Source organism: Medicago sativa, chromosome 5 (genome assembly GCF_051527215.1).
Source record: "Medicago sativa cultivar Bolivia chromosome 5, Bolivia_mono, whole genome shotgun sequence".
In the NCBI taxonomy this organism is placed as follows: domain Eukaryota; kingdom Viridiplantae; phylum Streptophyta; class Magnoliopsida; order Fabales; family Fabaceae; genus Medicago; species Medicago sativa.
Window position 1 is genome coordinate 30,293,511 of NC_140753.1, and position 72,089 is coordinate 30,365,599.

The following is a 72,089-nucleotide window of genomic DNA, read 5'->3' on the forward strand; positions in this document are numbered from 1 at the left end:
TTTTAAAGTTGTTGCACCGTACAATTGCTTCAAAAGGATTCAAGTCTAATGTTCAAGCCATGTCCCAAGTAGGATTCAAGATGAATAGACGGGAGAGAAGAAGCAGGCATATCGAGAGCAAATCATATCCTGCAGTTTTAAAAATTAAATAACATAATAAAGATTGATCTAAGGGTCATGATTTAACCCTCTCATCTCTCATTTAAGTTGCTTCTCTCACTTGATATGCCCTCTATATATATATATATATATATATATATATATATATATATATAGAGAGAGAGAGAGAGAGAGAGAGAGAGAGAGAGAGAGAGAGAGAGAGAGAGAGAGAGAGAGAGAGAGAGAGAGAGAGAGAGAGAGAGAGAGAGAGAGAGAGAGAGAGAGGGTGTATCAAGTGAGAGCACTAGTTATAATGAGAGATGAGAGGAGTGAATATTGACCATTGGATTTAATTGCACGGTTCAGATTCAAAAGCTCAACTTAAAAGTAATTGCACATGATTATCTTTGCTACATCCTTCTCCTTCCCATCTCTCTCTCTCAGAATCGCAGGGAAGCCTTGAACCATCCCCTTTAATGATTTATTTTTCCTGCTTTCTTTCTCGTTCTCTCTAACAGGAATCAACAAAAAATCCTTATATGTTATAAATTATTGTTATGGTTTTCATAACAAGAGAAGAGACAAGAAAAGGCCAAGAGCCGCGTGGGACTGTGAGATGTGTAAATTCAGTGACGCATGAAGATTAATGACCACTTAAATCTGAACCGTGCAATTAAATCCAATGGACAATATTCACTCCTCTCATCTCTCATTTTAACTAGTGCTCTCACTTGATACACCCTATATATATATATATATATATATATATATATATATATATATATATATATATATATATATATATGAGTCAGGATCCGTTGACACCAGGTGTCAACGGATTCGTTGACACCAAATCCTATCCGTCCTTTTTTTCATCTTAATGGCTCATATTTATTTGCTTTAGTTGTTCACGTGCACACTCTTTAGGGGATAAATGAAATCACACCCTCTTCTTCTTCCTGAACTCATTCACGTCTGTGTATTTCTTTTTTTTTCCGGAAATAGTTTTTTTTCCTGATTTCCTTGATCGCAACTCCTCATAATCTTCTCTAAATATGTATATGTTTAGGATTTTCATTATCTTCCTCGTTTGTGAATTTAGGCAAACTCCTCATGATTGCAACTCCTCATGATCTTCCCTCGTTTGCGAATTTTGGCATTCCAACCATCATTGATTCGATGGGTAGGATTATATGATTTTAGGCATTCCAACCATCATTGAATAATTAAAATACTCTCAATAACAACATATATCTGAATCCATGATCTGTGTATATATAAAATCAACCAAATTTATAATTTAAATCAATCAATCAAATTGAGTTTGCAGCCAATTACTTTACTGGATGTGAATAATTGGTGGTTGTATAGTTAGATAATTTTAGATCGTGATTTCAATTGCCGGTGACGAGATTCTCGAATTAGCGGTGGCTGTACATATAAATGGTGGCTGATTTCATTGCTGGTTTTTTAGGCACTAAATTGATACATAGCGTGATTCTGTGCACCAAGCAAATTGGAAATTTATGGAGACCATTTAATGAGAATTATGAGCCTTTGATTAAACTTAAATGAATGGTTGAGATTTGGTGTCAACGAATACGTTGACACCAGGTGTCAACGGATCCTAACTCATATATATATATATATATATACAAAAGTGAGATTTCTCATTTGAGCTCATAGTATATAGTATTGTGTACACACTCCCCCTTATCCCACATATATATAAACAAGTGTAAGTGAGATTCTCATTAGTGATCACTGATATATATAAATATTATTTTAATAATGTAATATTCAACAGTGGGATACTTAATTTAAAATCTCAATATTATCCTTGTAACGAAGAAAAAAAGAAAAAACTGCCGCCGCTCCTATAGCACCACCGCTCCCCTTGTGAGGGATTTTGCCGTCGTTCGGTGAGAATTCTTCTCCCCTGGACGTTTTGCCTCTGTCTTGCGATATCTCCTACTGTTATAGACTCTTTTCTCTGTCGACTGCGACCGAATTCGATGCTGAAAACAAATATTGTTGCTGTTCTTTGTTGATGGGTTATTCTTGTATCAGGTTTCGCCTTCCATTTTATACTGTTCGTGCACTTATAATTGGTATGTACTCCTTATGCATGGATTGCAATTGGGCTTTTTGGCTGTAGCGTTTCAAGTTCCAACATGACAATTATTTTGGTTTATTTGCATTGATTGGATTTGGAATATATCTTCCATCACAATTATAAGTATTTTTGTATCAGGCTTGCATCCAATTGTTACCATATATTTTCTTTTTGAGTCAAGGTGTCATCCCCTCCATCACAATTATACATAGAGTTATTGAGTGTTGCTGGCTTTATTGTTACAATTAGTGGTGAATACCATGCATAATCTTGTGTTTGATGTAATGTGAGGAAAATGAGTCTGATAGGATGGAACTGCCGAGGCTTAGGGAACCTGAGCATAGTTCCAAAATTAAAGTACCTAGTCCGCTATTATAAGCCGGACGCCCTCTTCTTAAGTGAGACATTAGTCCACTCAAATAAAACAAATGAATTTCGTTACTTGCTTGGTTTTGACAACTGCTTTTCTGTTAGTAGTAATGGTCGAAGTGGTGGCTTAGCACTGTTTTGGCGGAATTCGTTTAATTGTACAATTCTAAATTACTCTTCTAATCATATTAATGTTGAGGTTACTGATGTAAATGAAGGAAAGTGGCAATTTACAGGATATTACGGTTTTCTTGAAGGTAGAAGAAGGCGTGCTTCATGGGATTTCTTGAGAAACCTTGCAAACAACACCTCACTTCCATGGTGTATTTTAGGCGATTTTAATGATATTCTGGATGCCCGTGAGAGGGAGGGGGGGGGGGGGGGGGGGGGGGGGGCTGTTACACATCCTAGGTGGCTAATTAATGGGTTTAGGCAAGCAGTGTCTGATGCAGGGTTAACTGAAGTTTATATGAAAGGTTATCCGTATACATGGTTTAAGAGTTTAGGCACGCCTAGAGCTGTTGAGGTCAAGCTAGATAGAGCACTTGCTAATGCAGATTGATTTCGTATGTTTCCTAATGTCACGGTTGAAAATTTAGTGGCTCCGGCATCAGATCATTATCCTCTTCTTTTAAAAAAGGAGGAAACTTACCGTGTTTGGGTGCCTAGACAAAAATTTAAGTTTGAAAATGCATGGTGTGTGGAACCAGGTATTCATGATATTGTCTCTGATAGCTGGTCATCTAATGCAGGTATGCAGGTGGTGGAAAAGCTTGAAGTTTCTGCGAATGACCTCAATTCATGGAGCAAAGCACATAACAATGGCCTAAAGCAAGAAATTGAAAATTGTCGCAGCGACTTGAACCGTTGTAGGAAGCAAGGAGCTGCGGCTGATTCTAGCATGTTGACAAACTTGCGGAAACGCATGACGCAATTGATGATTCAAGAAGATAGGTATTGGTGGCAACGAGCTAAGACACATTGGTATGGTGATGGTGACTTGAATACCAAATTTTTTCATGCTTCAGCCACATCAAGAAAGAAGGTAAACCGCATTAATTTTCTGGATAATGATGAGGGGGTACGAATTGCTGATGAACAAGGCATGCGTCAGGTTGCAAGAGTATTTTGAAACTTTATTTCTAGAGAGTGATAGTACCCGCGCACCTGTTATAGATGTAACATCCCTGATTTTTATTAACTATATTTTCATGTGTGTGTGCGCACGTTTTCACCTCACAAATGCCTAGATTATTTTAACTAATTTTACATCTATTTTTGTGCTAGTATTATTAGGATTGTTCGTATATATTAGTGAAATGATAAAAGTTTATATTTGTAGACATCGTTATATATTTCGAGTAAGTAATTTATAAGTAATTATCTTTATATCTAAGTAATATTATGATTAACTCTCTTTTGTATGTACTTGGCATGGTGTGATTATTTTATGCATATTTGTTATGATTTAGTAGTTAAATGAGAGTGTTGTATTCTAATTGTTTGTTTTATTATTTAGTTATTATCTAATATGATATTATTTATACTAGTATGGACACCCGTGCCAAGCACGGGCTAGAATTTCGTCATAGTTGCGGGTGACAATATCATGATGTATCTAGTGTCAGTTAAATTCAAACATGGAATAAAACAACGGAAGTTTATTAACTAATAAGAGGAAAAAAAAACTAATACTTAACCATGAAATTTTTGGATGAAGATGCAGTATCATTCTCACTTATGTGGTTGTTCCATCTCAAATGTGTCGATCGACCGGTGCTGGCTCCTCCAGAAAGTCCAACGATGGTATGTTATTTGTGTTTAACATTGCGGGGGAGAAGTTCTTGGTGGTGGAACACAAATATTGTGTCAAGTGTTAGTAAAAATTTCACTTTGTATGAAATAGTTTATGTTAAGAAACATATAAGTGAGGTAACCCATATATCTAATGTTTTAAGACTTCAGGAGAAGATGTGATGTCAATTTCAGTTGTGTAGTTAGTCTTAGCCCAATGTGATGATACAATCAATCGTAGACTCCCGCATAAGTCCTAATATTATGATGATTTATTTTGTTAGTTTCTGAGTGTCATTGAATTCTTTTGGTTTGAATTTTAGTTCGTCATTCACTTTCATGCCAGTTTTTTTTATTCAACCTCTGTTATTTCTAATTCCTTCACTTTAGGTTTTTGGTGGGATATGACAATGGAAAAATATAGATGTGTTATGCTGAGTTTACAAAATACATGTTTATTAGACATTTTAAATTGATGTTTTTTTAATGAGACTAATACTTTGGTAACATAATTACTCAGTAATCTCTAACACCTTTTACAAATCTATATAATTACATGCAACTCACTCTATTTTCTATACCATCACAGATAAAACACGCACTCCTTAGTTTTTTCACTTATCTTTTCTCTCGTGGTCAAATTCCTTTTTCATATTATTTCTTTTTCTAATTTACTTTATATCTTCTCATGAAAAAAACAAACAAAAACATTCATATATGTAACCGCCACCAACCCACATTTTTACCATGCTGTGCCTCCGACCTCATTTGACTATCACACCAGATCAGATATACAGAGAGTCTTACATTTAAGGAAGAGATGTTAATGTACCATGTGTGAGTTAAAATTATATATTGAATGAAATAGTATATATTGAACAACATATAAGTGGGAAGACTAATACATCTAATGTCTTAAGCTTTTAAGGTAAAGATATGGTGTCAATCTAACTTGTAGGATTTTTTTCATAGTCAAATATGTTGCTCAAACCCATTATAGGCTCCCTCAGAACTTTGAACATTATAATGAACTTTTTTTAGTTTTTAATTGATTAATTTTTTATATTAAATATAAGTTTTTGGATGCTGTTCCCTTTCATGCAATTTTTTTTATCCTACCTCTACATTTCAAGTACTTTCACTTCTGGTTTTTAGCGCGATCGGACAATGAAAAATACATATGTGTTATGTTTAGTTGTAGTACATGTTTATTAGATATTTTAAATTAATGTGAACATTTTTTTTATTGACTATAATTTTGATGAAATAATTACTCATAAATTCTCTAACTCCTTCAAATAACCCAAAAAATTACCATTAGCTCTATTTCTAATATTACCATGGACAAAACACGCTACTTTTTTCTCGTATCATTTGTCTCATGTTCAAAAAAAAAAATCTACTTTTCTTTCTCTCACTTAATGAAACATGAGAACATAATAAATCTTCATCCATGAAACCATGATCAACCCACCTTTTCTACAATATTGTGCCTACGTGTGATCTTACTTTAATATGTCACCATATCACAAACACAAAGAGTCTTACACTTAAAGAAGATATGTTAATGTGTCCATTTTGACTTAAAGTCCCACATTAGATGCAAAAGTAAATGTTAAGAAACATATAAGTGAGATGCTCGATATACCTCATACACTAAGATTTTGGATGATGGTGTGCTGTCAATTGTATGGTCAACCTTAACCTAATGTGATGATCCAACTCATTGTAGTCACCATCAGAACTCTGGACCTTTTTTTTTGTTACTGAACTCTGAACATTATGGAACATTCGCTTCCATGCTATTTTTTTTATTCAACCTCCCTTATTTCAAATTCCTTCACTTTTGGTCTTTTGTAGAATCTAACAATGGAAAAATGCATGTGTTCCACTGAGTTGACAAAACATTACTTATTAAAAAATTAAATTGATGTTGCGATTCTTTAATTGAGTCTAATTTGTCGTAAAATAATTACTCCAAAACTCCTAATTCTTCAACAATCCCGCAAAATTACCAGCAACTCACATTATTCCATATACTCTCATGGTAAAAGCACACACTCATTTTTTTCCTTATCATTTCCCTCATGTTAAAATTCCTTTTTTATTTATTTCTTTTTCTCATTCATTTTCTCTATACTCATGAAATAAATGAATATAACCATCTCTTCTTGAAACCCCCATCAACCAACCTTTTCTACCATGTTGTGTCTCAATATTACTTTATTTGGTTATGTCACCAGATTACAAATGTAGAAAGTCTCACATTTAGGAGAGAGAAGTTAATTTGTCGTATGTGAGTTAAAGTTTCATATTGGATGCAAGAGTAGGTGGTCAAAAAAAATATAAGTGGGATGACACAAATAATTAATGCCTTAAAATTTTGGATGAGGATGTGGTGTTAGTTTCACTTTTATGGGTGCTTTTACCCAGATGTGATTATCCACCTCAGTTTAGGCTCCCCCTAGAAGTCACAACATTACGATGAACTGTTTTGTTAGTTTTAGATGTCATTTGTTTAATTTTTTATCATGTTAAAATTTTAGTTTTTGAATGTCATTTGGTTGTACGCAATTTTTTTAGTCAACCTTTATTATTTTAAATTACTTCACTTTTGGTCTTCGGTGTGATCTGAAAATGGAAAAATGTAGATGTGTTATGCTAAGTTGGCAAAATACATGCTTATTAGACATTTCAGGTGAAGATGTGGTGTCAATCTCACTTGTGTCAGTGCTCTTACCATAATATGATGTTCCGACTCAATGTAGGTTTCCTCCGTAGTCCCAACATTATGACGAACTAATTTATTGGTGTTTTGATTTCATTTGTTATTCTTTTTTAGAGTTAATTAAGTAAATGGTCCCTATAAATATCCAGAATTTCATTTTTAGTCCATGCAAAAATAAATCGCACTTTTTTGTTATTGTAAAAAAATTCATCAGCAGTTTTAGTCTTTGTCAAGTTTTTTTATCAGCATTCTTAGTCCCTGTAAAATTTTCAGTCCGTGTTTTTGGTCCCTAAAAATGCCAAATAAAAATGTTACAACGATTAAAATAATGCAATTTTTTTTCAAGAAACTAAAAAAAAATCTTTATATTTATAGGAAACATTTACTTAAGTAACCGTTTTTTTGGGTAAAACTTCATTTGTGGATGTCAATCGCTTTCATTCTATTCTTCTATTCAACCTCTATTTTTTCAAACTCCTTCACATATGGTCTATGATGGGGTGTGACAATGGAAAATGCACATGTGTTATGATGAGTTTACAAAATACATATTTATTAGAAATTTTAAAATGACACAACGTTTTTTTAATTAAGTCTAATTTTTTGGTAATAATTACCCAAAAATTTTCAACTCCTTCAACAAAACCACATAATTACCGATAATTCAATCTATTTTATGTACTCTCACGGATAAAACACACAGTACATATTTTTCACCTTAATTTTTCTCTCATGTTATTTTTTTTCTCTTGATATTTGTTTTATTTTTCTTTCTAGTTTCCTTTCTCTATTCTAGTAGATGAAAGGAATATAAACCTTCCTTCATGAAATCACCATCATTCAACTTGTTTGAACATGTTGTGTCTAATTTTGACCTTGTTTGACTACATAACATAATTATGGACGTAGATAGATGCACAATTGATTAGGATATGTTAATGTGTCAAATGTGAGTTAACGTTATACATTGGATGGAAGAGTAGATTTTCAGCAACATATAAGTCAGGTGACCAAAATACCTAATGTCTTAAGGTTTCATGTAAAGTTGTGGTGTCAGTCTCATTTGTATGGTTGCTATTGACCTAATACGATCATCCAACCCAGTAAAAAATCACTTGGAAATCCCAACATTATGATAATTTATTTTGTTAGTTTTCGGTTGTCAAATGTTTATTTTTTATTATCTTAAAATTTAGTTATTAGATGTTATTCTCTTTCATGCTATATTTTTTTATTCAACCTCAACTACTTCAAATTCCTTCACTTTTATTCTTTGGTGAAATTTGACAAAGGAAATAAGCATACGTGTGTTGTTAATTGACAAAATAAATGCTTATTAGAAATTTTAAAATAATGTTGCGTTTTTTTAGTTAGTATAATTTTTTGGTTAAATATCTACTCAAAAATCTCCTACTCCTTAATCAAACCAGTAAAATTATAGGCAATTCACTCTTTTCCTTACACACTCATAGAAAAGCACACACTCCTTATTTTCCTTATCATTTCTCTCATGTTCAAATTATTTTTTTATCTTCTCTCCTTTTCTAATTTATTTCATAACTTCTCATGAAAGAAAGGAACATAAACTCCATTAAATCACCACCAACCCACCTTCTTTACCATGATATGTCTTCATCTAATTTTATTTCGCTTTGTTACCAAATCACATAAGGGAAGAGTCTCACACTTAGAGGGAAAGATGTTAATATGTCTTATATGAGTTAAACTTTCAGATTGGATGCAAGAGAATATAGTGACAAACATATAAGTGAGATGATCCATAAATCCAATGCCTTTAGGATTTGAATGAAGATGTGATGTTAATCTCGCTTGAGTAGTTTCTCTTAGTCTAATGTGATTAAGCAACTCAGTTTACGCTCCCGCGAAATTCGTTACATTATGATGAACTGTTTTCTTCCTTTTTGGATTTCATTTGCTTAATCATTTGTTTCCCATGAAAGAAAGGGAAAAAACCATTTGCATGAAACCGCCATCAACCTACCTTTTTTAGCATGCCGTGCATCCGTCTAACATTATATTGTTATGTCTCTATGTCAGGGTCGCAAAGAGTCTCACAGTTAAGGGAGAGATGTTGATATATCAAATGTGAGTTAAAGTTCCACATTGGATGCAAAAGTAGATTTTAAACAACATATAAGTGAGATGACCAAAATACCTGATGACTTACGGTGTGTTTGTTTCAAGGTTTGTAATATGATTCCCGGGAATGTGACATTTGAAATGCAACATTCCCATGTTTGTTTCAAGTTTTGAAAATTTGTTCCCAGGAATGTTATTTGCACATAATTTCTTCTATTGTTATTCCCATGCTTAAAGGATGAGAATCTAACATTCTCATGAGAATAGAACTCAGCTTGCCATAACTTCCCACTACCATTCACATTTATTTTCATTTTTATCTTTTTAACTAAATAATTTCTAAAACATTTCCATGAAATCTAAATTTTTAACAAACACATGAGTTGGAATGCTATTCCTAGAAATATCATTCCTATGAATATCATTTCAAGGAATGTAATTTCTTACCTTGAAACAAACACGCTTAGATTTTGGTTCATTATGTGGTGTCATTTTTTTAACTCCTTAAAAAAAACCATAAAATTACCAACAACTTTCGGACAATATGTTTGACCGAGCAATCTCAATTAGCATGAATGATTAAACCAACACATTCTTTCAGTAAAAAAAATCAAGATTAGAGATGGTTTAAGTATAAGGGATATTTCATTTTTCATGATTAATTTGAAATAAAAATTCATTTTCAAGTTCACGGCAATTTTCCAACTTAAGGGTTTAACCTAGCAGTAGAAGGACAAACTTTGAATTTCGAGATTCAGAGTTTCGAGCTCAGTTAGTATCCTTGGAGATAGGTAAATATATTTTTGAGTGCTCTTTTATCTCTAAGACTATCCACAATGATGGGTATTTCATCTATTTAGCACCATACTAAATAAGCACCAAATTATGGAGCAAATAAATATGATGCTTGTAGAGAAGGGTGGCTATGGAAGCACCCTCTCTCTCTCTCTTCACTTTTTTGAGGCCCTACCTAAATAAATTGTATAAAAAAATTGTTGAAATTTAACGATTTAGAGTTATTGGTGGGACTAATTTGGTCATTTTTTTGTGAGGTGCTCGGTTGGCGAGATTGAGTGCTTATTCAGTTTTAATATTTAAAAATTGTAAAATTGATGATGTGTATATATATGATCCACTTAAGCACCTAAAATAGGTGCTCCATGTGGATGGTCTAAGGTCTTTCCTACATTGGACAAAATGAACACTCTCTCACCATAAATGTTATACCCCAAGAATCATTATGGTGCAATGATCATTAGTGATATCTCGTATACAATTTTTTTTAAAATTAGCCGTAAATGTATTAAATAGTTTTTTTTTTGTATTAAAACACATTTGCGTGCATTTGTTATTAAAAGACATGACATAATTTTTAAAAAAAAATCAAGATAAACATTGTTGAAAATTTGTAAAATTGGATTTGAAAAATCACTGAATTATAGCTAAAATTTAATTTTGGATATCATTCAATTCTCCTTTTATATTGTGTTTGTTATTGTTATTTCTTTTAAAAAAAGTTCATTTAGAATACGCCCAACAGACTTTAATTTTTCATAAAAATATTGAGGCTTTTGAACGACTACTATCGGAATCTACAATTTACAATTTAAACAAAATTGTGTTTTTTTTTATCATAAAATATTTAGGTGAGTTAGACTATGGAGAACACATCAAGGCCAGTACATGTCTAATGACTCAATGAACACTTACAAAGTTACCAAGAGATCCCCTGTCAAAGAGATTATTACGCTAGTAGCGGGGATTGAATCATAAGAATGAGTCAACTCATTATTAGTTGAGTCAACCTTGATTTGGAATGCTATTATTAGTACTGATAGCAAAAACAGTGAACCAAAAGATGTTACCATATAATGATATCATTTAAATAACATTTTTTTAATCTGATCCAATAAATGAGACATTTAATAGAATCATTTTAATTTAAATGACCACATTAATCACTCTTAATTTATTTTATCATGATTATACTTAATAAAATTGAAAAAAATCACAAAAAAAGAAAATATTAAATATGTCAAATTATTCAAATTAAAGTATTTGAAATTTAGAGATTTGTTTTTTTGAAAATTTAACGATAATTTTTTCAAATACATGAAATATTCCCAAAAAACAAAAAATATTTTTGTTTTTTGTTTATTTAAAAAAACTTAAAATATTCAATAGTTTTTTCTAAGTAATCTCAATTATTTGAATTTCGATAGCACATCACTCTTTCTTTGCAATATAATTTAAATTTTTTATTTTGTTTAATTAATGGCTACAATTAAGGATATTATTTAAAGAACATTTTAATTTTTTGGTTGACCTCTTTAAAAAAAATGTCTGGCCTATTAAACGATACAATTTAATATTTATAGGATCAACCCAATTAAAATGACGCATAAAATATAAGTATTATAAATTATAAAAATATAATATTTCAAAATTAATGAAATTTTTTTTTTGTTTGTAAATTAAATAGTACCTCAAAAGAAATGAAGGTAAAACATTAATAAAAAAGTTAAAAGATTCAAATAATTCAGTTTTTTTATACGAATAGAAAAATTGAACTTTTTGAATTTTAAATATCTTTCATTTATTTGATATAATATACTTCAATATTTGTTTGTTTCCATCTTTTTTTTTGGTTTAGTTGTTTCCTTTAATTAAGGGTTATAATTAACGATGTTATTTAATTTGTTTTCTTTTTCGTTCTCATCCTTCAAATGAGGTATTTTCATTCTTAATAATTAAATGAGACGTCTTAACCTTTATGAAATTATTCTAATTTAAATTAAATGACATATTAATTACTCTTAAATTGTGTTATCATTATTATCCTTAATAAAAGGAAAAAATGAATATTTGTGAACTATATAAAATTATTAAGTATAGAAATATATGAAACTTTCGTGTTAATATAATTCATTATGGCTTGTTAATAATACCAAATACGTGAAACTTAGAAAGAAAAAAAAGAAAACAAAAAGAAAAAAGACACGACATTGAGACAAAAGATTGAAAAGAATACATTTTTTTATTGAAATTGTGCGTGGAATTGCTTGCAAATGGAGGTTATTTATAATACCGTATAGATAGCAAAATTAACAATATTTTTAATAGTCCTTGAAAAAATTTATTTAATAGTAACTATCTAATTGACAAATCAAAGGAGAAAAAAAAGTCATATATTGATTGTCAAATAAATGAGATGAAATGACACTTAAAGGATCATGTCCTATATTGACAAATCAAAGGAGAAAAAAAAGTCATATATTGATTGAAGCTTTTGATACATTCTATTGAAGAAACTATGTTAAGTGAAAATCCGTCATAGTAAAACATGATGAAGTTTAGATGTCTTCTTATAAGAAAATGTTTGTCCAAATTAGATGATGTGAACCAATTGTATGCAACCTTTAGAATGATGTTTAACATATCTGGACATGTCTGGAGATGTGTTTAAAAGCATCAACTATGATTCATCAAATAAGAGTTCATGTGTAATATATCATTTGTGTAAGACAAAAGTTCATAAAATAAATATAGATAAAGACTAAATCAATTTATTGAGATTAGTTTTTCGACATATCAATTCATTAAAAATATTCAATCAACCTAAGGTATTTAAACTCTAACATCTTGATTCTATATCAAATACAAAACATTGTCTTGGCTAAAAATTATATTGTTGATGTTGAACGTCTTGAAGTCGTAGAATGTAGGCACATGCTCTCCAATGGGACCCTGAGAAAGTAGCATCAACAATTAACAATTAGATACAAATAAAAAAGAAAATCAACCCTATAATCTACAACCAAATGGTTAAACTTCTATCTTTTAAAACACATAAAATACTTGTTATTACAAAATAAAAATTATGGGGGAAGAGACACATGAAAATAATGAAAAACAAATTGTCTATATATAGGGGAAAAAATCAAGGCATGATCAATTTTGATTGGTTGATGAAAACTAAATTAGTCATGGTTCATCTTGATTGGCTAATCAAAAAATGAATGAGTCATAATTCAATTTGATTGGATGATAAGAAAACATTAAATGAGATGAAGAATGTGAAGACGCCACATGTACTATTCAAAAAAAATTAAGGCAAATGTATATAATAAAGATGTGTATATTTTAAAGGAAAATGGTTTGAGTGTGGCATTTTAGAAGGAGGTGCTAAGATAGTAAAAGTTAGTAAATTGTGGGAAAATAAGTTATGAGTGGTAAAAGAAAAGAAAAGAAAAGAAAATCAACTCATGACCCAAGCCCAATCAATGAGTTCTACCCACTTAACTTCTTAAAAACCTAGTTTCCTCACCAAACGAAGCTCCCTAACCTCTTAACCTAATTTCCTCTTTCTCTGCGCACGTGTTCAACAAAGAGTTGACAGCCTCCAGGCAAAACATTCACTTTCTTATCATTCAAGGAGTCATCAAGCTTCATCCTAAGCCAATCTCTTCCATCGAAACGTATTTTTGCCTTGTCCCTCTAATAACTCTCATTTTTGTGGAACTAGAAGTCTTACTAGGAAGGAAAGCGACAAAGGTAAGGGCTCTTGTCTTGACCATGTCATAGATGAAATAACAGATTATTAAATTAAATATTAATATGCACTTTAAATCAATAGATGAGTGAAAATATAAATTGTTTGATGTTGTTTTTTTTTTCAGTATTCGATTATGTTCTCATGTGGCATGTGAAATTGATTAATTTGGTATGTTCTTGAAGTGAATCAATCTAAGGCTTTGTCTACGGTTCTAGAATTTTATTCATCATGAGTTTGTATAAGTCATATATCTACTTTGTGGTTTAAGCCTAGTGGAGGTATTCTTGTTAGTGTCAAGCTGCACTGTTTTACCTTTAAGTGTACTTACTTCGATGATTGGTTAGTTGATATATGTTTGAGCATGTTTGGAATGATATATATTTGTACTATTTGTCTTTGTCATCTCTGGTTCCTCTTCGACATAGTAAATTACTATTTGGCCTTTTTTTTTTAAAAATAGAAAAAAAAAAGATTATCAATGGGTTCTATCATAATAGTTAAAAAGGAAAAATATAAATAAATGAATAAAGACTTCTTTTGGTGCAATCATCCATATAGCTAACGTGATTTGAGTGTTCTATGTATATCGAGTTAATTTAATACGTTCGTTCAAGATTACTCATGTTATAGCATATACATAATTGTAAGAATTTAAGACTAATTATTCTCCTTGGTTCCTTATGTTTGTGGCAAATTAGAAGTCTATCTTCGTGGTGTTATATTTATAGGGCCTCCGTGGCGTAGAAATCCACTTTTGTGGTTTAGGGATGTTAAGGCCTTCGTGGCGTTGAAATCCACTTTTGTGGTTTAGGGATGTTAAGGCCTCCGTGGCGTTGAAATCCACTTTTGTGGTTTAGGGATGTTAAGGCCTCCGTGGCGTTGAAATCCACTTTTGTGGTTTAGGGGTGTTAAGGTCTCCGTGGCGTTGAAATCCACTTTTGTGGTTTAGGGCCTCCGTGGCGTAGAAAATTATCTTTGTGGTGTTATGGCCTCCGTGGCGTCGAAATCTACTTTTGTGGTTTAGGGGTGTTATGGCCTCCGTGGCTTTGAAATCCATTTTTGTGGTTTAGGGCCTCCGTGGCGTAGAAAATTATCTTGGTGGTGTTAAGGCCTCCGTGGCGTTGAAATCCACTTTTGTGGTTTAGGGATGTTAAGGCCTCTGTGGCGTCGAAATCCACTTTTGTGGTTTAGGGGTGTTAAGGCCTCCGTGGCGTAGGAAATTATCTTTAAGGTGTTGATGCCTCCGTGGCGTAGAAATCAATCTTTGTGGTTTAGGGCCTTTGTGGCATAGAAATTTACTTTCAAGGTGGTAGGGCCTTCGTGGCGTAGAAATTGACCTTCGCGGCGTGGAGTATTTATTTACCTTTGTGGTGTTAAAGCCTTGTGATGTAGAGAATTATCTTTGTGGTATTATAATGTTTGATGTTTTTAAGCCTTATTCCTTTTGTATTAAAGTTTGTTGTGTCAACTATGTGGTGACAACGTGCTGTCCTTATTTTGCATAAAACTAAAATTTGTGTGTTAATTCTACGCTGAAAAATCTGTCATGTGAATTGCTTCCAAATCTGCCTAGCTTTAGTTACCAATCTGCATTTTTATTAGGTATAGTAATTCTGTTCTGCTACTGTTCCTGGACATAAAAATCTGCTACGAAAATGTAGTAGCAAAATTGTAGTTAGTCCTGTTTTATAATTTAATACTTGCTGTAATGTTTAGTAAGGATTTGAGAATTGACTAACGGAAGTATTTTTTTTTTAATTTATTTTCAATCAACTTAAAGTTGTTCTTTGATGTCTAAAGCACAGTTTTGGCTTAAGAATATTTTTAAGAGAAAAAGAAATATCTTATGCATGATTCTTTGATGAAGATTGTATGTTCTTATTTGATCTTATAATTTGTTATTGATTTTATTTCATGGGTGTTGAAGACTAACCCTTACACCAACATATTAGGTATGAAAGATGATGCTTAAGTGTGATGTCGGATTCGACGCGCGTGGGGATAAATCTTGGGACGTTAGGGAAATAATAACTTACTCTCATTATTTGAGTTGTAACAAGTTGAACTAGTGTTTTTTTTTTTGTTGATTTAGTGTGGGACAAGGTTCTAGCTATCTCTTGTAAATCACAATTCTTGATATTTAAGTTTGCATTGATAATGTTTAATGATGAGTTTTTAATTTATATTTTAGTATTTTAGTATTATAAGAAGAAAATATATATATATATATATATATATATATATATATATATATATATATATATATATATATATATATCTTGTAATCCAACGTGAAAAATACTTTTCTAATTTTTAGTTAAGATAAGCTAAAAAAATAAAATAATAACCTCAATTTTCATAAGAAATAAAACAAATAATGTAATAAAATTTAGGGCGTTACAATAGACATAATAGAAAAAGTTGTGTCTGATGATGATAATGTTATGCTAACCGCCTCCTTTCAGGCTGAAGAGTTTAAGGACGCTATGTTTTCTATGCATCCAGATAAGTGTCCTGGTCCGGATGGATTTAATCCGGGCTTTTTTCAACAATTTTGGTCTGTTTGTAATTCTGACATCTTTCAGGAATGTTGTGCGTGGCTCAATCATAATCATTTTCCGCCGTCACTAAACTCAACAAACATTGCATTAATCCCTAAAGGTAATGTGCAAAAGACTATTAAGGATTGGAGGCCGATTGCCTTATGTAATGTCTTTTATAAAATAGTGGCAAAAGTACTTGCTAATCGACTCAAAAAAGTCTTGCATAAATGTATCTCTGAGAGTTAGTCAGCTTTTGTTCCAGAGCGTTCTATTCTTGATAACGCTATGATTGCTATTGAGGTGGTACATCATATGAAAGTTGGTAAGAGAGTTAGAGATAAAAATGTTGCACTTAAATTAGATATTAGCAAGGCGTATGATAGAATTGATTGGCTTTGCCTCAAGGAAGTGATGCTTAAAATGGGTTTTGACAGTAAATGGGTTCAATGGATTATGATGTTTGTTGAAACTATTGATTACTCTGTCATCGTTAACAATGAGTTGGTAGATCCGATCATACCAGGTAGAGGTTTGAGACAAGGTGACCCGTTGTAGCCTTATTTATTTATTTTGTGTGCTGAAGGCTTATTCTCCCTTATCCGGAAAGCAGAACGCAATGGAGACCTCCATGGCGTGTCTATTTGTACTAATGCACCTACTATTTCTCACCTCTTGTTTGCAGATGACTGCTTTTTGTTTTTCAGGGCTGATGATAATGAGGCGCAAGTGATTTTTTCAGGGCTGATGATAATGAGGCGCAAGTGATGAAGAATATTCTCCATACTTATGAACTAGCTTCGGGGCAGGCCATTAGCCTTCCAAAGTCTGAGGTTTTCTTCAGCAATGTTGTCCCCTCACCTTTGAAGGAAACTATTACAAATATATTAGGTGTCAGAGCGGTGATTGGCACAGGCAAATATCTCGGCCTTCCGTCTATGGTGGGAAGAAGCAAAGAGGTGACATTTGGTTTTATAAAGGACCGTACTTGGCACAAAATTAATAGTTGGAGCAGCAAGTGTTTGTCTAAGGCTGGTCGAGAGGTAATAATTAAATCGGTACTACAATCTATCCCATCTTATATTATGAGCATCTTTTTACTTCCAAATAAACTTGTTGATGCAATAGAAAAAATGATTAATGCTTTTTGGTGGGGCCACAACGGTAATATGCGTCGCGGATTACATTGGATGTCTTGGCAAAGATTGTCTGTTCATAAAAATTTTGGTGGTATGGGCTTTAAGGATTTGACCTCTTTTAATGTGGCAATGTTAGGAAAACAGGGATGGAGGTTCCAAACTGATTCTAGCAGTCTTGTTTGTCGATTATTTAAGGCTAGATATTTTCCTAATTCTGATTTTATTGGGTCAAAAATTGGACATAACCCAAGCTATGTTTGGCGAAGCATTTTTAGCGCAAAAATTGTGGTAAAACAGGGTGCACGATGGCGGATTGGTTCTGGGGTCAATATACCTTTCTTAGGCGCCCCTTGGCTCAAGGATGGCTTGTCTCTATCCACAACTAATCCTATTTTTGAGCCTTTGATGCAGGTAAAATTATGTGATTTCATTGATCAAGATTTAAAAATGTGGAAGGCGTCTCTCACTCATAGCTTGTTTGATGCGCAAACTGCGCAGCTCATCCTCAACACACCGTTGCAGCCACTTGTATTGGAGGACAAAATGATTTGGAAAGGGGAAAGAAGTGGTAAGTATTCTGTCAAGAGTGCATATAGACTTTGTGTTAGACTTTGTGTTACTGAAATTGCAGACAACTCTCATATGCATGTTAATGGCCGATGGAACCTCATTTGGAAGGTAAAAGTGCCTCCTAAAATCAAGAATTTTCTTTGGCGTGTGTGTCGTGGTTGTTTTTCAACACGTGCTCGGTTAAATAGTAAAGGAGTCTCTTGCCCACTTGATTGTGTTCATTGTAATCATAATTATGAAGATAGCATCCATATCCTTATTGAGTGTCCTAAATTTGTTCAAGTATGGCGGAATGCACATAATTGACAGGGTGATCCATCAAGATTATGATATTAGTGCTTTCATTTTCACTCTTTTACAAAGTTTATCTTCAGGGCAATGTGAGCTGATGGCAACAATTATGTGGAGCCTTTGGAAATGTAGAAACATAAAACTTTGGCAGCAACAACTCGAGACCGACTCGCAAGTGTTTCAATGTGCAACTCATGTACTTGAAGAGTGGCGAACAGCCCAAAGAATTAGATCCAACAGCAGTACTCAACCCATAACTCCGCAGGTTCAACCTTTGAGACAAGAGGAAGATGTTTGGAAGAAACCGGCACCTGGCAGGTATAAATGCAACATTGATGCATCCTTTTCCAATTCTCTGAACAGGGTTGGTTTGGGCATGTGTCTTAGGGATGATGATGGTGCTTTTGTTCTTGCAAGAACAGAATGGTTTGCCCCTCTTTGTGATATAGATGTGGGGGAGGCTGTTGGACTACACACAGCTTTGGATTGGCTCTCTAATCAACAATTTGATAATGTAGATTTTGTTCTTGATTGTAAAAGGGTTGTTGAGTGTGTCAATTCTAGTTTAGATGATAGTAGCGAGTTTGGATGTATTATGACTGCTTGTAAACAGCTGCTAGTAGATAGATTTCAGAACTCTCATGTTGGGTTCAGCAGGAGGCAAACAAATAGGGTAGCTCACGAGTTAGCTCAGGTAGCCCTGTCTAATCCTAGCCCCCATGTTATTGATGATGTACCTACATGTATTTGGCATATTTTAGCTAATGAAATGCAATGAATTTCTTCCTTCAAAAAAAAAAAGCAGTGGGATACTTGATTACTAGTGCAAGATTATTAACATAAGTGATTATATAATTTCAACTAACAAAGTTTCATGAACTCAACCACATATTTTGCACATTAGTATAACAGAATTGTTAACACAAGTGGTAACTCAAGGATAGTATGAAACCCCCATAAATACATATTTTTATCAATGACAGTTATTATCAAGAATTGGGTTTCGTAGTTAACCACATATTCTGCATTTAGAAATAAGGAGGATGTAAATTTTCGTTTAAGAATTTTATAACACAAGATCTCCTTTTCACAATTAAAATTTCAAAGAATTTTATAAATATAGTAACCTTAATATGACATAGTATGATGATTATGTAAAAGGTTTATCATCATAGGAGTGAGATAAGTCTCTAATATTAAAAAAAATTGGATATGAGACTCTATTCACAATTTTAGTAACTCACTCAAAACTCAAATACTACAATTATAATTACACATATTTGAGAACAGATTAGGTTACACGCAGCGGAAATACACGAGACTTATATTTTATTATTATTGAGGATATAAGAGAAAATAGACATAAACTTCCATCAGTATTAAAGAATAGTAATAATATAAAATATGTCAAAATATAGTAAAATGGTAAAATAAAATATCCCAAATATACCATTTTTAATTATTTGGAATAATGTATAAATAAATTTTTTCTCAATGGAGTTGTTAAATTTTTTTGGGATTTTGACATATTGTTTTTACAAAATAAGTTTACCATAGTATAATAGGATATGGAAGTGTGTGATAATTTATGAGAAAAGAATATAATTAAATCCTGAATATAAGTCTCTACAATAATTTTATATTTAGAGTTATGAAACAAATAAATATATTTGTTTAAGAGATATAGTTAATTGACATGTAGAATTTATCCTCGCTTATTAAAGAATGATATTTTCTCCATTTGGTGGAGAATGATAGTTGAACTAATAAGGTATTTTTTCTTACCCATAAAAGGATGATTATGTTAAGCAATGTCATACCGATAGGGTATGTCTATCACGTTACACAATACATAGCAAGGATTCTCCCACTTGATAGAGAATAGATAATGATAGTTGAATTAAAAAGTTTGAAAGAAATTTTAGATAAAATATTCAACTATTTCTCTATCACACAATGATATGTTAAGTAACATCACACCGATAGGGTATGTCCGTCACTCACATAACAAAGGGATATTAGCAATCCAAAAAACATACTTTATTCAAACAATATTGTATTGCAAAATTTATATAATTTGCTACATGTATTTTAATATAGTAACTTACTTATTGTAATATCATTCGAAGACCTTAAGGATAATAAGTAAGAACTATATCGTCACAATGTACGATTCTTATGTCTCAAAAGTTTAAAAATTGATAGGGTACTCTACTTATATTTGACATAAGTATAACAAAATTAAGGTACATTAATTAATAGCAAAATTATATTAATAACAATATACCGATAGGGTATAATTGTCACCAATATAATGCTAATCTATTTAACAAAATTTGCATAATTGCATCCACGATAGGTGAGATTATAATTATACAAATCAATAATGTTTACGCTTAAAAGAATATGATAAAATAATATCATGCATAAACAAATGTATTTAATTTACTCAACTTCGGCCATATTCAAATAATAGAATGACATGCTTAACAATATTTTAAATTAGCATATCATAAATATGACTTTAGAATTTATTTATATGAAATAATATAATAACAAGAGTTATTATTTAGAATACAAGTGTGTCAATTAGTTTTCTATTTTATCCAGAGTAGAACTCTTAGAATAATTTTTTTTCAATACTCCCATTATAAATTATAATTAAAATATAAATACAACATGGAGTATTAAAGTAATAATATATAATAATTATAGAGTTCTATTTAGAATATTCTGGAAAAAGGATTTCACTTCTATATAGGATATCATAATTGCACAACAAAAGAGAAGAATGAATAAATGTCTTCATATGTGCAATAATATACGATAAGTCACAAGAGGATAAAAAAAATTAAATCCCGACTTACCTCGCAATGTGTGACATTCATCCTTATACTTTGAGTCAATGACTTTTGATGACTTAACGATAATATCTTATAATAAAGTCATCACAAAATATTCATGAATACAGAATAAGCATATATAAATAAACATATGTGAGACTTTAATTATAAAACAATATGATTTATATAAGAATTTAGTTATAAGGATGATATTTGGTTTAAAATTTCCCCAATTTTAATAAGTTGTTTTGATAATATTTAACTAATAATCAACAAAGACGCATGCAAATTTTAATTCATGATTAGAATTTTAGCATAAAAAATGCAACAATGCATTCTTCATTGTATATAAAATATATAGTTTAATATTATTATCATCCAAATATTTAATTGCGACAAGACACATAATTAGAGACTTAATATTATTACCAAATTCAGTTGCTTAGAAACCCTAAGGTATATATTTTATAAGTTAATATAACTTAAGTTTTATATTAAGTTTATGCATGATCCCCTAATTAGTCGATCTTGCCGATACCAAATTTAAAAGAAGAAAAAAAAGATAGCATGACTAGGTTGTTGCTCTTTTTGTTTTTGTTTTAAAAAAAACAAATATTATAGACAACTTTGCTATTCATCCCGATGACTTTTATCCCGATGTTATCCCGAAAACAGCTATAGCCAATTAAATTTCTTGAAGCCCGGAAAACAAGGAAACCATGAGATAAAAGGGTATGTAGCAAAAGAAGGATATGTAGCAATAAAAGGGTCGGGAATTTTTCGGGATTTGTTTTTTCGGGAAAAGTAGCATTTTTCTATTACAGAACACTTTTTCTTTAAGCAAAAGAAAAATTATATTAAGTAAAAAGAAAGGGATACAGAGAGACTGGGGGACATAAAAGTATAAAACTTAACTTAGGAACAACCGAAACGAGAATACATCGCAATCTCTTAATCTATTTCAACACAAATTCACTCATCAAGCGCAACCTAGCGAACCCGTGTACGGTCGCAAAATCCTAAAACACTTGAACTATAGCACAAGTTGCAAAAAGATAATTACACTCCTGAAACTATTACAGGATGAAAACACTATAAAACAAAGAAAAGGACATGAATAAGGCTAAACCCCAAGAATGAAAAAGAAACATATTTAAGATAATTACACTAGGGCAACCCGGTGCACTAAAACTCCCGCATACGCAGGGTCCGGGAAGGGGTTCCACCATTTGGTGTATTGAACGCAACCTTACCCTGTTTTTTTACAGAATGGGCTATTTCCAGGACTTGAACCCGTGACCTTCCAGTCACATGACAACAACTTTACCAGTTGCGGTAAGGTTACCCTCCATTTAAGATAATTACACTAAAACAAAGAAAAGGAACAAAAGATTATGAGATTTTTAAGAACATAAGAGGGAAAGCGAAACATTTTTTATATTGAAAAAGTGATGGACAAAAGATTTTTATTACTTTCTTTGTTGACATGATTCCCTTTTCTTTAACCTAATAGGGTAGTTTAATCAACTAGAAATTGAGTCACAGAAACAAGACAAAATTATGAATAAACATAAGCAAATCACACTTCTGATATGATAATACAATAATACTAATTAATTAAGTGTCTTGAAATATATAATATATCAACCAGAATAAGAAAAGAACGTCCTCGTGAGCATAACTCAGTTGGTATAAACAATGCATAAAATATACAAGGTCTGAGGTTCAAACCCCGACCACCACCAAAAAAAGAATAAGAAAAGAACACTCTTGATCCTACGGCCACCACCAAAAAAAGAATAAGAAAAGAACACTCTTGATCCTAAAAATATAATATAACATATATATGCATATTGATATTCTTCAGTAATATGAATATTGATATTGTTCAGTTCAGTAATATGAATATTGATATTGTTCAGTAAATGCTGGTGCAGGTTAAGCCTTCCAATAAAACCCCAGGGGTTGTAGTTGTGTTGTAGACATTTGGAGAAACTGCAAATTTGAGTGGATTGCAAACAACCTTCATAGACGTCCAGTGGGAGTGAGCCCATCTGTTCTTGTACTTAAACAAAGCTGACACAATCAGCCCAAACTCTACCCTTCCATCTTTGTGCCTCAGAGCAACGTCGGTGGCTACACCGCCAAAATCCTCCGACATGTTAACCGATGGTGTCATCTGAATCACGCTAGCACTCTTCCTATGGGTGGTGAAAGATGGCAGAGATGTTTTGTTTAGAACCAGACCTTCACCACCGTAAAAGAGCTCTGCAGAGACTGCCTTGTAATAGGCACGAGAATGCCTGGTGGGGTTATAGGCGGAGACTGAAATGTTGAACTCAGCTGTGAATTTGGTGCCGTTAACGGTTAGCGAGTTGAGTGCACCCACAGAGTTGACTTGGAATATTGGGTTGGAGAGGGTGATGTCGGAGTCGAATACATCCATGAAACCGAAGAAACAGCCGAAGGAAATGATGCCAAGGAAGCAGAAGATGACGCAGCAGGAAGACATTGCTAGGGTTTGTTTGTGTGTGAGAGAGAGAGGGAGAGTTTGACAAGAAAGTAATGGTGGAGTAAATATATATAATACTCCTAGTTAGTTACGTTTGAGCGTTATTCTCTTAGTTACTTTTAATTATCAGTTTCAAATTCTTTATCTTTAAATTGTTGTTGTTATTAATTATTAGTATAAATACGATATACTCCGGAGTAATAGTTTGTTACGTGTTACCTTCCTTAGAGTGTTTTTCTCCTAATTCGTTTTATATTTATTATTATTATTATTATTATTATTATAGATTTGTTATATGTTGATGTCATTTAAAAAATAAAAATTTAAATTATATTTGGTATATTTTTGGTGTCATTGAGAAAAATAAGTATAACCCGTACAATTTTTTTTTTGGTAGAATAGTTTGTTACAATATTGCAGAACATCTTTACCCATACTTTTAACAAAAAGTAAGAATCTGTTTTTTTAATTATGAAACTTAATGTCTATCAAAAATACAATCTTACGTCTGCTTAATTTTTTGACACGTCATCAAAATTATATTATATCCTTTTGTGTTTTTTGCTTTAACTTCCCCCTATAATTTCTCTCCTAAAAACAAATTAAACCAAACTCAGTTGATAAAAACACTAACTTAATCTTTTTTTAAACAACAAACAAACCTAATCTTAATCTCAATCAAAACAAATTTTCCTATAATTCAACTTATTATAAATATCTAAAGAGTTAAAAAAAAATTACAGTCTTCTATTCTCTAATTCTCTAATCATGAAACTTTGTACGAAAAAAAAATTATGAAACTTAATTTCTACCAAAAATAAAATCTTACCCCTTAATTTTTTGAGACGTCATCAAAATTACATCCATTTGTGTCTTTTGCTTCAACTTCCCCCTATTTTTTTCTTTTAAAATCAAATTAAAACAAATTCATTCAATAAAACACACTAATTTAATCTTTTTTTATAAAAACAAACAAACTTAATCTTAATCCCAATCAAAACAAATTTTCCTACAATTCAACTTTTAAATATCTAAACAATTAAAAAAAATTACAAATATTAATTACAAGGCATATACCTACTTTTCAAAAAATTACACATTTTCAAGATTACTTCTTTTCTAAATATAATTTGCCTTTGTTTTTTCTTTATCGTTTTTTTTAAGTCAAAGAAAAATTATATTAAATAATAAGAAATGGATAAAGAGTCTGGGGACATTAGACCTGACTCAGGTACAACCAAAAACGGGGTTACAACATAATAAATCAGACCAAATGGATTGACCCAAATCAATCCTAACAAAAATTCACTAATCAGCAAGCGAACCCGTATATGGGCGCGAAATCAATTTTTAAAAAAATGAAAAGTGAACCTCTGCGAAAAACAATTAATGGATCGACCGTCAGCACGATATCAAAATCCAAGCGCCTACAACTCCCTAAACAAATCAGCATGCATAAAAGCTCTTTCGAGCTCTTGAAGAACCATAGTGTAGATAAACAAGACACATTGAAACCTGCAGATCTCAACATATTTAGAAACAACAGGGAATCAAAGAAATCAGGCCACCATGTCATATTATAAAATATTATTTTTTATTGTTGTAGATTATCAATTATTATATCTTTTAGAAAGATGACTATAAAAAACACTGAAAACATGATAAATTAGTCACTAAATATTATAGTTGTACAATTCATACACGAGACTCTTAACCACATCTTTACCAATAATGAAATCTTTACTATTTTAATATTTCTACATATTTTTAGTTTACCATTTCATAATATTTAATAACAACTATTTCAATGATTTTATCATGGGAAAATTACACTAACCTCTCTTAAGGTCTTCTTAAATAACACAAACACCCACTCTATTTTTTAACTAAATATTAGTCTCCCTATTTTTTTATCAAATTGACAAGCACTTCTCTTATAATATAACGCGGTTTAAACTTTTTTAATTCCATTTATTTTGAGCAATTAACTTCTTCATACGAGTATGAACTCATTTAATTTTCGACCATTTTTCATTTCCATTTTTCACTTAATTAGGTGATTTTTCTCAACTCATTATTACTCAGTCAAGGTGGTTTAAGTTTTAAACTTTAATGTAATAAAACCGATATATCGAAGATTATTTCCTTTTAATTGATCAACCATAATGTCCATCCACCAAAATTCTTCTCATTTCTATATTTACTTTTGATCTCTTCTGTATTTGCCGATGTTTGATTCTATTTGGTGGTAAAAATAAATGTTGTTATTGTTTCTCCATTGTGAGAAAAAAATAACCTCATTCAAATTAATTGTGAAAAGAGAAAAACAGATACAAACAAACCAAGAAAAAAACCTCATTTAGCTTAATTGTGAAAAGAGAAAACAGATACAAACAAAACAAAAATGACTGAAATTAAATCTTATATTTACAAAGTTATTGAAATGGATAAAATGAGGGGAGATTGATGTGTTCGGAAAATTAGAAGGGGTACTTGTATTATTTAAGAAAATCTTAAGCAAAGTCAAAGTAATTTGCCCTTTTATCATTGTAGTCGGCTTTATCATTATTTTTTTTTTCTTATTTTCTCAATTCATATAGCATTGCAATGCGCTTTGATGCATAGTCCCCCACTTCGAATTAGCCCATGTGGAGCACGGGCCTGTGCTTAGCACGTGTTTGTTGCTAGTTTTTAATTAAAACTAATGAAAAGACGGGCACTTGAGTGGCTGTCTTTCCGCTCTTTTTATTGCGCCAACGTTTGAAAATTCTGAACGCTATTTTTTATGAAATTTTAATTAAAAGTAAAAATATAAATGTTTTTTTTCTCTTAAATTATAACAGATCAAACTAATCATGATTATATATTTCAATGAAACTAACAATATAACATAAAATATAATCTAAATTCTTATTTTTTTAATGACACCAACAACAATCTTTATTATAGAAAAAGTTGTTGTTTAAGGGTATAATTGAGATAATGAAAATGTAAGTATAGATGCACTCTTCTAGTTTGTTACACTTTTTATATGATAAAGAAAAAAATTGGACATTTGTGTTTGTTACACTTTTATTTTAATATTTAAATTTATTCTTATCTATTTGTTACATGCGTTATTTGTATTGAAAATTGAGGACATTTTTTGAAAGAGAAAAAGACAGTCCAAAAGAGCTGGAAGGGGTTATTTTCTTTATATATAGTATAGATGAAAATTTCATAAAATGTATTGTTTGTGGCCGTCTGATTGCTAGGTGTTTTTTTTTTCTTTTGTTGAAATTGTGGGTGTGTTTTTATTTTTTTTATAAAAAAATAGTGTTTGTGTTATCTATTCTATATCAATACTTTATATAAAGGGAATATGAGATTTTGGGATGATTTTTTTATTCTTGTAATTATACTGTCAATGTTATTAAAAAAGATAAAAAAATTATATTATATTTTTTATATTGTTGGTGTCATTGCAAAAGATAAACATGATTGATTGGGTTTGTTATAATTTGAAAGTCACAAACATCTATACTTACATATTAATCAAGATAAAAAATTATATTATATTTTTTATATTGTTGGTGTCATTGCAAAAGATAAACGTGGTTGATTGGGTTTGTTATAATTTGAAAGTCACAAACATCTATACTTACATTTTAATCAAAATCAAAATTTAACAAAAAACACCGTTCATAATTTACAAATGTTAGACACTCCATTCGTTCCTTTTTAAGTGTCGTTTTGGAATATAAGCACCAAATTAGCGAAATGTATTTTCAAGTGTCCTATTATACCCTCATTTTAATCCACCAATATTTTTTTTTTTTGCACACACATTTCCTTTTGAATAAATTTAATATTATCTTTCTCTCGTAACAAACAATTGTTAGTTACTATATCTTTTTCCAACAAATTCCTGTTTTATTTTTGCACACTTTCTCATAACAAATAATTTTCAATTTTCTAAATATTGTGCACATCTCTTTAATTATTTAAGTCAATTTCTAATGAGTTTTCCACTCTTTCTCCCCTCTGAATATTCATAGGGTTTTCTATTTTTCGCTCTCAAATCTGTTCTTTTACTTTGCACTTGAAATTTTTAACAATTACTACTCTTCATCGAACCATTATTATAGGTAAAAAAAATTGTTTAAATTTGAAGATAACAAGAAACAAACTTTGTTTTTAAAAAAACAAACTTTAGTTTTTCAAATATATAACATTAATTAGTTTTATTGAAAAAAATAAAAGTAATTGACAAAGGGTATAATTGACAAATCATACCATTAAAATACTAAAAAGACAGTTAAATAGGAATACTTTTGCAGTTAAATGACACTTAAAAAGTAATGGAGTGAGTTATTGACAAATTGTACCTTCAAATTTTCAAAAAAAAATGTTAAATAAAAACACAAAATCAGCACTCAAACAACACTTAAAACAAGAAAATAATATTATGAACATAAAAAAGAACATAATTCGTATATCCCCATGATATTTCATCTCAATTCTTAATAAATTCAAATCTAAATATATATCTCTTATTTATAAATGTTAACCCGTCAAGCTATCCTTAACCCTTTTTTTTTTAAAAAAAAAAAGCTAGCGAGATGCAGGGAGCATACTCGCCAAAATATATATATATATATATATATATATATATATATATATATATATATATATATATATATATATATATATATAAAAGATTGTTACAAAAAGTAGAAGGGGGTCATGCCAAACCTTCTCAACCAAAAGTGAACCTGTAACTAGGCATTCCTAGTCTATTGTTAACATAAGCTTCTCTAACTTCCATTGGTAGAGTAAAAAAGTACTGATAGGTTGTTAAAGACAAACCTATGTGAGCTAATCTATTCGCACAAACATTCCCCTCCCTATAAATATGGGACACAATGAAATTAATTCCACCAATATAATTCAAACAATTCAACCATCTGTTTCTTAAAGACCAGGGCATTATATCTGTGTGTTTGAAGGCAAGCACTGATATCATGGAATCAGTCTCCAACAAAAGGTACCTGTAGTTTCTTTGTTGGTCCAGCTCTAAAGTTCTCATTATACCACATAGCTCAGCAACTAAAGAGTTTCCACCATTTAAACCTTCGGCAAAGCATCCCAAAAATTGATCGTTGTAGTTTCTGAATATTCCACCACATGAAGTTGCTCCAGAGGTTGCTGCACCATCACAATTAGCTTTTATCCAGTGCAAAATTGGAGGATTCCAAAAAACCTCTTTTCAATGCTTGAAGGAGAAGAGTTGATCTTGCAACTGAAAGCCTTTAATATGGAGAATTCAAGCATAGATGAACTTGCAAACATCTTTGAGTTACTGACAGAAATGGAGACTCCAGAGATAATTGATGCTACCGCAGTTCTTCATGGGATTAGATTATTGTTGAATCTGGCCACATTTCTGGAGTTCCATATAACATTAAAAATGAAAATTAGAGCAGCCCTTATTGTTAACTGACAATGAGGTGACCATCCTCTGTGTAAAGGTTCCATACCTCCTCCATGTTAGAAAACTGAACTGATGTTTGGGTGATAGCAGCAAACCATCTCCAAATTTGAGTAGAGTAGGTGCAAGAGAAGAACAAGTGATAAGTGGAATCTTCTTGTTCACCACAGAGATTACAGATAGAGGCCAGGCAACATCCTCTTTGTTTAAGATTATCATCACAGGGTAAGTTATCTTGCATAATCCTCCAAACCAAGAGAGATTTGGAAGGGGGTATGTGTTGAGACCAAATGATCTTTGCCCAGTTCAAAGGTTGAAACTGATGAGCTTTGAACTGGTAAGCTTCCTTGAGTGATAAGGAGCCTGTATTTGATGACTTCCACACCAGCTCATCTTGTTTGTTCTGAGAAGCAATAGTTACTTGATGTATCAGATGAGGCAAATGAGGAAAATTGTTGATGAACTCCTGATCAAAATGTCAATTAGATGCATAAATGAAGTCAGAAACTCTTGCATTAATGTCAATGTTATCAAACGACACCTGATTGATGAGAGGTTCTCCACACCATGAGTCAGTCCAAAACCTAATATCTTCACCATTTCTCAGCAACCAAGTTGAGTTGTCAAGAATAACACCATATTCACTCTTAATACTTGACCAAATAGAAGAAAAAATGTGGTGGTTAATCACTTTACCATTTCTCATAACTCTGCTAGTTAACAGATCTGCCCAACTTTCCTTTGAATGTAACATGCTCCAACATAACTTCAAGTTTGATGCTGAATTGAGATTTAATATGGATCTAATCCCCAATCCACCTTGATTATAGGGCCTACACATTTTCTTCCAAGCCACAGTTACTAGCTTCCTTCTTGAAATGTCTCCTGACCAGATAAAATTCCTGACACTTCTATCTAAATCTTTGAGAAATGAAACTAGCCAATTATAAACAGTAATGGTGTGTATAATCATACTTTGAACAACATATTTTACTAACTATACTCTGCCTGCTATAGATAATAAGGATGCCTTCCAAGCTGATAGCGTTGATTTGATCTTGTCAGCTATTGGTTGCAAATATGTAGCTTTAGGTATGCCTTTGAAAATAGGTACTCCAAGGTAGTTGAATGGGAGGGAACCTTGATTGAAACCAATCAGGTTGATAATCTGGTTAAGTCTAGGGGCAGGTATTGATCCAGCAAAAACAGTTGACTTGTTTGGATTAACTTTCGGACCAGATTCTTGAGCATATTTAGAAAACAGTTCCATTAATGCAACAACACCAGACATCTTGCCCTTACAAAAAACCAATATATCATCAGCGTATAAAGCATGAGAAGTTACCTTACAATTCCTAGTGCCATTCATTTGCTCCAGTTTGCCTTGCTCCACAAGCTTCTTCAAACTTCTGCTCAAAACATCTTCTGCAATGCAGAAAAGAAGAGGAGATAAAGGGTCCCCCTGCCTAATACCTCTTGAGCATTTAAATATCCTTGTTGAGTGCCATTGATGTTGATTGAGATGGTTGCTGAGTGAAGGATAGCTTCAATCCACTGACAAAATTTTCCACTGAACCCAAACTTTCTGAGAACTCTAAGGAAAAAGCTCCACTCCAAAGTGTCAAATGCCTTACGAATGTCAACTTTTAGAACTAAATTACCACCATAAGTTCTTTGATTCATGAGATTCACAGCTTCGGATGCCAAATAAACACAATCTTTGATATTTCTGCCTTTTATGAAACCTCTTTGCTCATCTGAAATGATTGTTGGCATGATTTGAGCCAACCTATCAACTATAATCTTTGAGATAATTTTAAATTTGAAATTTGCCATAGCTATTGGCCTGAATTGATCCAAAGTGTCAGCATTTGGAATTTTGGGGATAAGCGCCATTGTATTTGCATTATAGTTGGGAAGGATCCATCCTGTATTGAAGAACTGCAAAACTGCATTGTGGACATCTTCTTTTATTATCTTCGAGTAAGTTTGATAGAAGTTTGCCCCAAATCCATCTGGTCCTAGTGCACTGTCAGTGTTTAGAGAAAAAATAGCACTTTTGATCTCTTCAATGGTTGGAATCATTATTAACAAGTTGTTCACATCTGCATCAATTAACTCAGGTATTGCCTCCTCTACCAGAGCATGGTCCTGCAAAACATTGTTAGTATAAAAAGCATTTTTAAAATAATTGATAGTATGGGATGCTATTTGATCAGGTTCAATGACATAATTTTCTCCATCTTGATTCTGGTGGTCAATTTGGTGACATTTCTAATCTTTGCAACTCTATGAAAATATGCAGTGTTCCTGTCACCTTCTAAGTGCCATTTAACCTTAGATTTCTCCAACCAAAAGACTTCTTCTTTGTTCAGGGCTATGTCAAGGTCCTTTTGTGCTTTCTTTTCTTGTTGGACAAGTAACTGTGTGTGGCCAAGGGTTTGGATTTGATCTTGTATGGATTTCAGGGAGGCTTCAGAGTTTTTGACTAAGTCATGGATATTACCAAAGACTTCTTTGTTCCAAATCTTCAATCTTACTTTCAGATTTTGGAGCTTTTTACTCAAAACAAACATAGGGCAACCATTAATTTGAGTATTCCAGCTATATTGGATAACATCTTTACAGTTTTCATGTAAACTCCACATCTTTAGAAACTTGAATTGAGTTGAAAATTTTTGATTGGTCAGTTGAAATTCAAGCAATATTGGGTAGTGTACTGAGTGGTTTCTGGTAAGGGTTGAACAATTAATAGAAGTTGCAATATCCATCCAACTTTGGTTGCAAACACATCTGTTCAGTCTCCTTTCTGTACTTCTGATGCCATCTCTTCCATTTCTCCAAGTAAAGAAGGCACCTGTTGTTGGTAGATGAATGAGGTGATTATTGTTGGTCCAGAGCTGAAATTCTTCCATAGGGGCCCTAGCAGGATTAAAGTGGCCTCTGTGCTCATGAGAACCAAGAATTGAGTTAAAGTCCCCCATAAAACATTAGGGGAATTGATGTTGATTTTGAATTTGTTGCAATTTGTTCCAAAGCAATCTTCTATGTGTGTAGAAAGTATAAGCATATACTGCACTGATGCCTATCTTGATATTATTATAGTTAAAAGAGAAAGCAACCATTTGATCATTTGATTCTATCACATCAGGTTGAAGGTTGTGTAAGAAAAAACACCAGAGATTAGGTAGTAAGTCATTTCTAATATTGGAAGCAAATAACTTATAGCCCAATCTATGGAACCAACCTCTAGGGAAGCTATCAAAACTAATCCAGGGTTCAACTATAAAACAAAAGTCAGGTTTATTTACAGTAATTAACCTTTTAAGAGCCAATCTAGTTGGAGCATTGGCCATACCCCTTGCATTCTAATAGAGACTCTTCATCTAAAAGGCTTGTGAGTTGGACCTTTAGATCTGGTTGTATATGATTCTCTATTGTTTAGCTTCTTTTTTGAGCTTTCTTCTGATGCTATGCCATTTGAACTTGAAATCCCTCATCTTCATCATTGACTGGCTCCTTTTCCTCAGTTATATTTTCCCATGATTCATTCAGGAACCTCATATCTCTTTGGATTTGATCAGCAGAAGTATCATGTGCTAATTGAATTTCCTTATTAGCAGTTGTTCCATTTTTGGTTTCTTCCTCATCCACAGAATTTGTGTCTGAATTGTTTTGAGTTGCATCCACAAACTCAGAGCCTACCAAGCTTCCTTCCTCCTCTGCCATAGAGTTTTGGATTTGTACATTCAATTCATTCTCTAGTAACCTGTCTTGCTCTTTCAACACAGCAGCAGGAATTGTTTTGCTGACACTTGCTTCCTGAGTAATCAAATGCTCTTGATCATTCTTGCTGGTTTCAACCATTTCTTTCCCATCTGAACCATCCAGCTCAATCACTTCTTTTTGTTTTTGTTGTTGTTGTTGTGTGATTCTTCCATCATTAGTTTGAACAAATACCTGGTTTGTTTTCACATTCACATTTTGTCTTGTATCCCTTTTCATGTTTTCAACTGCCTCATCAGTTTTCATTTTCTTACAGTTTCCTAAATGATGTCCAACCATTCTACAATGAGTGCAAAATGCTGGCAAGTTCTCATAATCAAAATCTACAAAAAAGGAATAATTTTTCCTTTCCACAAGTACCTTGTATTTCAAAGGTTTTGATAGATCCATATCTACTAAAACTCTAACAAATTGACCAAATGTTCTCTCAAACATTGGTTTTGTTACTGCTTCATCAGTACAAATTGGAGATCCTACACTACTAGCAATAGCAAAAAGGATCTTTGGTCTCCAATATTCTTGAGAGAGACTATAAATTCTTAGTCATATCTGAGCTGAACAGTTTTGTTGCAAAGCCGGATTGAAATCCTTTGACCAAGTAAACAACTTTAGCAAACCAGGCTCTAGGTTCCATAACCCCACAGATCGAACCCTTCTCAAATCCTCTACTGATGAGAAGCAAAATTCATATTAGCCCTTACCTATGGATGAAACCCCCCATCTTCCCAAATCTTTCCAGGCTGTAGAGAGCTTGATGCGCAGAGCAACAACAGTCAATGATGTGGTTCCTTTTGGCCATATTACTCTTCCATGTAAGTTATGCTTGCACGCTTCCAATCCTGCTTCATACTCCTCCTCAGGAATCTCAATTGAAGATAAATCACCTTTGATAACTTGTTTGGGTAGCTATGAGAAAGGGATGTCACAAACGTTGGAATTCAATGCTTGCACGAATGATTTTTGAGGTTTAATGGTTGTTTTTGGTTCGGTTTTTTTTTGGAATCGGTTGATTTATGTCTATATTAAGAAGGATTTCATGGTTATGGATGATGAAAATTGATGTCGGTGTTGGAAAAAAGAAGAGCTTAGTGTAAAGAAAGGTTAAGTTAGAAGGCACATAGTTGGTGAATGAACAGTGCATAAATCGCATAAGTTGTCGCCAGAGCTATTTCCGATTTGAAAAATTTTAATCTCATAGTTGGCGAATAAACCCGAATTTTAATCTCAAAATTTCCCTCCTTTCTCCACGCAATTAATCTAAAAAATCTTTATTGAAAAAACCGAGTCTTAATGGCTTCTTCTCAACAATTTCACCACTAAGCCACTGACAATTTTCTTGATTTAATTTTGCTTCCATTAATTGATATCCAATACCAATCACCCTTTTAAACAAATCATTAAATCTCTTATCTCTTCTCTTATTTATAAATGTTAACACGTCAAGCTATCCTTAACCCTAATCCTTATTTATGAATTTTAATAGGTCTGCAGCAACTTAACCTAATAATTTCCCTCTAAAATGCTGCATTAGGTATCAGCAATTTAACCTAACAAATTTCATCTAAAATACAGCACACCAATTTAACCTAACAAATTTCCTCTAAAATGCAGCAATCCCTAATATTTCTCCTGACTGATAAGCATCGTTTGTATATATCTATTGTTTCTGTAGACTTTTTTTTTGACAAGTTGTTGTTCTTTTTTTCACCGTTACCAATTATATATTGCATTTTATTATTCGTATGTCAATTCCTTAACAATAAACATGTGCCCTTAACAATAAACATGTGCGACGCACGGGTCAACAATCTAGTTAAACCCTAATTTTCATCTTAAAATTTCCCTCCTTTCTCCACGCAATTAATCTAAAAATTCTTTATTGAAAAAAGTCTTTGCAGGGATTTGAACCCGAGTCTTAATGGCTTCTTCTCAACAATTTCACCACTAAGCCACTGACAATTTTCTTGATTTAATTTTGCTTCCATTAATTGATATCCTATATCAATCATCCTTTCAAACAAATCATTAAATCTCTTAGCCATACTTAACCCTAATTAAACCCTAATTTTAATCTCAAAATTTCCCTCCTTTCTCCACATAATTAATCTAAAAAATAAAAAAAATCCTTTGCAGGGATTCGAACCCGAGTCTTAACGGCTTCTTCTCAATAATTTCACCACTAAGCCTCTAACAATTTCTTGATTTAATTTTGCTTCCATTAGTTGATATCCAATATCAATCGCCCTTCTAAACAATATCCAATATTTTTTATTTATAAATGTTAACACGTCAAACTATTCTTAACCCTAATCCTTATTTAATAATTTTATTAGGTCTGCAGAAACTTAACCTAATAATTTCCCTCTAAAATGCTGCATTAGGTTAGCAACAATTTAACCTAACAAATTCCATGCAGCTCACCAATTTAACCTAACAAATTCCATCTAAAATGTAGCAATCCCTAATATTTCTCCTCACTTATGAGCTTTTCATTCATATCATGTTGTGTCATCGTTTGTATATATCTATTGTTTCTGTAGATTTTTTTTTTACAAGTTGTTGTACACTTATTTAATACGTTTACAACCAGAATTGTATATATCTATTGTTTCTATAGACTTTTTTTTGACAAGTTGTTGTACATTTATTTAATACGTTTACAAACAGAATACCCTAATTTCCATGCAAACTAGGCTGCCCTAATTTCAATGCAAACTCGGCTATCCCTTACTCTTTAATCTTATTAGGTTTGCAACAACTAAACCTAGAAAATTCCCTCCAAATGATCCACATTAATTGTTAAGTGCTAACCCTTATTATGTATTTTCTTCCGACACTTCTTCAATTTGAAATTCAAAAATTTTTGTTAGGAACCATGAACTGCATTAAATTACATCTATTGTTATACCCCTTGAAAAATACACAGCTCTTCTATTATTAAATTCTATGATATATGCAGATATGATATGTATTTGGTTGGAAAAATATATTATCACTTTTAGTAAATATGAAAGTGTAATTATTCTTTTAAGAGATGTACGTGTAATTTAGAAATTCTATTAATTGAAGTGACTTTGTTTTTTATGTTAAGTAGAAATTTAAAACAATTATTACAAGTCAATTTTTGATGTTTCAGTATAAAAGTAATAAATAAAATTGACCCGTGCAACAATATAATAGTATTGTATTCTTTTTATCTTTTTTCTTTATAATTTTTGTAAAAAAATGAGAAGATAATGCCCCAATAATATATTGTGATAAAATAAAATAACAGTATTTAATTTGATAAGATTCAAGTGTCATTGAATGACATAATAAGACAAATTTGATTGTAATATTGTATCTCTAATAATCTAATTTGCGTTTATTGATCGACACATGATCTTACGGGTTCGCACCCAAGTCTTAATGGCTTCTTCTCAACAATTTCACCACTAAACCACTGACAATTTTCTTGATTTTATTTTACTTCCATTAATTGATATCCTATATCAATCGCCCTTTTAAAACAAATCATTAAATCTCTTATCTCTTATTTATAAATGTTAACCCGTCAAGCTATCCTTAACCCTAATTAATCCCTAATTTTAATCTCAAAATTTCCCTCCTTTCTCCACGCAATTAATCTAAAAAATCTTTATTGAAAAAAGCCTTTGTAGGGATTTGAACCCAAGTCTTAATAGCTTCTTCTCAACAATTTCACCACTAAGCCACTGACAATTTTCTTGATTTAATTTTGCTTCCATTAATTAATATCCAATATCAATCACCCTTTTAAACAAATCATTAAATCTCTTATCTATAAATGTTAACCCGTCAAGCTATCCTTAACCTTAATTAAACCCTACTCCTTTCTCCACGCAATTAATCTAAAAAATCTTTATTGAAAAAAGCCTTTGCAAGGATTCGAACGCGAGTCTTAATGGCTACTTCTCAACAATTTCACCACTAAACCACGACAATTTTCTTGATTTAATGTTGCTTCCATTAATTGATATCCAATATCAATCACCCTTTTAAACAAATCATTAAATCTCTTATCTCTTATTTATAAATGTTAACCCGTCAAGCTATCCTTATCCCTAATTAAACCCTAATTTTAATCTCAAAATTTCCCTCCTTTCTCCACGCAATTAATCTAAAAAATCTTTATTGAAAAAAGTCTTTGTAGGGATTCAAACCCGAGTCTTAATGGCATCTTCTGAACAATTTCACCACTAAGCCATTGACAATTTTCTCTTACTTATAAATCTTAACCCATCTCGCAAAATTAAACCTAATTTTAACCTAATTCTCTCGCCTAATTTCCCTCCACACTTTTGCATTTAATGTTTATCTACAGTCAAATTATGTTTCTAATTTCATGCGAAAATTAAGTCCTATTTTTTCTCTTAGTTATAAATCTTATCCCGTCTCGCAAAATTAAACCTAATTTTATCCTAATTCTCTCGCCTAATTTCACTCCACACTTTTGCATTTAATGTCAAATATTTACTTTCTAAAATATTATGTTACGTTACAGTACAAGGACGGTGTTATGGAAATATTATGTTATGGTACAGTACCAACGTATATGCTTCTTAATATTTTGACCTTCAACTTAACTATTTTGTTACCAATTACCATCAAATATTACCTTCGATATGACCCGTGCGTTAGCACGGGTCAATGGTCTAGTAGACATAATATTTTGAACCCTCCGAGTTCTTTTTGGCCAGCTTCAATACCTAGGGTTCAAGGTATTAACCATCGCATTTATTATGGCATTTCGGTGGTTCTTCACCTTCGTTAAAAAGAAAGGCGCTTTTTCCCTTGCACCTTCATTCTTTGCTTTAACATGAGTTTTTTTCAAATCACGTTCATCTTCATGATCTTCTAGATTCTTCGTCAACTCTAAATAAAATCTGTTCTTTTTCATCTTAATTTTGAACACCTCTTTGTTGTTTTGGTCATTAATCACACAATTTTCATGTTCAAATAACACTTTGTAACCATTTTTTAACAATTGCGGAACACTTAAAAGATTTTCAGAAACTTGAGGAACATATAAAACATTCAAAACTAGTTTGGAACCTGAATGATTCTTAAATACTATTGTTCCAATGCCTTCTGCTGTAATTTTTGCTCCATTATTCGCAACTCTGATCACAGAAGAATAAGATTTGTCCAGTTCTGTAAAAAGTTCTCGATCACAAGTTAAATGTTGTGTGGAACCACTGTCAATATATTTAGGTTTACATCTAGTTATTTATTTAAAGCATCTTTTTAGTGAGAGAAACTCTTCATTCTCTTTGAGTTTACTTTCTCCTTCACTCGTTGAAGAGGGATGGTTTTAGGTCGTTATGTCGACTTAGAATCACAACATTGCATTTGTTATTCTTCTTTTCTTTCACTATAAATAAGTGATTTTCACATATATCAATTTTTTTCTTTTGTTTTTCGTGATTTTGTCGTGTGAATGTGGCATTGTGTTGTTCGTCGTCTTATGCGGCTTGTTTGATTTCACGTCTTGTTGCGGTGTTTCTTTGTTCACTATTAAAAGATCAGCTTCATTCAATTACAAATTCAATCAATGATTTGGATGTCAACGTTGCAGATCCGGAAACATGGATATTTTGGTGACCTAGGTTTTAACATATTATTTGTAGACATTTTGTTGTTGTATTCTATTAATTTGGGTGATGTGAGTTTGTTTGTTGATTCACCCTTTACGTTTTTAGCGACATTGGACATGTTATTGTATCTGATGTATTCTATCTAATCAATGAATATCGCTTTTTTTTTTCAATGAAAAAGAGCAACTTTACAAAAAAAAAAACTAGACTAAATGGCATTTTTAGTCCCTTAATTATTTTGCTAGTATCGCTTTTGTCCCTTAATTAAAATTTGATTTATTTTGGTATCTTAACTTTCTATCCGTGACACATTTTGGTCCTTTCCGTTAGTTTTAATTCAAAAACGTTAGGGTTTCTTCATCTTCTTCCCCTCATCTTCATCTTCATCTTCATATCATCTCCATCAACCTTCAACGACAAAAATCTCAGAAAAATTTCAGAAGAAAATAAAGAAACCCTAACGTTTTTGAATTAAAACTAACATAAATGACCAAAATGTGTCACGGATAGAAAGTTTTTTTTTTTGTTTTGACTCAAGGATAGAAAGTTAAGATACAAAAATAAATCAAATTTTAATTAAGGGACCAAAGCGATACTAGCAAAATAGTTATGGGACCACAAATGCAATTTAACCAAAAAAATTATTTAGAGCAGTTAGCTATTCTAAGCAAGCGGCTAGCTGATCTGGTTACAAATGATGAAGGAATTGATGCCTGGATATGCATCCGATTGGGTTTGCTTCTTGTTCAAAGTAATTAGGACTGCAAGGCACTTGATTATAGCCCAAAAGAACAAATATACACACAAAAGAAAATATGCTATGTTATCGTTGGATCATATAAAAGAAATAAATTCTTCACCTCTTCCCCACTCATAACTTAAACTATTGAAAAAATAAACAATAATCATAACTGTAGTACTAATACCTTTCAGGAAGGCAAATCACAAGACTATATAATGTTAAATTATTTTTTAAAGTAACTAGGTTAGAGACCCGGCGTTGCCCGGGTTAGACATATTAAATAAGGTCGTTTGCACAGACACATATATAAGCATATTTGATTTAGAATAATTTAAATTTACAAATAAAAATCATTAACAGACATACCATATTATTGTTTGAAATCTTTTAACCAAGAAAACACTGTTTGAAGTTTGGTGACAGTCTTGTCCATCTCAGTAACAGGATGAGTCATCAAAGGACCTACCAAATCAATGGAAAACAACATGTTACAAAAAGTATGACAATTGTATAATTCAAAAAACACTACTTATATATGCTTCAGTATGTTATATGCTTCAAAAAACACTACTAATAACAATCCAAAAAATGGAAGAAAAAAAAATTCTGAATTGAATCAAAGTTACTAGTTAAGCAGCGGTATGAGAGGAAAGTTGTAAGGTCATGTCCTTCCATTTGCAAACCTCTAAATATCAAAATATATGATTATTGTGATGTGTGTGAAATTTACCACGGTTTAGGGTTTTTTTGTTGTTGAGAGAAACACCGTTTAGGGTTTGGTATATATAGCCAAGTTTACATGGAAATTAAGGTAATCGAGTTTGCATGGAAATTAGGGTATTCTGTTTGTAAACGTATTAATTAAGTGTACAAAATATTGTCAAAAAAAAAAAGGCAACATGATAGGAATGAAATTGGTGCGATGCATTTTTTTAGTATTAAATAAGTGTACAAAATATTGTCAAAAAAAAAAAGAATGAAATTGGTGCGATGGATTTTTTTAGTATTAAATAATAGTACAAAATATTGTAAAAAAAAAAAGGCATGAAATTGTGCGATGCATTTTTTTAGTATTAAATAAGTGTACAAAATATTGACAAAAAAAAAGGCAAGAGGATAGGAATGAAATTGGTGTGATGCATTTTTTTAGAATTTTTTTAGTACTAAATAAGAGTACAAAATATTGTCAAAAAAAAAGTATGAAATTGTGCGATGCAATTTTTTAGTATTAAATAAGTGTACAAAATATTGACAAAAAAAAAGGCAAGAGGATAGGAATGAAATTGGTGCGATGCATTTTTTTAGATGGAATTTGTTAGATTAAATTACTGTTAACCTAATACAGCAAATTGGAGGGAAAATATTAGGTTAAGTTGCTGCAGACCTAATAAAATTAATAAATAAGGATGTTAAATGTTAAATTATCAAAATCATAGTCCGATGATATGTAGGTTTGGGACCATAAAATCCGTTGCTCTTAAGGTCTTCCAATCTTTCCAATGACAATATCTGTAAGCTAGTTTATACAAAACATTGCTTTATATTTGTTTATGCTAATGAATGAACGGTGGGATTGATCCGCTATTAGTCGATCCTAATCTGATACCAAATTTAAAAGGAAAAAAAATAAAGGAAAGCATGACTAAGTTCTTGCTCTTTTTTTGTTTTTGTTTGAAAAAAAACAAATACGTATTATAGAACACGAAAAATTATATTAAATAAAAAGAAAGTGATATAGAGATTGGGGGACATAAAACACCCAAAAACAACCCAAACAGAATACATTCCAACCCTAATCTATTTTAACACAAATCTCTTACTTATAAATGTTAACCTGTCTCGCTATACTTAACCTAATTTTAACCTAATTTTTCCCTCCACACTTTTGCATTTAATGTTTATCTAAACTAGACTTTTGACCCGTGCGTCACACGGGTTTTCTCGACTATAATGGAGACCAATAAATAATCTTTAACCCGTAAGATCATTGATATGGTAGAAAATATTTTCTTCAAAAAAAAAAGGGCAAGAGGATAAAAATGAAATTGGTGTGCAATGCATTTTTTTAGATGAAATTTGTTAGGTTAAATAATTGCAAACCTAATAAAGCAAATGAGCGGGAAAAAATTAGGTTAAGTTGCTGCAGACGTAACAAAATTAATAAATAAGGATAAAATAAAATTATGTTCCTAATTATTTTTTTGGAAAGGACACTTACTTATAAATGTTAACCCGTCTCGTTATACTTAACCTAATTTTCACCTAATTTTTCTCTCCACACTTTTGCATTTAATGTTTATCTAAAGTAAATTAAAATAAAATTATGTTTCTAATTAGATGCTATTTTTTTGGAAAGGAATAACCGTTAACCCGTCTCGCTATATCTCTTACTTATAAATGTTAACCCGTCTCGCTATACTTAACCTAATTTTAACCTCCACACTTTTGCATTTAATGTTTATCTAAAATAAAATAAAATTATGTTCCTAATTAGATGCTATTTTTTTTTAAAGGAATAATCGTTAACCCGTCTCGCTATATCTCTTACTTATAAATGTTAACCCGTCTCTCTATACTTAACCTAATTTTTCCCTCCACACTTTTACATTTAATGTTTATCTAAAGTAAAATAAAATTATGTTCCAAATTAGATGCTATTTTTTTTGGAAAGGAATAACCGTTAACCCGACTCGCTATATCTCTTACTTATAAATGCTAATCCGTCTCGCTATATTATGTTATGGTACAATGTCAATGTATATGCTTCTTAATATTACGACATTCATCTAATATATTTTGTCTATTACCGTCAAATATTACCTTCCATATGACCCCGTGCGTTAGCACTCGTCGATGGTCTAGTTCACAATTAATCATGCGCAACCTAAAGAGCTTGCGTACAGTCGCAAAACCATGGAACACTTAAATTGAGCACAAGTTAAAAAAGATAATTACACTCCTGAAATTGACAGGATGAAAACACTAAAACAAAGAAAAGGAACAAAAGATTATATGAGATTTTTAAGAACATAAGAGGGAAGGCGAAACATTATTTTTTATATTGAAAAAGTGATGGACAAAGGATTTTTTTTACTTTCTTTGTTGACATAATGTCCTTCTCCCTAACCTAATAGGAGAGATTAATCAACTAGAAATCGAGTCACAGAAACAAGACAAAATTATAAATAAACATAAGCAAATCACACTTCTGATATAATATTACTAATTAATTAAGTGTCTTGAAATATATAATATATCTACCAGAATAAATAAGAAAATAACACTTTTGATCCTAAAAGGAAAAAAAAAAGCAAACTAAGTAAATAACATATGAATATTGATATTGTTCAGTACTTTCTGGTGCAGGTTAAACCTTCCAATAAAACCCCATGACTTGTTGTTGAAGAAACTGCAAATTTGAGTGGGTTGCAAACAACCTTCAAAGATTTCCAGTCGGAATGGTAGACATAGTTCTTCATTTTAAACAAACCCTTCAAAACTAGCCCAAACTCCACCCTTCCATCTTTGCGCCTGCGATCAACGTCGGTGGCCACGCCGCCAAAATCCTCAGAAATGTTAACCGATGGTGTCATCTTAATCACGCTATCACTCTTGCTATGGGTGGTGAAAGATGGCAGAGATGTTCTGTTTAGAACCAGACCTTCACCTCCGTAAAAGAGCTCTGCAGAGACTGCCTTGTAATAGGCACGAGAAAAGTCTGTGGGGTTATAGACGGAGACCGAAATGTTGAACTCAGCTGTGAATTGGGTGCCGTTAACGGTTACTGAGTTGAGTGCACCCACAGAGTTGACTTTGAATATTGGGGTGGATTGGGAGTCCATGGATGCAACCATCAAAACCATGAAACAGCCGAAGGCAATGAAGACACTAAGGACGAAGAAGAAGAAGCGATTGTCGCTGCAGGGATGATGATAATCCAAAGACATATCTTGGGTGTGTTTGTGAGTAGAAGTTGGAAAAGAAGTCATTGCTAGGGTTTTGCTTGTGTGAGAGGGAGAGTTTGACGAGAAAGTGATGGTGGAGTAATATCTATATACTACTCCTAGTTTGTTACGTCTGAGTGTTATTCTCTTAGTTAGTTTTAATTATCAATTTCAATTTCTTTATCTTTAAATTACTAGTTTGTTACGTTTAGTGTTTTTCTCTTAATTCGTTTTATATTTGTTATTATAGATTTGTTATATTGTTGATGTCATTTAAAAAATAAAAATTTAAATTATATTTGGTATAATTTAACTGCTGAACATGATCCGTGACAGAGTCTGGAGAGATGAAATAAATACCTAGCCACCTATAAATCTTATTCCAAACAGTGCCAAATATGTCACATCGGATTAGAAGGTGACATATCGACTCCATGGGTCCACATCCACCTATGCAATAAATGTCGTCGTGATGAAGAGCCCTCCTACGAAAAAGTTTGTCTTTGGCAGGGAGTTTGTTGCGGAGAAGCAGCCAAACAAATATAGAAACCTTTAACGGAACCTGCTTCAGCCACACTACATCATAAAGACCACGCTCCATTGATGTGTCATGAAGTGTAAGAAACTGATAAGTCCCCTTAACAGAGTAACCGTTAATAGGACCCAACACCTACCGCCACCTGTCAAGACCATGATCCTACAAAATATTGTTACCTATAATTTTAATAAAAATTAATTAATTAATTAATAATTTTAATTAAAATCAAAATTTCATACAAAATGATGTTTGTGCTGGTCTGAATGTTAATAATATCACCGTGTGTGTTATATATATTATACTATGTATAAAGGGAATACGAGATTTTGTATTGGTTTTTTTTTTTTTATTCCAACTAGCGAAAAGACGGACACACCTTTTTTTTATGTTGTTAACACTTGTAGATTATCAGCAATATTTTCTAGAAATTTTACGTGTAAATTAGAAACGACATTTTATATAAATTTTTTGATATAAATAAATAATTATAAGTATAGATATTTGCATCTTTCAAACATAACAAACTCAACAAATCATATTTATATTTTTCAATGACAACAATAATATAACAAATATAATTTTTTTTTATACTCCGGAGTAATATACTCCTAGTTTGTTACGTGTTATATTAGGGTATTTTTCTCCGTCCTCATAAGCTGGTAGGGACAATGCATAATATATGGAAGGTCTGGGGATCAAACCCCGACCACCACAAAAAAAAGGGTGTTTTTCTCATAATCAGTTTTGTATTTTTTTTTGAAGAAGAATAATCAGTTTTATATTTGTTATTATAGATTTGCTATGTTGTTGATGTTAAAAAATTTAAATAATATTTGGTATATTCTTGATGTCATTGAGAAAAATAAGTATAGTTGTTATAATACGAAAAGTGCAGAATATCTTTACCTATAATTTTAACAAAAAATATTAATTTTAATTAAAATAAAAATGTCATAAAATGTATTGTTTGTGGCCGTCTGAATGCTAGGTGTTTTTTTGCTTTTGTTGAAATTATGTTTTTTTTTACAAGAATTAATGTTTGTGTTATATATAAAGGGAATATGAGATTTTAAGATGACTTCTTTATTTTTGAAAGTAAACCCTTGAATAAATTTCTTGTATTAACATTATATTGTTGGTATTATTAAAAAAGAAAAAAATTATATTATATTTCTTATATTGTTGGTGCCATTACAAAAGATGACGGTGGCTTCCATGGACCAGTTTTCAATATGTTCCACCATGGATCAGTTTTTTTTGACCTGGAATTCCGGTTTCCACTTAATGTTTTACCTGTTGCTTCCGGTTTATTCCAATTATTTGTATTTTTAAGAAATCGATTTTCAATAACTTAAAATCAAGTTTATGACGTCAATTAACAATAACTTTACCAAAATCAAAATCCAACATTTTAACAAAATCAAAATCCAAGAATATTTGTCCGAAAAAAAATTCGAAATCGTTGCCTCCTGTTTCCTCGTTCGTGCAAATCCAAATCAGAATCAAAGTTTCAAATCAAAATCGAAATCGTTGATTCCTGTTTCCTCGTTCGTGCAAATCGTTGTGAATCTGTTGCAGTTAACATTGTTTTCAGTAAGTATATTTTCTTCGACTATCTTTGCGATAAACGATGCTATATGTTAGTTGTGTTAAATCCAAAGGGGTTTTTAGATCTTTACTTATATTAGCTTTTTCAAATTGGTGTTAGATCCTAAAGTTAGCCGTGTTAATGACTGGTGATGACTGTTGCAACACTGTTGAAAAGAATTAATGACTGGTGATGATCTTGCAAATTTGAGTTAAATCGACAGTGTTTGTTGATTTGAAATGTTGTCACCCCTTACTAACAATATGCAAATTTTTGTTAAATGGTGGATTGATTTTAACTGTTAAAATACTTTCTTACTTGTAGCAGAACATTAACAATATCATGTCTATGAATGACCACAATCAAGGCTCAACACAACATTTGAGTAACAATAGCAATGGAACTGAAAGTAGTTCGTATGAATATGAGAATATGACCGAGGATGAGGATGAGGATGAGATTGGGGATGGTGAGTATGAAGATGAGCATGAGATTATGAATGAGGATGAGAGTGGGGATGATGAGTATGAAGCTGAGGATGAGAATATGAATGAGGATGATTGTGGGGATGGTAATTAATGAGAATGGGAATGAAGATGAGAATTTGGACAACACTAACGAAGAATTCGATGAACATAACCCAAAAGAAGATCCAATTACCATAAATGGTATGCCTGATATATTGAAGGTGAATATGAAAAATATTAGCATTGAAGATGTTGGGAGGTATGATTTTTTAAATTTAGAAACTGCATATCAATTCTATAGTTGGTATTCAAGATTGAATGGTTTCTCTGTCCGCAAAAGCAAGCTTGTTAGGAATGTAAAGGGTGAGAAGTTGCAACAAACATTTGTTTGTTCTAATGAGGGTTACAGGGAAACTAATGAGAGAACTACGCCAACTCCAAAGCGTGAACCAAGACGTCAAAGTAGGTGTGGTTTTTTGGCTAAATTTCGTGTTCACGTTAATATTCATACAGAAAGATGGTATGTGACTCTCTTTGCTGATGAACACAACCATACATTGATTGAAGATAAATATTGTTCTATGTTACCTGGACATAGAAAGTTTACGGAGGCTGATATTTCCCAAATTCTAAACTTTAAAAAAGTTGGAATTAGGACTTGTCAAGTATATGGTGCATTTGCAAACAACTGTGGGGGATATGGGAAGATAGGTTTTAGAAGGAAGGACCTATACAATCAAGTTGCCAAACAACGACATCTACGAGCGGCTGATGCATCCACTGCACTAAAGTTTCTTAGAGATTTGGGAACCAAAGACCCGATGATGTTTGTTAGACACACAGTTGATAATGAGGGGAGGTTGGAACATCTTTTCTGGTGCGATGGTGAGAGCAGATTGAATTATAGATTTTTGGTGATGTTGTAGCATTTGTTGTGTTTTCTGGAGTTAATCACCACAATGAAACAATTATTTTTGCAACTGCTCTCGTATCAAATGAGACCGAAGAAACATATGTCTGGCTACTTGAACAAATGATGGAGGCAATGGAAGGCAAGGCTCCAACATCAGTTATAACCGACGGTGATTTATCCATGAGGAATGCAATTCGTAATGTTTTTCCTAGAGCTCATCATAGGTTATGTGCATGGCATTTGCTATGCAGTGCAGTTAGCAATGTAGGTGTTCCTGATTTCATGACATTACCTAAAAAGGTGCATGTTGGGTGACATTGATGTTAGTCGGTTTGAAGAAACCTGGGATGAAATGGTGAGTAAGTTTGGATTGGAAGACAACATTTGGATACAAGATTTGTACGAGAGAAGAAACATGTGGGCTACAGCTTTGATACGAGGTAATTTTTTTGCTGGGATAAGGACGACTCAAGGTGTGAGGCATTGCATAGCCATATTGGAAAGTATGTTCACTCCAGATGCAATTTAACTGATTTTGTTCAACAATTTCATAGATGCCTAACATACTTTAGATTCAGGGAAGTGGAAACTAATTTTGAAGGATTATACGGTGAGTTTGTTTTGCAAACAAATTTGAAATCCTTAGAGAGGTTTGCATCTGTCCATTTAACAAATAGGTTATTTCTTTTATTTCGTCCGACGTTAAAGAAAGCTTCGTCACTAAGAATCTGCGATCGCCTTAAGACAGGAATGCATGAAATTTACCTTGTTAAAAAGTGGAATGATACCGGATCAGTGTGGAATGTTTTATACTGCCCTACAACTGGGGATTTTAGATGTAATTGCCAAAGGATGGAGTCCTTGGGGTTGCCTTATCATCATATTATCGCTGTACTAGTGATATTAGAAAAGGATGAGCTGCCCAGTTGTTTGGTGTTGAAAAGATGGACTAAGAAAGCCAAGGAAGAATTCAGTGGAACTCACACAGATGGCTTTTTCTACTGGGAATCAAATTCGACTGCAAAGCTTGCCAATCTACATTATTTATTCAAAGAATTAGCAGTGGTTGCACATGGTGATGATGAAGACTATAAACACATTGTTGATGTGATGACAGTTGAAATGAATAAGCTGAAGGTGAAGCATGCAAATGGTGGCAATGTACATGAAACTAACACTGAAACTGACAACATTGCAAACATTGAAGAGACAGTAATGAATCCCCATGTTGTGAGAACAAAGGGATGTGGACCGAGTACGTCAGCTGGAACGGGTAGGGGAAGAGGGCAACACAAGTGTGGCAACTGCGGTGTAATTGGTCACAACAGAAGGTCCTGTAATGGCGTTCCACAAAATCAAAATCTGGAGGATGAGGATGAGGACGCTAATGGTTCAGGTGATGTGATCCTAAGACGTTCTCCCTTTACAAGAATAATAAAGTCATTATGGAATAAAAGAATCAAATTATTTTTGGTTCAAATTGTTATTTTCGCAGGTCATTATGTATCTGTCTTGTATTCATCATATCTAGAGCTCTGCAACTCCGATTGAGGTGATCTTTGAAGTGTTGGAAAGGTTACAAAATTATCTACATTTCATATGTTGGAGTCAGAAGAAAAATCGGCATATCTCAAGGTGTAAAATGGGATTAAAGTGTAGGACGTGATTAAATGAAGGAGCTGAAGCAAAAGAGGTGAAACACTTAATTTGAGTAGTTGAAGAGCATAATGTGGAGGAGAGAGGACGCTGAAAATTGTCCAAAAGTAACAGCCATGAGTGTGTAACTTCAAGAATTAATTCAGCCACCTTAAATCAAAACCAATAAATTTGTAACCTTACCTTGCAATAATTAGCCACATAAGAGTTATTTCATTAATCTTGATATAATTGTAAGCTTTTCAGCATTCTAGCCTATTACCTATATACAGGGGGCGAAAATAATGAATAAGATATGTAGAATTTTGATAAAAAATACACTTTGTGTGTTGTGAGAGCTTTGTCTCTTTTTTTGGTTCTGGATTGAACCAAGTTTATCGAATCTTATCAATGGCTTCCTTACCATTGTGGCGATTCTTCATGGCTTAGCATTCCTTCTTGGATTGGAAGTGAGTGTGACGCCTTCTTTACCATTCCTTTCCCCAAAATCCATCTTTTTTATTTTACTTTTATTCCTATACAATTTCTGTCCTTCATCAAGTGGTATTCAGAGCACGGTTTCGTTTGGGAAAAAAAAATTTGTTTCAGTTTTGAAATCAGTTTCCATTGTTATCATTTCTTTTCTTCATTTTAATCCATCTTTGTTTGTTAGAAAAAAAATGGAAAGATATTGTGACAAAAAAATCAAAGTTCCATTTTTTCGAGGTCAAAGAGATCCGGATGCATATTTAGAGTGGGAAACAAAAATCGAACAATTTTTTCAATGCAACACTTACTCTAATGTTCAAAAAGTGCAGGTTGCAGCTCTTGAATTTAAAGATTATGCATTGGTGTGGTGGGATCAAACTATCAAGGAAAGAAGGAGGTATGGAGATCCACCCATTGAAACTTGGGAGGAAATGAAAAGAATGATGAGGAGGCGTTATGCACCTTCTTATCATCTTAGAGAAATTCAAAGAAAGAAGATGGAAAAGATAGAAGGTGAAAAAATATTGCAAAGAGAAAGGGAAAGAGAAAATAGAAAGAAGGAAATGATGGAAAGGATTGATAGAGGAATGGCTGATATCGCTAAAATACTAGAGGAAAATCTATTTCAAATCCAAAATGATTATAAAAAAGAGATAGAAGAAAAAGAAAGTCATGAGCAAGAAGTGAAAAGGAAGGAAAGAGAAGAGACAAAAGAAAGTGATGAAAAAGAAGTAGAGGAAAAAGGAGAAGAAAAGGAGAATGAGAAGGAAAAGGAAGAGAAAAATGTTGGGAAGTTTTGGCCTACTATTACATTAGTACCTTCTTCTAAGTTGGTTTGTGTTTTCAAATGTTGGGATTCTTCTTCTAATATTGTTCAATCTCCTAACATTTCTTCTTTATGTTATGAAGGAAACAAAGTCAATGAAGAAATTTTTTCTCAACAAGTGGAAGGAAATTATGAGATTCGGAACGAAGATTATGTCCACGAATCAAAAGGGAATGAAAAACAAACAAATTCTTCCAATAAAAGTGAAGTGCTCTTTAAATTTAAAGTTACATGTGATGAATTCAATATATTTGTTTTTGACCCAGGAGGTATTCAAGCTATAAATTCGAGGTCGAATTCTCTTGAAGAGGGAGAGTATGATGTGATCCTAAGACGTTCTCCCTTTACAAGAATAATAAAGTCATTATGGAATAAAAGAATCAAATTATTTTTGGTTCAAATTGTTATTTTCGCAGGTCATTATGTATCTGTCTTGTATTCATCATATCTAGAGCTCTGCAACTCCGATTGAGGTGATCTTTGAAGTGTTGGAAAGGTTACAAAATTATCTACATTTCATATGTTGGAGTCAGAAGAAAAATCGGCATATCTCAAGGTGTAAAATGGGATTAAAGTGTAGGACGTGATTAAATGAAGGAGCTGAAGCAAAAGAGATGAAACACTTAATTTGAGTAGTTGAAGAGCATAATGTGGAGGAGAGAGGACGCTGAAAATTGTCCAAAAGTAACAGCCATGAGTGTGTAACTTCAAGAATTAATTCAGCCACCTTAAATCAAAACCAATAAATTTGTAACCTTACCTTGCAATAATTAGCCACATAAGAGTTATTTCATTAATCTTGATATAATTGTAAGCTTTTCAGCATTCTAGCCTATTACCTATATACAGGGGGCGAAAATAATGAATAAGATATGTAGAATTTTGATAAAAAATACACTTTGTGTGTTGTGAGAGCTTTGTCTCTTTTTTTGGTTCTGGATTGAACCAAGTTTATCGAATCTTATCAATGGCTTCCTTACCATTGTGGCGATTCTTCATGGCTTAGCATTCCTTCTTGGATTGGAAGTGAGTGTGACGCCTTCTTTACCATTCCTTTCCCCAAAATCCATCTTTTTTATTTTACTTTTATTCCTATACAATTTCTGTCCTTCATCAAGTGGTATTCAGAGCACGGTTTCGTTTGGGAAAAAAAAATTTGTTTCAGTTTTGAAATCAGTTTCCATTGTTATCATTTCTTTTCTTCATTTTAATCCATCTTTGTTTGTTAGAAAAAAAATGGAAAGATATTGTGACAAAAAAATCAAAGTTCCATTTTTTCGAGGTCAAAGAGATCCGGATGCATATTTAGAGTGGGAAACAAAAATCGAACAATTTTTTCAATGCAACACTTACTCTAATGTTCAAAAAGTGCAGGTTGCAGCTCTTGAATTTAAAGATTATGCATTGGTGTGGTGGGATCAAACTATCAAGGAAAGAAGGAGGTATGGAGATCCACCCATTGAAACTTGGGAGGAAATGAAAAGAATGATGAGGAGGCGTTATGCACCTTCTTATCATCTTAGAGAAATTCAAAGAAAGAAGATGGAAAAGATAGAAGGTGAAAAAATATTGCAAAGAGAAAGGGAAAGAGAAAATAGAAAGAAGGAAATGATGGAAAGGATTGATAGAGGAATGGCTGATATCGCTAAAATACTAGAGGAAAATCTATTTCAAATCCAAAATGATTATAAAAAAGAGATAGAAGAAAAAGAAAGTCATGAGCAAGAAGTGAAAAGGAAGGAAAGAGAAGAGACAAAAGAAAGTGATGAAAAAGAAGTAGAGGAAAAAGGAGAAGAAAAGGAGAATGAGAAGGAAAAGGAAGAGAAAAATGTTGGGAAGTTTTGGCCTACTATTACATTAGTACCTTCTTCTAAGTTGGTTTGTGTTTTCAAATGTTGGGATTCTTCTTCTAATATTGTTCAATCTCCTAACATTTCTTCTTTATGTTATGAAGGAAACAAAGTCAATGAAGAAATTTTTTCTCAACAAGTGGAAGGAAATTATGAGATTCGGAACGAAGATTATGTCCACGAATCAAAAGGGAATGAAAAACAAACAAATTCTTCCAATAAAAGTGAAGTGCTCTTTAAATTTAAAGTTACATGTGATGAATTCAATATATTTGTTTTTGACCCAGGAGGTATTCAAGCTATAAATTCGAGGTCGAATTCTCTTGAAGAGGGAGAGTATGATGTGATCCTAAGACGTTCTCCCTTTACAAGAATAATAAAGTCATTATGGAATAAAAGAATCAAATTATTTTTGGTTCAAATTGTTATTTTCGCAGGTCATTATGTATCTGTCTTGTATTCATCATATCTAGAGCTCTGCAACTCCGATTGAGGTGATCTTTGAAGTGTTGGAAAGGTTACAAAATTATCTACATTTCATATGTTGGAGTCAGAAGAAAAATCGGCATATCTCAAGGTGTAAAATGGGATTAAAGTGTAGGACGTGATTAAATGAAGGAGCTGAAGCAAAAGAGATGAAACACTTAATTTGAGTAGTTGAAGAGCATAATGTGGAGGAGAGAGGACGCTGAAAATTGTCCAAAAGTAACAGCCATGAGTGTGTAACTTCAAGAATTAATTCAGCCACCTTAAATCAAAACCAATAAATTTGTAACCTTACCTTGCAATAATTAGCCACATAAGAGTTATTTCATTAATCTTGATATAATTGTAAGCTTTTCAGCATTCTAGCCTATTACCTATATACAGGGGGCGAAAATAATGAATAAGATATGTAGAATTTTGATAAAAAATACACTTTGTGTGTTGTGAGAGCTTTGTCTCTTTTTTTGGTTCTGGATTGAACCAAGTTTATCGAATCTTATCAATGGCTTCCTTACCATTGTGGCGATTCTTCATGGCTTAGCATTCCTTCTTGGATTGGAAGTGAGTGTGACGCCTTCTTTACCATTCCTTTCCCCAAAATCCATCTTTTTTATTTTACTTTTATTCCTATACAATTTCTGTCCTTCATCAAGTGGTATTCAGAGCACGGTTTCGTTTGGGAAAAAAAAATTTGTTTCAGTTTTGAAATCAGTTTCCATTGTTATCATTTCTTTTCTTCATTTTAATCCATCTTTGTTTGTTAGAAAAAAAATGGAAAGATATTGTGACAAAAAAATCAAAGTTCCATTTTTTCGAGGTCAAAGAGATCCGGATGCATATTTAGAGTGGGAAACAAAAATCGAACAATTTTTTCAATGCAACACTTACTCTAATGTTCAAAAAGTGCAGGTTGCAGCTCTTGAATTTAAAGATTATGCATTGGTGTGGTGGGATCAAACTATCAAGGAAAGAAGGAGGTATGGAGATCCACCCATTGAAACTTGGGAGGAAATGAAAAGAATGATGAGGAGGCGTTATGCACCTTCTTATCATCTTAGAGAAATTCAAAGAAAGAAGATGGAAAAGATAGAAGGTGAAAAAATATTGCAAAGAGAAAGGGAAAGAGAAAATAGAAAGAAGGAAATGATGGAAAGGATTGATAGAGGAATGGCTGATATCGCTAAAATACTAGAGGAAAATCTATTTCAAATCCAAAATGATTATAAAAAAGAGATAGAAGAAAAAGAAAGTCATGAGCAAGAAGTGAAAAGGAAGGAAAGAGAAGAGACAAAAGAAAGTGATGAAAAAGAAGTAGAGGAAAAAGGAGAAGAAAAGGAGAATGAGAAGGAAAAGGAAGAGAAAAATGTTGGGAAGTTTTGGCCTACTATTACATTAGTACCTTCTTCTAAGTTGGTTTGTGTTTTCAAATGTTGGGATTCTTCTTCTAATATTGTTCAATCTCCTAACATTTCTTCTTTATGTTATGAAGGAAACAAAGTCAATGAAGAAATTTTTTCTCAACAAGTGGAAGGAAATTATGAGATTCGGAACGAAGATTATGTCCACGAATCAAAAGGGAATGAAAAACAAACAAATTCTTCCAATAAAAGTGAAGTGCTCTTTAAATTTAAAGTTACATGTGATGAATTCAATATATTTGTTTTTGACCCAGGAGGTATTCAAGCTATAAATTCGAGGTCGAATTCTCTTGAAGAGGGAGAGTATGATGTGATCCTAAGACGTTCTCCCTTTACAAGAATAATAAAGTCATTATGGAATAAAAGAATCAAATTATTTTTGGTTCAAATTGTTATTTTCGCAGGTCATTATGTATCTGTCTTGTATTCATCATATCTAGAGCTCTGCAACTCCGATTGAGGTGATCTTTGAAGTGTTGGAAAGGTTACAAAATTATCTACATTTCATATGTTGGAGTCAGAAGAAAAATCGGCATATCTCAAGGTGTAAAATGGGATTAAAGTGTAGGACGTGATTAAATGAAGGAGCTGAAGCAAAAGAGGTGAAACACTTAATTTGAGTAGTTGAAGAGCATAATGTGGAGGAGAGAGGACGCTGCAAATTGTCCAAAAGTAACAGCCATGAGTGTGTAACTTCAAGAATTAATTCAGCCACCTTAAATCAAAACCAATAAATTTGTAACCTTACCTTGCAATAATTAGCCACATAAGAGTTATTTCATTAATCTTGATATAATTGTAAGCTTTTCAGCATTCTAGCCTATTACCTATATAAAGGGGGCGAAAATAATGAATAAGATATGTAGAATTTTGATAAAAAATACACTTTGTGTGTTGTGAGAGCTTTGTCTCTTTTTTTGGTTCTGGATTGAACCAAGTTTATCGAATCTTATCAATGGCTTCCTTACCATTGTGGCGATTCTTCATGGCTTAGCATTCCTTCTTGGATTGGAAGTGAGTGTGACGCCTTCTTTACCATTCCTTTCCCCAAAATCCATCTTTTTTATTTTACTTTTATTCCTATACAATTTCTGTCCTTCATCATCTGGTGACATGATGGACGACACTGACGGTTGAACATATTGAGTTAGTGGCATAAATGCAACGTTTGTTGAAGAAGTGCGTGAAGTTATGTATTTGGCGGAATAAATTTTGCAACTGTACCGGTTTATGTGTCAAAGAGATTGACATTATAAATTTATGTATTTAAATGTAGCATCAAAAATAGATATCACATTAATTAAGTCGAACCAAGCTACTTATTATTATGAAGGATGCATTTGATAACCATCGTGGATATTGAATACGTTATTGAACTAAGGTTTTGAATAACATATGTAGACAAACACTTGCACAGTTGCACTTAGTTGAAAGAAACAATATTCCGAACACTATCGAAGAATCTCTTTCAAAAAAAAAAAAAAACTCTATCCCTCTCAAAAAAAAAACCATATTCCAAAATGAATTTTTTTTTTTGGGTACAACAAAATGAAATATTTTTACTAGGCAAGACTTAAAATGGGTTGTTGTAACCAAAAAAGAATTCTGCTCTTTACCCAAACCGTTTCGCTCATTCCCAAAGTAAATGTCCAAAATACCCCAACGCATGTTAACTCACGCTAGTGTTAAATTTGTGTAACTTAACTCACGGTGCGTGACTTAACTCACGCTACGTGACTTAAGTCACGCTGAAAAAATCACATTGAATCTCAACGTAAGTTAACTCACGTTAGTTATAATCCTGCAAAAATCACAATGAATCCCAACGTGAGTTAACTCTTGTTGGTTTCTTTCATATATTATTATATGTTGCTATCATTCTTATAATAATCACTGAAGCTATTACTTTATGTATTTGCTTTCATATTCTTATAATAATCATTGAAGCTATTACTTTATGTATTTGCTTTCATACTATATGTTGCTATCATTTTTATAATAATCATTGAAGCTATTACTTTATGTATTTGCTTTCATATATTACTATATCTTACTATATTACTATATGTTGCTATCAGTCCTATTTTATTTGTATTTTCACATCTGTTTACTATTCGGTTTATTGCACTTTGTACCTGAGTGTTTTGGTTGACAAGCTCTTTGTTTCTATCTCAGGTACATGATACTAGCAGCAACAACAACAATATTGTGTTTTTCTGTTGCCCACTAGCCATGAAAACCAACGTGAGTTAACTCACGTTGGGATTTCAATGTGATTTTTGCAGATTTATAACTAGCGTGAGTTAACTCACGCTGGGCTTTAGTGCATTTTTTTTTGCGTGACTTAAGTCACGCATCGTGAGTTAACTCACACAAATTTAACACTAGCGCAAGTTAACTTATGTTGGGTGAGTTAACATGCGTAGGGGTATTTTGGACATTTACTTTGGGAATGAGCGAAACAGTTTGGGTAAAGAGCAGAATTCACAAAAAAAACATGTCCTTGGTTGTTTGTCTTTCATAAAATCATGCCAACAAAAAATGTGTGAGTCCATATACTTTTGTGTGGGCCTATAAAATCCACGAGAGACCGACCCTAAGCCCATGTAGTTGACCCAAAACATAAATGCAACATTGACAGTTGTCGTTGTTAGAAAGTCCCTTGTTTAGTAAGCTTTGGTAAGATAACGACACAAACCCTTCATGTCTTCTGTCTCTCTCTAAACACTCTTTCGCTGAGAATAGTAGAATGACGCTTACTTTCCGAAAGTTCTATACAGTTATTGATCCAAACAAGGTACGTTTGATTGTCCCGTTTATTGTTCCCATGGTCTTGTTTGGTGTACGAAACTTGTAACCCATTTATTGTCGCTAATCAAGGATGTTTGTTGTATTAGTTAGATAGTGTTAGTTTTATCTTTGATTATGTTTAAAGAATGGTTGTATCTGGGTCAGCTCTTTTGTCGACCGGTTGTTTATACTTAATTTTTTGGGTTATTATGAACCCTAAATTTCAAAAATCACTTCACTTGTAGTTTAATTTCATTAACTTATTGAACGACACTATTAGGGTTTGTATTGTTGATCCTAGTGTGATCCAGAAATGCAAGTAACTGTAATTGTTGAGCTATGTAGGGTTTGTATTTTACAGGATACTGCTGACATTCCTTGGTATTTTCGCGAGCACTTTCAAGATGAGCTTCAGAATGAGCATAAAATATTGTTTGTCGATATCAGGGGTAGCACATTTGCGGTTTGTATTTTAATGTACGATACTGTGGCTTATTTCTATAGAGGTTTGAATCGTTTGCTAGAACACTACCAACAACCTAATGGGCTAAACCTTGTTCTGAACTATAATGGAAACTGTATGTTCTACATGGGTGTTCTTGATCTGGATATGATGGAGGTAGTCAACAAGGAATTGGTATACTATTGCCATATTGACTACGCAGCAGCTCCTGAACTGTTTGATACATCCAAAGCTCCACCTAAAGTACCAACTCTTACACAACCATCTGTTGAAGTTGGTTGTTGTGATGATCTCCCATATGCATCAATTGCCAAAGAACTCCCAAATGCTGATGAACTCAAAGGTCCACCCGATGCGCCTGAGATCATAGCATCATCAAATGTCAATAAACTCCCAAATGATGATCCCAACCCTCAGTTGTCCGACGTGGAAATGACAGAGTCTGATGGGGAGGGAATTGGTGGCGATAACATGGTCACTTGCATCATACCACTTACCGAACGCAAAGTCACAGTAAATAAGCTGGTAACGTTATGTTATGCTTGTAAACTCATTTGCGTATGAAAGTTATTATGTTTAATATGTTGACTGAATAATAATATTTAAGGTAAAATATATGCAGTACCTGCCCTCTAGTTTTGTGCGGGATGCATTTGTGAATGACAAACCAAGTTCCGTGAGTCTCATAGATGCAGTGGGTGATGTGTACAAGTGCTCCTTGTTTTGGAAACAAAATGGAAGTAATCATGAAGCTTATCTTAGGGGTAAGTGGACTGCTTATACAAAGAGGAGTGGATTGTTTTCTGGCTGTAAGGTTCGGTTGGCAGTTGATCTGGTTAAACCGGAAATTATCTATGCTAGGATGGCACCTCCTGAAGAAGTTTGATGCATCGGTTGTTGTAGTGATATCATTTTTGTGGGGTTTGCATGCCCCTTTTAGTTTTATGTGTGGTACTTTTATGTCCCATTTTGGGAAAAACTTTGACAACTTGTAATATGTGTGCAAGTATGCGTATGTAATGACGACCATCGTAGTGTTATGTATGCAGAATGTGTATTTTCTGCTATCTATTTTTAAGGTTGTGTTTTCTTGAACAAATAACAAGTTTGAGTGGTGATGAAACGAAGCGACACCATCATACGTTTATCTTTCCTTCCCATCATATAAAATACCTCTTATTTCCACTTTATTAAACCTCAAACATGGAAGATCTCCTTGTAGATGTTCTTGCTTCCATTGCAGTACAAGTTAGTTTATTCGGTGGCACTACACTGCATTTTTTCCACATTTGGACAAAGAATAAGTAAATATTTTTAATACAGAACTTAGATAAATTAATTATGCTTTGTGTCTCACATGTATCAGTATATGTTTTTTTTTTCCGTATTTGGAAGACATTTATTAAGCAGCGATGTTTTATATACAAAACCAAACAATTATTGTTTTACCATACACAACAATAACCAATTAAAGGTGACTATTAACACATAAACAACAACTTATGGTTTTTCTTTAGAATTTTCTAATGATTTACGAAATTTTTTAAAAATAATAAACTGCTTGTGAATGCTCAGCGAAAGGAACATTTGTAACGTTTTTTGCAGATGGAAAATGAGAAGAATAATTCGAACAAAGGAATTCGAAGGTAAATAAGTCGTTCGAAGGTAAATAAGTTGGACAACATATAAAAGAGGAAATTGTACACATACATAATTATCCATAACATAACAGAAAGTACAGACTTAATTTTAAAAATTTACGACAAACTTAAACAATGAATAACTACTAATCCAACCAATTATGGTTCGTAACCCATTTCTTTGAGGAACCATTCAACTTCCACATCAAGACGACAATTAATGCAAGTGTCAAATTCGTAGTCCTCATCTGAAAGGGTCATCTGAACACCTCTCTTCAGTCGTGGTTCTTTGCAAGCTGCAGATCGATCAACGCATATCCTTAAGTATACCAAAGCATATGGCCACGATTCTTCTCTTAGTGTCCAATATCCATCAGAAAGCATAGCCTCTCGAATCATCTGTCTGCATTTGTACAGTTTCTTTTGAAACCACAACTCATTTAATGATGTTCTTCCCATGCTTATTTTCTCAACATTACCAGGAAAGATGTTCAGTATCGCTAGCGAATACTTTGCACCATCGTGACCCTGTTGTACAGCGATATATAGCAAGTCTTTAGCAGAATCATAGTTTGGATGTGGAACTCGAATATTTAAGAGACCCATTCGAAAGCAAAACTCTGGATTTCCACTGGATTCAAACAAGTTGTAGAAATAATCCCTATTCTCATTGGCACTGTTCAACAGTGATATCTCCAATGCACAACAATTCAAAACTTTTTCAATCAGACAGTACTTCTTCAAAGCTTTGCATATTTGTCTCAAATGGAGAAGGTCTTTCAGTGAAGATGTAGCAACCAACGTGATTATAAAGATTAAAAGGTCTTCAGGAAGATGTGCAAGCATATGATGATTTGGGTAAGTGTGGCTGCAACATGGATATTCAATGCAGACAATTGGTATTAGTTTTCAGCCAATGATGACTATGTATTAAGAATATACCCAGATGTAAAAACACAAGTGCCTCACCTAATTGCTTAAAAAATTGTTATGTTATAGGTAGTGTTGCATATGGACAAATTTAGAACCAGATCCAAGAGTTATGACAGGCAAACAATAACAAAGAAAAACAAAAATTTACAGTAAATAAATGGTAAATTCATATTGGATGAACCAAAATTCAAATTGGATCCAAACAATAATTTAATTATCATGGGATCCAAACAATAATTTAATTATCGAAGGTTTTGGAATGTGTTGGTTTCCTTTTTTGGAAAACTTTTTGGTCGGAGATGGCGCAACCAGAAAATAATCTTTAAAGCAGTAAATGACAAAATTGATAAACAAGGACAAACAAATAATTACATAGATAGTGACACACAACGTGCATGCAATACCAAATGTAGATAGCGAAAGCAGATAATGACACATAAGAAACAATAAGAATGTACAGAATGCAGTCGTTGACTTACTCTGAGCCTGAGGATGAAGAGGAAGACATGATCGATGTTCGAAAATTCAAGTGAGAATCCAAACAAGAATATTGAGCGAATAGTCAGGTTCAAAGAAAACGATGGATCACCATTCAACGGATAAATTATAGTTGTAAAGACACAACCCTTGACGGTACAAGTACACCGTTGTGGATTACGTTTGTGCGGACCACAACGTTTTGGCTGATAACCTTATCAAAAGGGACGAATCTTAGGTGGGGTCATTCCTTTCCTATTATTACCAAATTGATAAATGAGTGATGTGTATTCGTGGGACTAACTCAAGTAAAAAATAAATAAAAAAAGTGTGTCTCCATTGTGGATGCTTTTATCATCAGAAAATCTTCAACGACTTATTTTTACACGTAAGACTAGTATAAATACGATAACGTGGAACAACAATAGAGGGTGTAGTCACCGTGTGCCCTAAGGGCAGTCTTTAAGCATTCGAAATTAAGTAATTATATTTATAAAATCACAAAGATTTTTTATTCGAATAAAAAGATACCATTTAACGTTACCATTTTCAAGTCCGATATAAATGTGTTTATCTGTTGTGGATGCTCTTGAATACCATTATTGATGCTTTTGATAAATAAGATTTGACCAATATTTACTATAATTGCTAATGGGTCTTGTTAACGAGTACCCTCGGGGCACTCTTTAAGCATCCTATATTTAGTAATTATTCTTTTAAAAAGTAAATTATTACAATTTCCAATGCATTCAATGCATAACTTTTCATTAAAAACTTACTAATTAAAGTGCTTAAAGTGTGTCTCGTTAACATTTCCCATTGTTAATATGAAAGAAAATAATTATTTTCTTCAAAAGGACACCTAAGTTAGTAATTAGTTTAATGATTTGGTGTACCGATACATTCAATATTATGGGTGTATCGTATAATTTGACAAACAAAAATATCGGAATTTTGCTCTTCTCCGAAGACACTTTGCTTGCGCCCAACTGAAATACCAAAAATATCACTGCACTACTTAACCAACACAAGTGTTACACACAGTCAGGGACTTAACAGTAAATTGAGGATATTGATTTTCGATTCAGAGACCTAATTGACAGTAAGTATACACATCAGGGATCTAACAGTAAATTGAGGACATTGATTTTCGATTCAGGGACCAAAGTGACCATTTTTACTTTCACTTTAGTCCCTGTTACATGTCATACTCCTTGTCAGCGTGCCACATCATCACTTAACATATTTTTTTAACGGCAGGGACTAAAGTGATAACGGAAGTGTAGAGTCAGGAAGTTGTTTGTATTTAATCCTGAGTCAGGGACCTATGTGACAGCGAGGTGCAAAGTTAGGGACTAAAGTGACTATTTGCTCAATACTTTTTCTAAAGAAAATGCGTGTTAGTACTAAAAAAGGAAAATGTCCGTACCGGTCTAAATGAGCATTGGTTTGTACAAGAGTCGCGTCGTTTGTCCTCCTTCCACTGTATTTAAAACTTGCAGGTACCAATAAAACACTTTTCGGCTAAAAAAAAATAAAACACAGTTTTCTTCTCCCACAACGCTGCGTACGAAAGAAGGTGTCTGAAAAGTCAGCATCCACTTTTGCCTTCATCCTGTGCAAACGAAACACTCAGAAGAAACATGGTTTTCCAAAGGAGGGTATTCAACATCGCGGTCAACCCAAACCAGGTATGGTGCTCTAATCTTCAACAACCAATGATTCAAAATGCGATGCTAAAAAGTTCTTCAGAATGATTGTTTTTTTTTCCCGATACACTTCCATATCTGGTGGATGTTGCATTGCATGCATTGATTCATCAGTGGCGCAGTATATTGATGACTCTGATTATGTTATTTTTTATTTCCTTTTTTTTTATTTTGCTTCTTAAATACAGATTGTTCAATATTGTAGTTGTAGATTGCATGCATTGATTCATCAGTGGCGCAATATATTGATGACTCTGATTATGTTATTTATTTTTTCTTTTTTTTATTTTGTTTCTTAAATACAGATTGGTCAATGTTGTAGTTGTAGATTCCCTTATTTAAAAAAAAAAAAACATAATTTTGTTTCTCATACACTTCCATTCTTTGTATTTTGTTGTGTTGTGTCAAATAAATGGTTATTACCAGTTTTTCTCTTTTTTGAAGGATTATTACTAGTTTTGTATTGCTCTTCTTTTTTGTATAATTTCTTCGAAAAACACAACATTAAATAATAATACCCTCGCCTTTGCTTATAGATTTTCAATACTTTTGGTTGTAAACATACTGTTGTTGTTGTTGTTTGTATTATGTAGCTTACGGCTCGTGTCCCATGGTATTTGTACGAATGTTTCAAAGGTCAAATAGAGCATAGAGTTTGGTTTCAGGATACCAGAGGGTCTAGGTTTGGAGTATGTTACAGAGAGATCAATGGCGGTGGTTGCTTCTATTCAGGTCTTCAGAACCTGCTTGATCATTATGAGCAACCATTAGGTCTAAACCTACGATTGACCTATGACGATAACAAGCTGTTTCATATGCTTCCATTCACTCTTGACATGGATGAGGTAACTAATCGTCAATTGAGGAACTATGACCATAGCTCAAGGTTGCATGTCAATGAGTTCTTGCTTACATTTAGATACTTTGATTCCGACTCATCTTCGTCTTCGTCATCTGATGATGGCCAATTTCAAATTAATGATGCTGCTTTTGTGGGTTCTGGTGTTGCTGTTGGTGGTGATAATGGTGTCGTTGCTGCTGCTGATTTATTTCCAGCAGTTCCACCGGGTTTCGAAGTAGGAGGCCCGTCAAATCCAATTAATGATGTGCACAACTCTCCTCCCATTCCTGATGATGGTGATATGGTAGTTGTTCCTGACCCAGTACCACTGGTGGAAGAACAAAATCCACAAACTGCCGCTGCAGTAGCCCAGATTCAGAACGTGGCTAATTTCTGGGATGATGATGAGGAACCTACTTTCGATATTGGTGATAATGAGGAGGCTGCTATGGATGTCGAAATGGATGTGGTAGATGCTGAGGATGCAAATGGCAATCCCCAGTTAGAGACACATGTTTTAACGCTTTCTGCGTACATGGTGAAATGCAACAACATGGTGAGTTACTTTGAAAAAATAAAACAAAAAACATATACACGCCTTATACAGTTATCTATTGTGGTTTGGCAAGTGTGTGATTGTTGACATGAATTAATTATTGTTATCTGTCAACTGCAGCTTGTACCAGCAAAATTTGCTCGGCGAGCATTTGGGAATACAAGATCAACCTTCATCACGATCCGAGATGAGTTCCACCGTGAGTATCCAATCGATATTAAGTGGTATGAAAAACCACATAGATCTCCATCGGTATTTTTCAGGGGCGGTTGGGGTGAATTCGTTAGAGAGAACAGATTTGTGGAAGGCACAAGGGTGGTGCTCACTTTAAACAAGACTAACCCAACTGTCCTGCACGTGAGGCAGGTCGTTATGGTGTAAGGGTAATGACGAAGACTAGGGCAGTAAGTTAACTACTATGATGTTTTTTGTTGGTTATGTAAATGTTGAATATTTGTGTTAGCATTATGTTGGTTATGATTGTATGGTGATTTCGGATGTTGGTTATGATTGTATGATGATTTTGGTTGGACGTAGAGCAAGATTTTAGTGTATAGTCTGTATGATTGTGGTTTGTATGATGTTTATGTTAGTGTGATGATTGTGGCAGGAATCGAACCCATGTCATTTCATACAAAAAAAACATATTAATATTAGGAGTGAATCGAACCCATGCCATTCCATACAAAAAACATATTAATATTAGGAGTGGCAGGAATCGAACCCATGCCATTTCATACAAAAAAAAACATATTAATATTAGGAGTGGCAGGAATCGAACCCATGCCATTCCATCTGCAAATTGGCACCCACTTCCACTGCAACAAAGGAAACATTGTTGTTTCTATATATATATATATATATATATATATATATATATATATATATATATATATATATACCAATCTTAGGGGATACCATGGCCCCTGCTAGTGCTCAAGGAGATCTCCCCTGATTCCATCAAAATACAAAAGAAAACGAAACAAGAATATAACAAAGTCATTGCTCATTTTACGACCTATTGCTATTACACATAAATAGGTTAATGATGTTGATTGTTATCCACCAATTAAGACATTTGAATGCCCCAAAAGAAAACCATTAGAAGTCGTTACAAAACAAAAGTTGATTTTTTTTTCACCAAAAAAGATACCAGAATATTGGTCATCCCTACACGCTGTCCACCTTCCTTAAGCGTTTTCAGCTTCAACTTTATTTCTCGCGTGCTTCACTGCACCTGATAGAAGTGCTGGCAGCCACTGATTATGAGGTCCCATGAGTAGGCGAAGAGCCATCTTCAGGCGAACAACATCTTCCACAAACTGTACATACATGTAGGAAAAGTGAACCATGAACAACCCCACACCAATGGTATTAATAGTTACCTATATGTTTTAACCTACCACGTTGGGCAAATTTGGGATGAATCCATGTTCCATTGTCATCCATTCCATAACCCATGGCCCAGAGTTATTGTTGTACAACAAGAAAAAGACGCTTGAAGACAATTTAGCATTGTGCAAAAAGTATATAACACATAAGTTGCATTATGGGACAAATAAACAATAAGTTTGTTATTGTCTGAACGATTGTTATTATTAAGATTACCGATCGCATATAAACAAGCATACCTATCGGTGTTTACCAGAATACCCATGCTAGCAACAACTGGCCAACCAGTGATATGGTCATCCAATGTTGGGTAGGATGGCTGACCATACACAGCGGGTATCACAATGCATTATTCCATAAAACTGAGTAGTTAGCATTGATTCTTTTTTATTAGCATAATTTCAGTTATCACAATGGAGCAGGAGATTATAAATTACAATTATAAATAATAAACATTACCAATGCCTTAATGCGCCTTGTCCTTAGCCCAGCATCGTCTGACATAGGGTTTGAATCAAACTTGTACACTGTCTTGTCCTTGATAGACACAACTATCAAATACCAATGCATATTGATCTGGTCTTCGACAGGTATGTAAATCTAACATTGCATCAGTTTGTAATACATAAGTTAGTTTTTAAAGGAAATATCACAAGTGTATTGAATACCAACTTTCGATAATGGATTTATTATTACCAACGAAAGCTTTGGGTAAGGGAGCAGCCATGATTTATGTAACAAGATGATTTGTTCATTTGTACTTCCTTCCAGAACGTCATACTAAAAGAATTGAATGATGTCAGTGAAGAATTTATTATGTGAGTTGTATCTTAATAGCGTTGAATTTAGTTCGTAACAAACCCTCACCATAAAGGCAGGAGGGAGACACCATACTAATGGATCCATTCGTTGCTGTTGATCCCAGGTTATTGTAGCTGTCATCATCTCGATAGTCTAAGCAACCAAAACATTACAAGTTATACAATTGTGCTTTGTTGTCATATATACGAAGATAAACAAGCAGTTGCTTTCATGATAATTAAAACTACCTTTGGGCAAACAATTCGCGCGGGGGTTAGATTTTGAAAGTCATAATGTGTCCTGACATAATGTCCACATACATATACTTTATCCCTGCGTACATTAATGACATGTAAGGATATATTCTTTAACCAACTAATAAACACATTCAATATAAAATAGGTATATTAATACTAACAAAGGCTTCAAATCCTTGTCAAACACAAATGCACTAACAATAGCCTCTTGAGATGCTATATTCATGTCTTCCCCGGCTACACATCCAATGTTTTCATGCTGCAATGTAAATAAGATAATATAGCGCAAAACGTTAGCATAAGCAGCATATATGCATGTACAACAATGAATGCACTATTATACCTTGTGTGAAGCATGATCATCAACATTGTTCTCTTCCTCAATAATCTCACTTGACTTTCCCTTTTTCACTATCTTCTTTCCTTTAGATGCAGTCCCAGCATGATCATCAACTGTCTTCTCATCCTCAACAGCCTCACTTGACTTTCCCTTTTTCTTTATCTTGTTTCCTTGAGATGCAGTCCCAGTAGCCCCAATAGGTCTTTTTAACTTGGGAGGTCTTGTTGCCTGATGCACATTGGTTATCTGGTTTGACGTCCGTCATAGGGCATTTTTCAGTTCCATCACTCTACATTGTGTGTTACATGTACATGTTAAACAACTCTATTTTTGGACACTTCAACATGAATATAAACCAAAAAATAAATCGTAAAAAATGGAAACATAAAGTAAAGTCATTTAGAGTGGCGGATCTACATGGGAGCCCATGGTAGCCATGGCTCCCCCCAGCATTCTAATGCATTCTAATAAATACTATATTAGGCGCAATATTACATAAGTTTCCTATGCGTCGTAGCGGAAAGTTAATCCATTTTCTACCATTTTCTAACTCTAACATGAGGTTCTAACATGATCTAACATGAGGTTCTAACATGAGGGCGTGAGTTCGAGTCCCTGTGTCTCTGTTTTCTGTATTTATTTATTTTCTGTATTTATTTATAGTAATTTTTTTGTTTTTGTTTTTATTCCCAAAAAGTGTCTGCCAAGATTCGAACCAGTGACCGTCAGGCAGAAATGAAGCGCAATAACCATCAACACCAGATTATTAAAACAATAGATATATATAGGTTATAAATATTTGGCTCCCCCTAACAAACTAGTCAAGATTCGCGACTTTTAGGCTCAGGATCACTAACCATTAACTCCTTTTTCTTTGGACGAGTAAAGGCTTCCCTCAGTCCACTCTTTTTTTCCATAGTTTGAATTTCTTCATCAGAACTGAAATGGACTATGCTGACATCGCTGTTAGTAGCAAAACTCGTCTGTTTAATCTGACGAGATGCCTTGCTTGATGTTGTCCCTATTTTCATATCTTCTTCAGCTGGCCACAATGGAGTCTTTGGTTCAGTTTTTGATGGAACACTGATGTTAGGTTCAGCAGTTGGTGTACCATTTCCTTTTTTTCTCAGCAGCATGCCCAGATCAACTTGCATCAAATGTTGTTTATGAACAACATCTGATACTTTTCCAGATAGGTTCTAAAATATTTTTAACACAACGATATCAACTTACTGTAAAACACGATCTGGATTGGTTTGTGATGCATTATTTAAAGAAAGAACAATGACAATGAAAAAGAAAAATTACCTCCACCGCATTCAATACGATTGCAAGCGATATGTCCTTCGAACTAGATACATCATTCACCACCCTCACTGTGTTGTACAACTGCAACATTTAAAATCCACTTATCCACATGTTTTTATTGATAAACAAAGATTGTGATTAACCAAAAAACATTAAGCAAAAGAAGTTTGACGATATATACCCCATCAAATAAGTTTTTTTGACTGTCATCCGTAACATGTGATGAAGACTGCAAGTTTGTAGAATTTTCTTGTTTACGGCGATTTTCCATGTCTTTGTACATGACCGATGGAAAAAAAGTTGGATTCACGGTTGTATTTGGATTTATTGGCAGTTAAGTTCGAAAGATGACTGGAAATGTTGTTGAAAATGTGAAGGGTATTGCAGTGTGTTGGATTAATGTTAGTGATTTGTGGTAATGAGATAGATATAGATGGTAATGTGGTACTATCTCCCAATAGACCAAAATACCCTTGACCAGAAGCATGTATATGCATTTAATGCAATTTCCATCATAGCAAACACACTGACACGTTTCTCAATACAATATTGTCTATACAAAAGCCCCAGTCTCAATACAATATTGTCTATACAAAAGCCCCAGTCTACACAATATTGTCTACAAACTAGTTGTAAATAGTAACTAGTTGAGGTGACTCAATTGGTTTGTTTGTGTAAATCGATTTGATATAATTCATATTGAACAAATCATTTTAAACTAATATTGAGCGACATTAAGATTGATTAAATAAATAAATAATATTCACAATGTTATTAATGGGCAACATCTTATATCCATTCAATGTTATTTACAACAACTACATTGATTAATTTGACGGTAAGTTAAAGGTATTTTTCCATTTTTTCCATGCTAATTGTAACTTAATGCACATATTTGTTAGAAATAAGTTCAAAATAGATTAAGAGGATGGTCGAACAATTACAATAAGCCAAACCACAAATAAGATTACTACACAAACAACAAACACATTGTCAAATAAGATTACTACAAACCAAATTACAACCCACCACTTAAATAAACATACACATAATAGTCCACAGTATATAATTAATAAGGAGACATACAATAACCATGCATTTAATGGTATATACTACACTTCCTTAGCATCTCAACCTCCAATTGTAGTTCTAAATTTTCGTCAACCGCTTTTTGGAGCCGCTCTTCCAACATCAAGACATTGTAGTAGTTAAAATCCCTTATTTTCCTCCCGGTGCTTTCGACCAAACATTGAAGCAAACTAACGGCTGCATCCTCCATGGCATCCGTGTCATTTTTACCGTATCTTCCCAACCCCATAAATGGTTTTCCTATGACATTGTAAGGGAGAGATGCAAAGTACCTCCGATATACTACTCCATTACAACTCTTTAGTTTATGCAACGTGTAATTCGGCTGTGGATAACCAAGACACACACATACTTCAAATAGTTGTTGTCTCGCATCTCTGTGGATGATGTATTCTGGTGAATCTAACTCTAGTGCAACATTTCGTGGTCCATCATCTATAAGAGCATATAAGAAAATTAAAAAAAAAAATTCAAACTTGATAAAATATCACGCGGTGTAGTTTTACCTGTATTGTTTACGTTTGCATGAGTTGAAGTGGATGCACGACTAGTAGAAGAAATCTGAGTTTTCACAGTTGCTTTATGAATACCTGTTGAATATATTCGTCATCGTATCCCTTTCTCATGCAGTGGTTGATCCAGGCCTTTTTTGCTTCTTCCATGGTGTTAAATCCAAGATAAGAGTTGCCCTTATATCCAATCACCTGCTCCTTACATTCATCCCAATCATCATAGACACCTGGTTGGCGACCATCGTAAACAACATATACCTGCTTGCCCATCTGTATTTCTCTTCACTCTAAGAGCGGTTTTAAGACTTTCTGTGTTGATAAGTATGGGTGAGTTAAGTAATAGTGTATCACAAGGATTAAGGTCCCCTTATGTAACACTCTTGGTTGGTTGAATTGTAGTTGGAGGAATTAAAAAAGTAGTTGATCTGTTTACAACTTTTACTTAATAGCATTAAATTTGCATGTGGACAATAAGGTTTGACTAGGGTATTGGAGTGAATCCATGCAATATTAAATAATTGCATGTGGACAAAAGAAAATGATGAATTTTGGTCGGGAAAAAAATTAAGAACAAATAATTGTCTAATTGACATAAAAAAATTAGGTTGAGATAAAAATAATTAAGAACATCAAAACAACCAATAGGATTTATTTTTCCAAGTTTATTGTTTGGCTATAAACATAGCATTTATAATATTACGTATTTCCTTAAATATATTAATTTCTAGATTATCTTTAAATTTGCCACTATCCATGAGGAATGCATTTGAATTAAAGGGACATTTCAAGTGTTGCCACTATCCGGTCTTATTCCACCAATGTACTAATGTAAAATTAGCTTAATGGTGTTTGTGTATGCCCCTCATCCTTAATCCTTTAGGTATTTATCATGTTATGTTAAACATTAAGAAACAAGACATCTAGATAGGAGACATTGTAATCCTTGAATAGTTTGTTTATTTGTGTTATTTAATCGCTACACATTGTAATGAGATTACCAATTTATTTGGCCACGGTCTACGTCCTAATCACTACAATATCAATGAGAATACCAATTTATTTGGCCACGGTCTACGTCCTATATGCCAATATCCATCAGTATGCAAAGAATCCTTACGCTTATCTGCTCTGCAAATGGTATCACTCAATAATACATTCAATGCACAACAAATACTTGTTCGTTGAAACAAAACTTCTTCAAAAATTTACTTTTTTGTCTCAACTTGACTTATGTATCTCAGTGAAAAGGTAGCAACAAAAGTGATTATAAATTTTAAAATATCTTCAAAATGATTTTGAAGGCAAAATTGTCGATTCGGACTTGATCTTAACAGTTGGTGAAAAGAATTCCTACGTTTATCTGCTCTGCAAATGGTATCACTCAATGATACATCCAATGCACAACAATTTAATACTTGTTCGTTGAAAATAAAACTTCCTCAAAAATTTACTTGTTTCTCTCAAATTGACTTAGGTATCTCAATGAAGAGGTTGCATCAAACGTGATTATAAATATTAAAAAATCTTTAGAAAGATTTGGAAGCATATTGATTGTAATTGTTTTGGTGGTTGAATAACCAATTACCTGCATTCGTCGTGCATTCACGAAAGAAAGAGTCACTACAGTTAGCATTTTTCATTAATTTAAGTGCCTGTAGACAAATGTGATTTTTCATTAAATTGTTAACTTGATGTTAACCAATTGATCACCGTGGATTAGGAGGGGTTCAATAAAGGGTTGTGTTTTACTTATCACGTTACTGCATGCATGCATGCAAAGGGTGGACATTATTGAAAAGGCTATGTGTTCCGCTCTTTTTATCAAATGATTGTTGTGAAGAAGACAAAAAGCGACGTGAGAGATTGAGAGGTCGGTGGTACGTGGAAATATAAGGTAATAGCCAATACGTGGAAAGATATTCGAATAGCCAATTACACACGTTATTTGCTTTGTCTCATATGTGGTAAAAATTAACTGCAAACAGAGGCAACGTTACATTTAGGAATCGTTAAATCTATCTAAAAAGCGGCATCATCACGGTTCAACAACAATCGACCCAACTTTTCATTTTTCAAACGTTACTTAACAACAACCAACAATCACTATAAAAAAACGCATACATCACTTAACCACTTTCACACATAAAATAGACAACCCTGCATAATAAGCAAACTTCAATAAAAAATATTCTTCATTCGAAGTCAACCACCAAAACAATGAAAGATAACAATATGCTTCTAAATCTTCCTGAAGATATTTTATTCTTTATAATCACGTTGGTTGCTACATCTTCACTCAAAGACCTACTCCATTTGAGACAAACATGCAAATTTTTGAAGGATTTTTGTTTGAATGAACGAGTTTTAAAGTGTTGTGCGTTGGATGTATCATTTAACAACACCCTTCGCAGACCAAATGAACTTAGGGATTCTTTTCACCAACTGTTAAGATCAAGTGAGAATCGAGAGTTTTACTTTTGAATGTGTATGTTAAACATTCGTTTTGATACTCCTAACTATGATTACGCTAGAGAGTTACTAAACATTGTCGTACAACAAGGTCACGATGGAGCAAAGTATGCGCTGGGGATAATAAACATCTTTTCTGGCAATGTTGAGACACATGACATGGGAAGAACATCATTAACTGAGTTGTGGTCTGAAAAGAAATTGTTCGAATGCAGACAGATGATTCTTGAGTCTTTGCGTACTGATGGATATTGGCATAAAGGATGTAGACCGTGGCCAAATAACTTGATATTCTCAAATGTATGTGTTAAACGATTTAAACCATGCAAAGGACTACGACTAAAGAGAGGCCGTTGGATTGCGTATTCAGAGGACGCCTACGAATTTGACATTTGCATTAATTGTCGTCTTGATGTGGAATTGAAATGGTTCATTGTAAAAGTTGATTACAAGCGTCCGGATGAACTATATTAATTAGATGGATACGTAGTCATGAATTTCTTCAAGCTCGTCAAAGATTTTTTAAGTTTGTTAAGTGTGTAGTTGTATAATTTTATCTACAATGTATATTTGCAAACGTGTTAAGGTTAAAGCTCCTACCAATTATAATTTCTGTTTTAATTAATTTAGTTTGTTAAGTGTGTACAACCCAATCAATCGTAAGATTATGATAGTTGTATGTTTGTCATAGTGCAATTATTGTGTGAATTTTACCTTTTAAAATAATAAAATTGGTATATTATTAACTTGTATAATTATTCCATATCAACACACATTTGTCATTACAATGTGGAGATTAAATAACACAATTAGGTTTGCTTCAAAAAAAAAAACAACACAAATAGGAAATATATATAATATCTAGAGGAAATAAACATAACAATATTAGAGGAATTCTCCAAATCTGATATCTAGAGTGTGGAGAGATGTTGTCACCAAAAAAAGAAGAGTGTGGATAGATGTTAGTGTTCCTCATGTTTAAAAATTAATCTCCAAATTACCACCCTTTTGAGATAATTGACACTGCTAGTCTGCTACCATTTTTTTTTTTTTGACTTGACATCATTTTCCTCAAATTAAAGGACACGT

At 32.9% G+C, this 72,089-nt stretch overlaps 4 protein-coding genes across 7 annotated transcripts; 3 read left to right on the forward strand and 1 right to left on the reverse strand.

Moving 5' to 3' along the window:
* The first annotated feature begins 2,510 nt into the window (after positions 1-2,510).
* On the forward strand, positions 2,511-3,146 carry LOC146921680 (uncharacterized). Its single transcript, XM_085711364.1, has 2 exons — positions 2,511-2,943; positions 3,037-3,146. Exons 1-2 carry the CDS (start codon positions 2,511-2,513, stop codon positions 3,144-3,146), a joined length of 543 nt encoding a protein of 180 aa, XP_085567490.1.
* Positions 3,147-3,152: 6 nt separating this feature from the next.
* LOC146921681 (uncharacterized) lies at positions 3,153-3,716 on the forward strand. The gene has a single exon (XM_085711365.1). The coding sequence runs from the start codon at positions 3,153-3,155 to the stop codon at positions 3,714-3,716; it is 564 nt and encodes a 187-aa protein (XP_085567491.1).
* Positions 3,717-13,525: 9,809 nt separating this feature from the next.
* Positions 13,526-19,099, forward strand: LOC146921682 (uncharacterized). 4 transcript variants are annotated; one of them, XM_085714999.1, is made up of 4 exons: positions 13,526-13,760; positions 15,714-17,851; positions 17,939-18,008; positions 18,385-19,099. In XM_085714999.1, exons 2-4 carry the CDS (start codon positions 17,069-17,071, stop codon positions 19,077-19,079), a joined length of 1,548 nt encoding a protein of 515 aa, XP_085571125.1. In that variant the 5' UTR covers positions 13,526-13,760; positions 15,714-17,068; the 3' UTR covers positions 19,080-19,099. The 4 variants fall into 4 exon arrangements, with proteins under 4 accessions (XP_085571125.1, XP_085571126.1, XP_085571123.1 ...); XM_085715000.1 differs by having other exon boundaries at positions 15,714-17,344; positions 17,852-18,008; XM_085714997.1 differs by having other exon boundaries at positions 15,714-18,008.
* Positions 19,100-28,394: 9,295 nt separating this feature from the next.
* Positions 28,395-32,110, reverse strand: LOC146921683 (uncharacterized). Its single transcript, XM_085711366.1, has 6 exons — positions 31,397-32,110; positions 30,600-31,277; positions 30,130-30,423; positions 29,151-29,592; positions 28,687-28,843; positions 28,395-28,542 (listed from the first exon to the last, which is right to left on the reverse strand). The coding sequence occupies exons 1-6, from the start codon at positions 32,108-32,110 to the stop codon at positions 28,395-28,397; spliced, it is 2,433 nt and encodes an 810-aa protein (XP_085567492.1).
* Positions 32,111-72,089: the final 39,979 nt, after the last annotated feature.

Coding starts and splice junctions, on each gene's coding strand:
- LOC146921680 (XM_085711364.1), top strand. CDS start 2,511: ATGAGTCTGATAGGATGGAACTGCCGAGGCTTAGGGAACCTGAGCATA. Junction 2,944..3,036: donor TAATGATATTCTGGATGCCC/GTGAGAGGGAGG, acceptor TGTCTGATGCAG/GGTTAACTGAAGTTTATATG.
- LOC146921681 (XM_085711365.1), top strand. CDS start 3,153: ATGTTTCCTAATGTCACGGTTGAAAATTTAGTGGCTCCGGCATCAGAT.
- LOC146921682 (XM_085714997.1), top strand. CDS start 17,069: ATGAAGAATATTCTCCATACTTATGAACTAGCTTCGGGGCAGGCCATT. Junction 18,009..18,384: donor TTGGAAAGGGGAAAGAAGTG/GTAAGTATTCTG, acceptor GTTTATCTTCAG/GGCAATGTGAGCTGATGGCA.
- LOC146921683 (XM_085711366.1), bottom strand. CDS start 32,110: ATGGGGGACTTTAACTCAATTCTTGGTTCTCATGAGCACAGAGGCCAC. Junction 29,593..30,129: donor TATTATCTATAGCAGGCAGA/GTATAGTTAGTA, acceptor CATTTTGATCAG/GAGTTCATCAACAATTTTCC. Junction 28,844..29,150: donor GAACCTTTACACAGAGGATG/GTCACCTCATTG, acceptor GTGATGGTGCAG/CAACCTCTGGAGCAACTTCA.